This window comes from Macaca nemestrina, chromosome 20 (assembly GCF_043159975.1).
Source record: "Macaca nemestrina isolate mMacNem1 chromosome 20, mMacNem.hap1, whole genome shotgun sequence".
Lineage (NCBI taxonomy): Eukaryota > Metazoa > Chordata > Mammalia > Primates > Cercopithecidae > Macaca > Macaca nemestrina.
In genome coordinates this window covers 19,253,984-19,323,543 of record NC_092144.1, presented here as the reverse complement: position 1 = coordinate 19,323,543, position 69,560 = coordinate 19,253,984, and the positions used below count along the sequence as shown (strand labels likewise).

The 69,560-nt window shown below is 41.6% G+C and overlaps 1 protein-coding gene and 1 long non-coding RNA gene across 2 annotated transcripts; one reads left to right on the top strand and one right to left on the bottom strand.

Annotated features, from left to right (window-relative positions):
* Positions 1 to 18,056: 18,056 nt before the first annotated feature.
* On the bottom strand, positions 18,057 to 52,631 carry LOC139360240 (zinc finger protein 93-like). Its single transcript, XM_071086631.1, has 4 exons — positions 52,366 to 52,631; positions 37,434 to 37,560; positions 36,097 to 36,192; positions 18,057 to 27,154 (listed from the first exon to the last, which is right to left on the bottom strand). The coding sequence occupies exons 1-4, from the start codon at positions 52,366 to 52,368 to the stop codon at positions 25,263 to 25,265; spliced, it is 2,118 nt and encodes a 705-aa protein (XP_070942732.1). The 5' UTR covers positions 52,369 to 52,631; the 3' UTR covers positions 18,057 to 25,262.
* Positions 45,535 to 51,807, top strand: LOC139360255 (uncharacterized). The gene is made up of 3 exons (XR_011617530.1): positions 45,535 to 45,606; positions 50,156 to 50,234; positions 51,697 to 51,807. It is a non-coding gene; the product is annotated as an uncharacterized lncRNA (long non-coding RNA).
* Positions 52,632 to 69,560: the final 16,929 nt, after the last annotated feature.

The window sequence follows — 69,560 nt, the reverse complement described above, 5'->3', positions numbered from 1 at the left end:
AAAAACAAAAAAAAACAAAAAAAAAACCTTTTAAACTTAAAATTTGTAGTCATTTACAGGTTGTAAATGCAGTCTTTGGTTTTGAATTTTTTGATATTTTTTGAGACAGAGTTTTGCTTTTGTTGCCCGGGCTGGAGTGCAGTGGCACAACCTTGGCTCACTGCAACCTCCATCTCCCAGGTTCAAACGATTATACTGCCTCAGCTTCCCAAGTAGCTGGGATTACAGGTGCCCAACACCACACCTGACTAATTTTTTTTGTAGTTTTAGTAGAGACAGAGTTTCACCATGTTGGCAAGGCTGGTCTCCAACTCTTGACCTCAGGTCACACCAGGCCTAAATGCAGTCTTTGGATTACTTAACTGAAGTAAATTGGATTCACTCTCTACAGGTCACTGGATTTAATCAGTCAGTTAGCATTGTTCACCTTTGTAAAAGAAAAATGTTACTCTATTCTATCACAGAGTGTGTACAATATACAATTAGGTATAACAGGTAAATCATTAATAGCATTGTGCCATATATTGTAAGCACCCTATAAAGAAACACATCAGAGGCCGGGCGCGGTGGCTCATGCCTGTAATCCCAGCACTTTGGGAGGCCGAGGCGGGCGGATCACAAGGTCAGGAGATTGAGACCACGGTGAAACCCCGTCTCTACTAAAAATACAAAAAATTAGCCGGGCGCGGTTGTGGGCACCTGTAGTCCCAGCTACTCGGGAGGCTGAGGCAGGAGAATGGCGTGAACCCAGGAGGCGGAGCTTGCAGTGAGCCGAGATCGCGCCACTGCACTCCAGCCTGGGAGACACAGCGAGACTCCGTCTCAAAAAAAAAAAAAAAAAAAAAAAAGACATCAGAATTGGAAATCTCTTAAGAGAAAATATATCTTAGAAATAAATTCTTAAGAAGTGTCAATAGTAGTTGAATGTTTAATTTAACTTTTTATGAAATACTTATAGCACAACTTATATTTCCATGCAGAATCTTCTGTTTATGAGTGTGTGTGCTAAGTGTTGAACAATAATAGAATGACTACTCTGGATTTTTTTAAAAGCCTAAGATCCAGGAGAGCAGGCCATGAGGACATCACCATTTAATATTGAGTGGACATCCTGATGATATTTACTGTGTTTAACTCTGCAGATAGAATTGAGGCCCTGTGATTACCTGCTTTCTTCATTGAATTATGCCAAGCAGCCACAAAAGGGACTGCACAAGTTAAGTGCTTAATATGCGTGTAATTAGTGAATGGAGCCTAACCACAGCCTTCCAAAATGTCTAAGTGGGCCTGAGGCCCATCTCTCAGCACCCAGGGACCTCTGTTATGTCTGTGTGAAGGACAAAGACCAGCTAAAAGAATTGCCTTGGGAGACCGAGGCAGGCGGATCATGAGGTCAGGAGATCAAGACCATCCTGGTCAACATGGTAAAACACCGTCTCTACTAAAATACAAAAAAAAATTACTCAGGGTGTTGTCACATGCCTGTAGTCCCAGCTACTCGGGAGGCTGAGGCAGGGGAATCGCTTGAACCTGGGAGTCAGAAGTTGCAGTGAGCCAGGATCACACCACTGCACTGCAGCTGGGCAACAGAGACTCCACCTCAAAAAATAAAAAAGAAATACTAACTATAATAATAACAACTCTTCGGCCGGGCGCGGTGGCTCAAGCCTGTAATCCCAGCACTTTGGGAGGCCGAGACAGGCAGATCATGAGGTCAGGGGATCAAGACCATCCTGGCTAACACGGTGAAACCCCGTCTCTACTAAAAAAAATACAAAAAACCAGCTGGGCGAGGTGGCGGGCGCCTGTAGTCCCAGCTACTCGGGAGGCTGAGGCAGGAGAATGGCATAAACCTGGGAGGCGGAGCTTGCAGTGAGCTGAGTTCCGGCCACTGCACTCCAGCCTGGGCGACAGAGCAAGACTCCGTCTCAATAAAAAAACAAAAACAAAAAACAAACCAAAAAAAAACTCTTCTGTTCATGAGTGGCCCTTCAGATGGTGACATTAGAGTTCCCAACATAAGGAAAGTGGCCCTAAATCCCCTGCACAACTCCCTTTTTTGTACTGACCCCATGATGTAAAATTCTGCCATTTATTCATTTGCCACAAACAAACTTCCTTTACAATGGCAAAAAGCATTGCTTCAGATTGTGACTGTTTTTGGACATAGGGTCATTAAAGAGGTAATTAAGATTGTGAGTTCACTGACGTGGGACCTAATTAAATATAGCGGGTTCTTAGAAGAAGAGGTAGTAAAGACAGAAGTACAAGAGAAGATTCTGTTAACACAGAGTTAGAAGACAGCCATCTACAAGCCAAGGAGAGAGCCTTGGAGAAGTTATTCCACCAACATCTGTTAGATTTCTAATTTCCAGAACTGCAAGAAACTAAATTGCTGTTTTTAAGGCCCTTCCATTCTGTGATGCTGTGTTATGGCAGTCCTAGCAAACTATTACAGCCTATTAGTACACACACACAATATTCCCTGCAGCATGACTGACATGGAAACAGGATGGTATACCATGCTGCATCAGCATTGAAAGACTAAACCACTGTGGGGAAGAGCCTCCCTTATGGCATATTATGAAGACGTGTGTGCACACCTCCTTCCCTGATGGGATATGGGGATGAGTTCTTGAGATGACACATTACAGGAACATGCATAAGGTAGTCTCGCCTCCTTTTTTTGTACAACACATTCCCCCACTTTTGCGTAAAAACTTCCCTAGTAATGGTGTTGGCTTTTAAGTTTTGGAGGTGGTCTGTAGGACTGAAGCTGCATGCCACAGGAGATGCCTGGAGGGGGGAGTTAAAACAATACAAACGATAGCAACATGCAAAAATGCTCATGGCCTAATGTAAAGTGAAAACAAGATGAAAGCCTTTTCTCTAATATTTCTTTTTTTTTTTTTTTTTTTTTGAGGCGGAGTCTTCACTCTGTCGCCCAGGCTGGAGTGCAGTGGCACCATCTCGGCTCACTGCAAGCTCCGCCTCCCGGGTTCGCGCCATTCTCCTGCCTCAGCCTCCCGAGTAGCTGGGACTACAGGCGCCCGCCACCGCGCCCGGCTAATTTTTTGTATTTTAGTAGAGACGGGGTTTCACCGTGTTAGCCAGGATGGTCTCGATCTCCTGACCTCGTGATCCGCCCGCCTCGGCCTCCCAAAGTGCAGGGATTACAGGCGTGAGCCACCGCGCCCGGCCCTTTTCTCTAATATTTCTACAAGTGTGTGAACAGAGACTTCCCACCTAATCAAGTTGCCACTGGGACGAATGAAGGCCAGACTATATTGAAACAGGACTATGGGTCACTCCTGGGAAGGCCCTAGGACAGAGATCAGAGAGTTTCCATATTTCAATCTGGGACCTGGGCCTGTCCTGGTCTTCTCAGGTTCCGATCTCTAGAGACCCCTAGATGCCTGCTGTCGCCACAGCCCAGTGCTGACTAAGGTTGGTGGTGTAGGGCACCCGGTCTTTTTCCAAAGAGATGGAGGAGTTAGACTCATCAAACAGCTCCTCATTAATCTGAATGTGACTCTGTAAAGATTGCCCAGCAGCCAAGGTGAAAGAGATGAATTGCCTGCCTTTTTTTTTACCATAGATGACACCTCTATTGAAATTTTGCTGTTCAGATCAGGCACATAGGAACATCTGCATAGATCTTCAGCCAGGAAGGAAACGAGAGGACAGCTTAAAGTCTTGGGATTCACATGTGAGTAGACAAACTTGGTCCCCATTTTGCCAGCCATGACCTGGATGTGAATATGACAGACCTACAAGAGTTTCAACTTTTGACAACCTGGTTCTGTCCAGGAAGAATGCCCTCACCTCTTCATCCCCCTGCAAGACATGGCAATGGGGGACAATGTGGGGCTGTCTAGATGAAATGACAAGAGAGGACTGGCCTGGATGTGTTCTGGGTTGCCCTGTTATCTGCGGGTGCGCCTCATTAGAAATGAGGGCTGAGTGAACATCTGCATTTTCAGAGAAGGCTTTTAGTTTGAGCCTTTGTAAGGCTAAAACTCAGAAATGTAAGGATACCATGGAAGAGCATGTTACTCTCTTGAGCATCTCTCACCAAAGGAGCTGGATACAGAGTTGTCTCTAGGAGGTGGGGTCCTGGTTTTCTAAGTTCTGTTGGGTTCCATCACCAAGGAAGTATGTTAGTCTCTTCAAGGTTCCATCCACTGGCCCCTTCTTTCTATAAGACCTACCCAAAGGCCCCACTGATTACTCAGCCTCCTCTCCCATGTCAGGCCTCTATTTGTATGTAATTGTGAAATCACACCTCCCCCTTAATTTCCTGGGAAGACCTAAATGCAGCCTGGGCTTTAGAATAGAAGAGACAGCTGGGTCAGAACCTTGTTTATCTTACCATTTCTGTGACCCAGTAAAAGCCGTTGTCTATTTTGGGGCTTCCCCAGCCTCCTGCCATGCACAGTGGGGATTATGCTAGCATCTACCTCCTAGGGAATTTTTCAAGTGTATATGAGACAAAACTTATAAAAATCATGGTGTAGGCTGGGTGCAGTGGCTCAAGCCTGTAATCCCAGCAATTGGGAGGCCTAGGTGGGTAGGTCACTTGAAGCCAGGAGTTCGAGACCAGTTGTCCAACATGGTGAAACCCCCTCTCTACTAAAAATACAATAACCGGGCATGTTGGTGTGTACTTGTAATTTCAGCTACTCAGGAAGCTGAGGAAGGAGAATCACTGGAGCCCAGGAGACAGAGGTTGCAGTGAGCCAAGATCATGCCATTGCACCCCAGCCTGGGCAACAGAGTGAGACTCCGTCTCAAAAATAAAAAAAAGAAAAGAAAAAGAAACATGCAATGACAATTTGGGCCCTGACATCACCAAGCTTATTCTTCACAGGCTTCAGTTGACCATATTGGTTCCAATCAACTTCAGCCCATTTTAAAAAAATCTCTTAAGCAAAGGAAATTTCAGTGTTTCAACAAGTTGTTTCTTATTTGTCATTCGGATAACCCAACATTTTAGTTGTAGGTTTTGTTTTGTTTTGTTTTAACACTTTGGGGACAAAAATTCCGCTTCTGTCCAATGGAGTGCGAAATGATAGGGTATGATTTTTTGTTGCAGTTCAGGCTGCCATACCAAAGAACCATGGACTAGGAAGCTTATAAGGAACAGAACTTAATTTCTCACACTTGTAGGGGTTGGAAATGTGGGATCAAAGTGTCAGCATGGTTGAACTCTGGTGATGACTCTCCTGAACTGCAGACTGTGTACTTAGGATTTTATCATTTGGCAGAAGGAGGGAGATAGCCCTCTGGGGTATCTTTTTTAAAGCCAGTAATCCCAATCACGAGGACCCCACCTTCAGGACTTAATTATGCCCTGCCTCATAGTACCATTATTCTGAGGGTTAGAACTTTCACACAAATATAGGGGGAGAAATCGTAACTCTCAAGATTATATATAGATTTCTAAAAACTGTCATTTTCTTCCTACTTGCTCTGTCCTGTTTGCTCCCTCAGTCTCTCTTTTTTTGTGTTTCTGTTTAATTCTCTGTTTCTGTATTGTATTCCTCAAACTGACAGCAAATTCCAATGTAGAAGATGCTCTATGACAGACCCACATAAAAAGAACTGAGGGAGTGCTCATGCCAATAGATGGAAGAAACTTGGGCTTTCCGGCCACATGAAATCTTGCCAGTTTCCACATGAGTGAGTTTAAAGCTGATCCTTCCCTACTCCAGCTTCTGTTGAGAAGTCCAGTTTCTTATGAGGCCTAAGCCTCCTAACGACCTTGAGGAAGAGGCTCCTAACTAAACTGTGTCCAGTTTCTGGTCCCACAAATTGTGAGATAGTATTTGTTGTTGAAAGGTGCTAAGTTTCAGGGCAATGTTGTAAGAAAGAAGCAGATAACTAGTCTCATCTCCCAGGCCCCAAGATTCTCCATCCTTCTTCTCTCTCAGGCTCTCTGCAGCCACAGTGGTCCCTTTCTAACTTCTGCCCAACTCACACCTGTGAGTCTCTTTACTAACAGTGGCTTCTCTTGACACATTCTTGTTGGGAGCCGATCGCCTAAAATCTGGCCATAAACTTGCCCCAAAACTGGCCATAAATAAAATATCTGCAGCACTGTAACATGTTCATAATAGCCCTAACGCCCAAGCTGGAAGGTTGTAGGTTTACAGGAATGAAGGCAAGGAATACCTGGCCCACCCAGGGTGGAAAACCACTTAAAGACATTTCTTAAGCCACAAACAATAGCATGAGTGATCTGTGTCTTAAGGGCATGTTACTAGCCCAACCTATCCCTTCAATTCGGCCCATCCCTTCATTTCCCATAAGGGAAACTTTTGGTTAATTTAATATCTATAGAAACAATGCTAATGACTAGTTTGCTGTTAATAAATATGTAGGTAAATCTCTGTTCGGGACTGTCAGCTCTGAAGGCTGTCAGACCCCTGATTTCCCACTTCACAGCTCTATATTTCTATGTGTATGCCTTTAATTCCTCTAGCACCACTAAGTTAAGGTCTCCCCGACTGAGCTGGTCTCGGCAAGTGGCGCCAAATGTGGGGCTCGAATCCCGGTCCAAGGGTCGCTGGAGTGACGGTTGGAATGGAAAACTAGCTGGAGGACACCCAAGTACTCTTAAAAGTAATCCCCTTGGTGAGTAAGGAGAGGAGCTCGGAAGTGTCAAGGTAGCAATGGGACAAGTATAGGATCTGGTTCATTTCACCTTGGAACTTTTTCACACTGATAATAAGGAGGAACAAGAGTATAGTGAAGTAACAGAAAAGTTACAGATAATGTTTATTTGCCAGCTAAAGCCAAAGCGGCAAAGGAAGGAGAGGTTCATCCCTACCCTTCTGCACCCCCTCATTATTATTTTGAAGAAAATGACCCCCCAGATCTTTCCTTTCTGGAGGACACTAGGCAAAAAGTAGTTGCCCCAGTGACTGTTCAAGCAGCACCTCAAGCAATGGTTCTTAGTTCTATTCAGGTAGGACTTCAGCAAGCTAGATGAGAAGGTGATTTAGAGGCTTGGCAGTTCACTGTTAGAATACAACCCCCAGATCAACAGGGAAATATTACAGCTACATTTGAGCCTTTTCCTTTCAAATTACTCAAAGAATTTAAACAAGCTATTCATATAAAAAAGAATGTAAAAAAAACAGCAAGTCAGGCTGCCAGATAGAGGAAAAAAGAAATCTGTTGAGCCTGAAATATGTCCAAAATGTAAAAAAGGAAAACACTGGACAAGTCAGTGTCACTCTTAAATTTGATAAAGAAAGGAACCCAATTTCAGGAAACGCCATGAGGGGCCCATCCCAGGCCCCGTTCTAAACTGGGGCATTTCCAGCTCAGGCCATTCCCTCACCCCTGTACAATGTCTGTCCCCCGCCACAGCCAGTAGTGCCACAGTAGATTTATGCTGCACAAAAGCTGTGAGCCTTCTGCCTGGGGCATCCCCACAAAAGGTCCCAACAGGAGTCTGTGGACCCTTGCCAGCAGGTGCAATAGGATTACTTTTAGGAAGGTCTAGTGTAAGTTTAAAAGGTGTACAAATACATACAGGAGTCATTGATTCAGATTATAATGAGGAAATTCAAATTGTCATATCTACTTCTGTTCACTGGAAAGCAGAGCCAGGAGAGCACATAGCACAGCTCCTGACTGTGCTATATGTAGGAATAGGAAAAAGTAAAATTAAATGAACAGGAGGATTTGGAAGCACAAATAAACAAGGCAAAGCAACTTATTAGGTAAATCAAATTACTGATATACATCCTGCCTGTGAAATAACTATTCAAGGAAAGAAAGTTAAAGGTTTGGTAGATAGAAGAGCAGACATTTCAATCATTTGTCTACAGCACTGGCGGTCCATGTGGCCAATTCAACCCACTCAATTTAACATAGTTAGAGTTGGTAAAGCCGCTGAAGTATATCAAAGTAGCTATATTTTGTATTGTGAGAGACCCGATGGACAACCTGGGACTATTCAGCCAATTATAACTTCTGTACCTATAAATTTATGGGGAAGAGATTTAGTACAACGATGGGGAGCACAAGTTCTAATTCCAGAAGAATTATGTAGCCCTCAAAGTCAACATACAATGCATGAAATAGGGTGTGTACCTGGTATGGGACTAGAAAAAAATTTGCAAGGTTTGAAAGAACCACTTCAAGCAGAAAAACAAAGTTCCTGCCAAAGATTAGGAAATAATTTTTGATGGCAGCTGTTGTTAAGCCTCCAGAACCTATACCTTTAAAATGGTTAACAGATAAGCCAATTTGGATAGAACAATGACTGCTAAATAAAGAGAAACTGGAGGCTTTAGAGAAATTAGTTGCTGAACAATTAGAAAATGGGCACATAGATCCAACATTTTCTCCTTGGAATTCTCCAGCTTTTGTAATTAAGAAAAAATCAGGTAAATGGAAAATATTAACTGACTCAAGAGCCATCAATTAAGTTATACAACCTATGGGAGCATCACAGCCAGGATTGCCTTCTCCTGCTACAATTCCAAAAAATTGGCCTCTAATAGTCATAGATTTAAAAGACTGTTTACTATCCCTTTAGCTTAGCAAGACTATGAACGGTTTGCATTTACAATTACTGCAGTAAACAACCTGCAGCCTGCTAAGCGTTTTCATTGGAAAGTGTTGCCACAAGGCATGTCAAAGAGCCCAACAATTTGCCAGATATATGTGGGGCAAGCAATTGAACCTACTAGTACAAAATTTTCACAGTGTTACATTATTCACTATATGGCTGATATACTTTGTGCTGCCCCCACTTGAGAAATATTACCCCAATGTTATGATCACTTGCAAAATTCTGTTTCTCGCACTGGTTTAATTATAGCTCCTGACAAAATTCAGACTACTACTCCTTACTCCTACTTGAGTACCTGAGTAAATGACACTACCTTTGTGGCACAGAAAGTTGCCTTATGTAAGGATCAACTAAAAACATTAAATGACTTTCAAAAATTACTAGGGGATATTAATTGGATACGACCTGCTCTAGGCATTCCTACCTATGCCATGAGTAATCTGTTTTCTATCCTTAGAGGAAATCCTAGTCTCGCTAGCCCTCAGCAATTAACGAAAGAGGCTGAGGCAGAGTTACAACTGATTGAGAAGCAGGTCCATAAAGCTCAGATAAATAGAATAGATCCAGAGAAGACAAGATTTGTTAATTTTGTCAACTCAGCATTCACCTACTGGTGTTATTGTCCAAGAACAGGACTTAGTAGAGTGGCTTTTCTTCCACATACTAATTCACGGACTCTAACTCCTTATTTATATCAAATCGCTACTTTGATAAGGATTAGGAGAACTAGGACTGTTAAATTACATAGATATGATCCTGGAAAAATTATTGTCCCTCTCACGAAGGCACAAATACAGGAAGCTTTTATAAATAGTCTTACTTGGCAAGCCCATTTAGCTGACTGTGTAAGTATTCTCGATAATCATTTTCCTAAAATGAAGCTGTTCCAGTTTTTGAAATTAACTAATTGGATTCTCCCTAAAATAACTAAATTGAAACCAATTGAAGGTGCCAAGAATGTTTTTACAGATAGGTCTAATAATAGTAAAGCTTCTTATTCTGGCTCAAAAAGTAAAGTTTTTCAGATGCCCTATACTTCAGCTCAAAAAGCAGAGCTTGTAGCTGTAATTGAGGTATTGACTGCTTTTGATATGCCTATTAATGTGATTTCTGATTCTTCATACGTGGTTCACTCCACACAGTTAATTGAAAATGCTCAGTTATGATTTCATACAGATAAACAATTGATGACTTTATTTACCCAATTGCAAACAGCAGTTAGGAGTAGAATGCACCCTTTTTACATCACTCACATTAGAGCTCATACACCTCTTCTAGGACCTTTAACTAAAAGGAATCAAATGGCTGATCACCTAGTTGCTACTGCAATATCTAATGCTAGACACTTTCACAATTTAACCTATGTCAATGCCTCTGGTCTCAAGCACAGATACAACATTACCTGGAAAGAAGCTAAAGCTATTATCCAGCAATGCCCAACTTGCCAAATGGTGTATTCCTCATCTTTTACAGGAGGAGTTAATCCTCAAGGACTGGAACCTAACTCTATTTGGCAAATGGATGTCACACATGTTCCCTCGTTTAGGAGACTAGCTTATGTACATGTATGTGTGGACACCTTTTCTCACTTTGTCTAGGCTACATACCAAACAGGAGAGTCTGCTGCCTGTGTTAAACATCGTCTTTTGCAGTGTTTTTGGTGATGGGCATTCCAGCTCCTATTAAAACAGATAATGCCCCAGGCTCTACTAGCCAAACTCTAGCTACATTTTTCTCTATGTGGAATATTAAACACGTTACTGGTATCCCATACAATTCTCAAGGACAAGCCATAATAGAAAGAAAGAATCTCTCCCTAAAACAGCAGTTGCAAAAGCAGAAAAGAAGAGACAGAGAATATGGAACCCCACAAATGCAACTGAACCTAGCATTATTAACTTTAAACTTTTTGAGCCTGCCCAAAGGTCAGATGTTATCAGCAGCTGAACAGCATCTGCAGAAACCAGTTGCAAAGACAGAAGCAAAACACCTGATTTAGTGGAAAGATCCAATAACCAAAAGGAAATAAGTAAAATAATAACTTAGGGTAGAGGTTATGCTTGTATTTCTCCAGTCCAAAATTAACAGCCAATTTCGATACCATCAAGACATCTGAAACCTTATCATGAGCCAGATGCCAAGGAAGAGACTCCAGGAGGATCCACAGCCACCCACCTGGGGACAGATCAAGAAGCTGTCACAGATGGCGGAAGAAAACCTGAGGAAAGTGGGACAACCAGTCACACTGAATGATTTAATGGTAGCTATGATAGCAGTTATCACCACCGCTGTGAGTATTCCTTCAATAAAGGCTGGTAATAATGCCTAGATGCAATAACTCTGACAGTTACACATGCTTTCTGATCTCAGTATTTATCATAATAAATCTGCTCCTATAATTGAGGCATACCACCCTCAAAAACCTATTTGTAAACAGGACTGGACCCAGTTAGAAAAAATGAACGTACTTGTTCAAGAAGCTTGTTTTGCAGAACAGGCAAAGGTGCTGCACAACGATTCCTATGGAATCATTATTAATTGGTCACCTAAAGGGATGTTTAGCTCGAATTGCACCTCTCAGTCTGTGTGCCATGGCCACACTATGTTCAGATGATCTGGACAAAATGGTCAGATAGTAGAAATGATAAGAAGTACAGCAAAAGTTCCTATTACCTGGAACCATGGTGGTATAGTTGCACCTCAACCTCAAATGATATGGCCCGCTCTAGGAGCTAAACATAAAGATTTGTGGAAACTATTAAATGCTCTTAATAATGTCAAAATTTAGGAAAGAATAGAAATGCATCTAGAAGGACATTCTACAAACTTGTTTTTAGATATAGCAAAATTAAAAGGACAAAAATTTAAGCATCCTAGGCACAACTGACCTTAATGCCAGGAACTGGAGCACTTAAAGGAGCTGCAGACAAATTAGCCAGTAATCCATTAAAATAGATAAAAACACTTAGAAGCTCTGTGATTTCAATGATGACTGTGCTTTTAATCTATGTTATTTGTCTTTGTATAGTCTGCAGATGTGGATCCCAACTCCTGCGAGAAGTAGCTCACTGTGACAAAGCTGCCCTTGCTTTTATCTCTTTGCAAATCGAAGAAAGGAGACATGTTGGGAGCAAGACCCCCAAAATCTGGCCACAAACTGGTTCCAAAACTGGCCATAAATAAAATCTCTGCAGCACTGTAACATGTTCATAATGTCCCTAAAGCCCAAGCTGGAAGGTTGTAGGTTTATAGGAATGAGGGCAAGGAACACCTGGCCCACCCAGGGCAGAAAACCGCTTAAAGGCATTCTTAAGCCACAAATAATAGCATGAGCGATCTGTGTCTTAAGGGCATGTTCCTGCTGCAGTTAACTAACCCAACCTATCCCTTTAATTTGGTCCGTCCTTTCATTTTCCATAAGGGATACTTTTAGTTAATTTAATATCTATAGAAACAATCATAATGACTAGTTTGCTGTTAATAAATATGTAGATAAATCTCCGTTTGAGGCTCTCAGCTCTGAAGGCTGTGAGACCCCTGATTTCCCACATCACACCTCTATATTTCTGTGTGTGTCTTTAATTCCTCTAGCACCACTAGGTTAAGGTCTCCCTGATCAAGCTGGTCTTGGCACATTCTTGTGCAGGTATGGCTCCCTATTGTTATTGTCATCATGGCATAAGTGTCATCTCAGGGAGGCATTTGGGTCACTCCATGTAATGATTTCCCAGCTCTTCTGTCAACATTCTACTTGATATTATAGCAGTTGCTCTTTTTTTTCATATATTTGCTTTAGTGTTTTTGGTCATCTGTCCTCAGACTGGTCCTCAGGGTAGGGTGCAGGCAGGATTCAGTCATTTTCTGTACCACATGTTGGGTCCACCAGGGTAACTGGCAAAGGGTTAGTGCAAGGAAAAGACTGGCTAAGTGAATGCGTCGGGGAATCTCAAATTCTCCTTCCTGCTTTTGACCACTTGATAATGTGGGGATCGTTAATAATAACACAAGGTGCATGACCTCAGTGTGACTCTTCCTTGCTCCAGCTTCTCCAGCAAAGCTCAGTAGGCACCAGAAACCCAGAAGGCTGTCACCACCTAGAGGCCATCACTGGCACTGCAGCCCCATGCAGGAGCATCACAGAACAAAGCTACTTTTATGTTTGGGTCCTCAAGACACTGACTCTCCAGGGTCCCAGGGGACAAAGGAGCAGCATCTGAAGACTCCAAGTGCAATAAGAATAACCTTGGAAGCCTCCATTGTCCTTTCTTTGCCTCCACCTTTTGGGTTGTGCTCTTTACTCACGAGGGACAACCCCTCATCCAGGGAAATTATTTTCTACTACTTCTAAATGATCATCTAAAGAACACAACAGGAACTAGTATTTTCCCTGAACTTCAGACTCAGAGTCCAGTTACATGGCACATTTTGCTCTATCCCACCTTTATCTCCCCAAGATGCCTCTGGAGTGACCATGCCTCACTCTGAAGGACTTCTAGGGAGTGGAAGCATTTTTGCAGTCTCAGAGCAAAGAGTCTTGGTTCACCAATGAAGAACCAAGGCCAGCAGACACTTACGGGTTTGTGCAACCATTGAGGTCACCCACTTCAAGTACTCTTGTTTGTGAGGTACGAAAAGGTTTTGCTGTAACCATTGTCTATACTAGGCTGAGATGGGGACATAGCTCATTTCCATTTCTGGTACCTACAGATGTGGATAGCAGGACCCCAGTCCTGTCCTCTTGAAACTGACCTGGAGAGGACCCCAGCTGATGGAGAACCCTGGAACCCGGAGGATCCTCCTGCTCATTCTCTGTGCCCCTGGACATGTAGCTAGAGGAGGGCATGCCCCTGGCTTATAGCAGCGCTGCCCCTATTCTGTTTTTTTTTTTTTTTTTTTTGTGTGTGTGTGTGTGTGTGTGTGTGTGTGTGTGTGTGTGTGTGTTTGTCTTATGCCTGGTTTCTGTCTACCTCTTCTCTGTCCTCACCTCTGTGATCTTTCCCTGAGAAGTGTTTGTGTGTGTGTGTCTGTGGGTACTTACCTGAGAATATGGAGACAAAAATAGCCCATGTGGAGAAGGAGAGCACAGGGCTTTCTAGTATTTAGGGGCTCTAATTTCCAGAGCAAACCTGATGGGTGCAGTAGAGCCAAGGCCGAGGAAGCTGGAGCTCTCCCTAATACTCCAGACCCTGCCTTCCTCCTGGGGTCTGCCTCTTTTGGGGCCTCAGTTTCCCAACTTTAAAATGAGAAATTGGGATGGTTTTTCTTTTTTAAAATTTCAATAGGTTTTAGGGGTACAGGTGTTGTTTTGTTACATGGCTAAATTCTTTAGTGGTGGTTTCTGAGATTTTGGCACACCCATCATCTGAGCAGTAAACACTGTACCCAAAGTGTAGCCTTTTATCCCTTACTCACTCCCATTTTTCCTCCCTGAGTCCCCAAAATTCATGTATCATTCTTATGCCTTTGCATCCTCATAGCTTAATTCCCACTTATAAATGAGAACATATGATGTTTGTTTTATCATTTCTGAATTACTTCACTTAGAATAAGGTCTCCAGCTCCGTCCAGGCTGCTGAGAACGCCATTATTTTGTTCCATTTTATGACTGAGTAGTATTCCATAATATACATGTACCACATTTTCTTTATCCACTCAATATTGATGAGCATTTTGTCTAGTTCCATATTTTTGCAATTGCAAATAGTGCTGCTATAAACTTGCATGTGCAAGTGTCTTTTTCATATAGTGACTTCTTTTCCTCTGGGTAGATAGCCAGTACTGAGATTGCTGGATCAAATGGTAGATAACCTTTAGTTCTTTAAGGAATCTCCATACTGTTTTCCATAGTGGTTGTAACTGCAGAAGCATATGCTCATCGAGAACATGGCTTCAGATTCCTCAATAGTTGATGAAATATTGGGGTGGGATGGGTTTGTGTGCCCATGGGTGCTCAAGCCTCCTTACATGGCTAATGCAGATGGACATAGAGCTTGAGGCAGCCAGGTCTCTTTTCCTGAGCTGGCTGATTTCAATACAATGAACCAAGGTCTCTGATCTTGAAGCTGGTCCCGCCAGACACCCCACCTTCAGCCACCATCTGCTGTGTGCCTCCTATATCCTGTGGGGCCCATGGCAACCCGCATGACAGTGAGGGGGCACAAGGCACTGGACCTGTGGGCCTGGGGAAGACAAAAACACTTCTCTGTTTCTCCCAAACTTTCAAGTGTGTTGTCAGGTATTTAATTTTGATTATGACTGAGATGATATGTTCATGTATTTACAGCAATTTAAATATAATATTTTTTGCAAACTGTGGGATAATGTCTTTCACTTTTTTTTTCTTTTTTCCTCCTCATCTGTGCACAGATGGGTGGCCGACTCTGGAGCCCAGCCTGTCGCTTCCCAGTCTGGTGGTGAATCCTCCATAGTCTAGTGTGGAGGAAAAGTTAAATATTAAATTTGAACTTAATTGAACCTGGACACAAACAATGGTCACCAAGTCCTGGAACAGCTTGTATGAGCCCCTTGAGGCATTCATCCAGAGCTGTTTCAGAGAAATCTCTATTTCAATCTATTCCTATACATTCGTTATTGTAAAACAATAGAGAAGCACAAAAACAAGTTGACCTTTTTGTGTTCCTTGAGCCCAGTAGTGAAAGGCCCTTGTGACTAAGCCCCATGCCTAAAAACTCATTACAAAAGAGCTAGGGTCCCAGATTGCACCAAAGCTTCGTGAGACCTCTCCTCATCTGCATGGACGAGTGGCCGACTCTGGAGCCCAGGTTGTTTCTTCCCAGTCTGGCGGTGTAAATATATACAGTCTGGTGAGTGTAAACATTTTCCATTCTCCTCTTCCCATTGCAATTTGCTTATTATATCTGCAATCTGCTTATATTGATTTGCTTATTATAGCACTAGCTTATTATGTTATTTATTATATCTGCATTGCCATTTATGTGGTATAAAGCTTGTTACCGTTAAAAGTATTGTGTGTGTGTCTTTTCTTCTCCCCTCGCGCATTTCCCGCACAGAACATTTTTGGCGTCACAAACAGGATTTGAAAACAAAAGCGTGCTGCTTTTTGGCCAGAAGGTCTGGGCTGGAGGCTCAGAGACTTCCGATATCTTGGGATGGGGACTCCCCCAGTTCTCCCCCTTGGCAATTGAATGGTCAAGGGAAACTGGACTTTATGAGAATTGAGAATCTAAATTAGTGCGATTTAAACTTTTGACTGTGCGTGAAGTGCTGCAGGGGATTCCAGTCCCCAAAGGAGATGCTGAGGGATCTCCCGGAAGGATGGTGTTCGTTTACCGCTTATAAGTTAATGTGTCAAGATACGGGCTGGTTGCTACAAGAGAAATGTAAGTTGGAAAAGGAAAATGCTAGTGTGATTTCCAGACTGACCCTGGCCCAATGCCAGGCCTATATCTGGACTGATCAGGCTCAAAGCTATCAGCCCGTTGTTGAAGAAGGCAGCTGTCCGAATGGCTCAGTCAGGTTAAAACTGAAGAACTAGTTTGCTGGGGCTTGGAGCAGGTAAAAACCCAGCTCCTATCTCAAGGATGGGAAATTAACCTTAGCAAAATTCAAAGACCTGCACAAACTGTAAAATTCCTTGGCATCCTATGGAATGCAGAGATATAATCCATTTTACCAAAGGTAAGGCTAAAATACTGGAATTTGCAACCCTTATGACTAAAAAGGAGGCCCAGACATTTACTGGCATCTTTGGATTCTGGAGACATCATATTCCCCACTTGAGTAACATTTTACAACCTCTGCATACAGCCACTAGAAAACGCTATGACTCTCACTGGGGAGAGAAAGAGAGCATGGCTTTTGAACAAGCTAAACAAGCAGCGCAACTGGCCCTGGATCTATGGTCCATACAGGATGGGCCAGGAGAACTGCAAGTAACTGTCCTAGATCAACATGCTAATTGGAGCCTTCGGCAGAAACAAGATGGAAAGAGGGTACTTTTCATGTTTTTGGACCCAGAAACTGCCAGAGGTCGGAAAAACTTACACCCCTTTCGAGAAGCAATTGTTAGCTTGCTATTGGGCTTTGCTGGAAATGGAACACCTCTGCTTCAACCATGATGTTTTTATGAGGCCTGAAATTCCTGTTATGACTTGGGACATGAGTTCCCCCAAAACCCACCAGATAGGACATACCCAAGATGGTAGCATCATAAAATGGACATGGTATATACAAGACCAGGCTAAGCCAAAACCAAAGTGGGTATCACTTTTACATGAGGATGTACAAAACCTGCCAGCTCAGAAAACCACCGAGCAAGTCCTGCAGATAGGGAAGGAAACCTCCCTCACCCAGTGGGGCAAATCCTTTAAAGAACTAAGCCCAGAGGATCAGAAACATGTTGGTTTACTGATGCATCCACCAAATATATCGGTGGAAACCGATGCTGGAAGGCCCTGGCTTATAATCCTATTAAAAACATCAGCATTTCTGATGAAGGAAGGGGTGGGAGCAGCCAGTTAGCTGAACTAGTAGCCGTTCCTCTCAGCTATTCAGGAGGAGACCGGAGGGATTTGTCACTTCTATACCAACTCTTGGTCAGTACCAAATGGTCTTACTACCTGGATGCCCCAATGGCAAGAAAACAAATGTTTAATTGGGAATAAAGAGGTTTAGGGAAACCAATACTGGGAAGATATCTCAATCCTGGCCCACACTATCATTATCACTGTTTTCTTTTCTTTTTCTTTTCTTTTCTCTATTTTATTTTTGTGTGTGTGTGTGAGATGGAGTCTAGCTCTGTCAGCATACTGGAGTGCAGTGGCACAGTCTCACTCACTGCAACCTCCACCTCTGAGGTTCAAGCGGTTCTCCTGCCTCAGTCACCTGAGTAGCTGGGATTACAGGCATGCACCACCACGCCCACCTAATTTTTATATTTTTAGTAGAGACAGAGTTTCACCATGTTGGCCAGGATGGTCTCAATCTCCTGACCTCGTGATCTGCCCACATGGGCCTCCCAAAGTGCTGGGATTACAGGCATGAGCTACTGCACCCTGCCCTGTTTTCCATATTGATGCAAATGAGTCTCTGCTTTCTCTTGACAGACTATTTAATGAGAAGGAAGAAAAATAGGCCAAAATTTCCACCATAAAGGTAAACTTGAATGCAGATGAATGGATTACAACGTGTTCAAGCTTTGCAATGAGAGGCATTATAGTGTATGGTGGTATAATTGATAGTGATTACTAGGGAGAGTTAAAGGTCATTTTATACGATACCACTCCAGATTCTTTTGCTATAAAACCACAGATGCGGGCTGCTCAATTGCTAGTAGTACCCTGTCAAAATTAACCCCTGAGGAAATCTCTGCGCCAACAGAGTCTACATATAGAACTGGGGGATTCAGATCCCCTGGTACAGGTAGGTTAAATCCTGGAGCCAAACTATGGGTACAGAGCCCATCAGATCCCAACCCTAAGGCTGGTGACCTTGTAGCTATGAAAGCAGAAAATGAAGGCATAGTACCATTTCCTAAAGATGAAAAATAATGTCATGTTCCCCTCTGTTTTTGTTTTTACAAGGAATAACCTATCTATTAATGGTCAGCACCTGTGTCTTTGTGTCTGAGGCCAAGAATAAATTCATCACCTTGGTAGCCACTGCTGCAACTGAAGTCAACCACAATCAATGATGGCTGTATGTTGAGTTGCCGGAGGCCGCCTGGAATGTGTTACCTTGCAGAATTGTCCCTGACAACATTTCTGAATGGCTATGTAGTTACCAATAGGGCCACAACAACAACACTCGCAATCCAATCTGGACTTCCTTTGACCACATTAAGCAATCTATCTCTGCCAAGTCAGACAAAAGATGAACTCCACCCTCACCTTGCGTCGAAAGCCTTGGTATCCTGCCCAATATTCCTGGAATGGTATCTACTGAAAACCTGCTATGCTGGTGGCTGGATTCCATACAGCCCTTGCTTTGTCTGGAGGCGTTAAATGGCTCCTCTAATGTTTCTCTGGGGTTTCTCCAGACATTTGTCAACACATACTCCCAATCAACAACATTGCCCCCAGTGAATCACAATCTCTTTCCTATTTTAGTAAGACATTAGTACATTATTATTACAGTAGCTCCATTACTGTCCCCTGGCGGGCCCTCTGAGTATGCAGATCCTGTGGATGGTGATACCAGTCCCTGCATTGGATGGGGAGATACACTTGGGGTTGGCCATTTATTACATTTACCACCCAGGTTAATATTCCCCTCCCCAGTAATCTTGATGCTTACAAACACTGCTGGTTACAAATGCGCTGGCCTCCCTGGTGGTGGTACCCTATCACAGTATTCTCCCCTGCTGCTGGTACAATCCTGCTTCAGCAACAGATTAAAATATTTACCTTACATGTAGAAAAAGCTCTTAATGATAGTAGCACTGGACTTATGTTGTTATCAGATGAATTTTCTCAGCTGAGTACTATTGTGTTGCAAAATCAAATGGCATTAAATATACTTACGGCAGCCCAAGGAGGCATTTGCACCTTACCGCATACTGAATGTTGTGTGTATATCCCTGGCAGTTCTCACAATATGACTCTCCTTGCAAAGCCATGCTGGGTGTGGTTTTTATTAATTGTGCTTTTAATTCTCACGTGCTTACCCTTGATCTGTAATCTATATCAATTATGCATTCCCCATGAATCTGTGAGGGTATTTTCCTACATTTGAGTATCCAAGCGAGGTCAAATGTGGAGGAAATGTTAAATATCAAATTTGAACTAAATTAAACGTGGACACAAACAATGGTCACCAAGTCCCGGCACAGGTTGTGTGAGCCCCTTGAGGCATTCATCCAGTGCTGTTTCAGAAAAAAATCTCTATTCCAATCTATTCCTATACGTTAGTTATTGAAAAACAATAGTCACAAAAACAAGTTAACATTTTTGTGTTCCTTGAGCCCAGTCGCAAATGGCCCTCAGGACAGGGCCTCATGCCAAACAACTTGTTACAAAAAGAGATTCCAAGACCACACCAAGGCTTCAAGAAACCTCTGCTTATTTGTGTACGGACTTGGCTGGGAGCCCAGGTTGTTGCTTCCTGGTGTGGTGACGAATCCTCCCTAGTCTGATGAGTGTAAATATATCTGACCCTTTTGAACAAGGTTCTTTGCTATTGCTTTATGACCCCACCTCCTACCTCCAGCGAAAATGTCCTTGGCACTGTCTCTTCCCATCAGAGAGACACCACTGATTGTGGTGTGATGGGACACATGTTCCTGGTAGTGGCACCAGCATATATTAGATGTGCTTGGGCTGAACACCAAAGAGCTACGACAGGCTGTTAAATAGAATATTATGAGGACTACATATTTTTAAATAGAGTGAACTATGGACCACATAGTTTGGTTTTGTACATTTACTTATATATTTTCCCTTGTCCCTTTCCCATTGCAATTTGCTTATGATATCAATTTGCTTATTATATCTGCATTGCCATTTACGTGGGATAAAGCTTGTTTACACTTAACGGTATTGTGTGTATCTTTTCTTCTCCCCTCATGCATTTCCTGCACAGAACACCATATTTCTCAGAGGCCTTGTTTATTCTTTTTTATTCTTTCTTCTTTAATCATGTCTGCATGCCTCATTTTGGCAAGGTGGTCTTCAAACTCTGATATCCTTTCTTCTGCGTGGTCAATTAGGCTATTTATACTTTTGTGTGCTCCATGAAGTTCTTGTGCTGTGTTTTTCAGCTCCATCAGGTCATTTATGTTCCTCTCTAAACTGGTTATTCTAGTTAGCAACTCCTCTAACCTTGTATCAAGTTCCTTAGCTTCTTTGCCTTGGGTTAGAACATGTTCCTTTAGATCAGTGGAGTGTGTTATTACACATCTTCTGAAGCCCACTTCTGTCACTCCATCCATCTCATCCTCTGTCCAGTTCTGTGAATTTGGTGAAGAGACATTTTGATCATCTCTAGGAGATGAGGCCTTTCAGGGGATTTTGCTGATTCTTTCTCATCTTCATGAGTTTGTCTAATTTCAATCTTTGAGGCTGCTAACCCTTGGATGAGGTTTTTTTGTTTTGTTTTGAGATAGAGACTCACTCTGTCACCCAGTATGGAGTGCAGTGGCAAAATCTCGGGTCAATGCAACCTCTGCCTTCCAGATTCAAGTGATTCTCATGTCTCAGACTCCTGAGTAGCTAGGACTACAGGCAGGCACCACAATGCCTGTCTGTTTTGTAGTTTTTAGGAGAGACTGGGTTTCATTACGTTGGCCAGGCTGGTCTCGAGCTCCTGGCCTCAAGCAATCTGCCCACCTTGGCCTCCCAAAGTGTTGGGATTACAGATGTGAGCCACCATGCCTGGCCTTGGATGGGGTTTTTGTGGGTACTTTTTGTTGTTGATGCTGTTGTTGTTGCTTTCTGTTTGCTTGTTGTTCTTTAAATTGTCAGGTTCCTATTCTGTAGGGCTGCTGCAGTTTGCTGGGGAGTCACTTCAGGCCCTATTCATCTGGTTCACTCCTGTGTCAGGAGATGTCACTCAAGGAGGTTGGAGAACAGCAAAAAAAGGTGCCTGCTCCTTCCTCTGAAAATATGATTACTGCTGAGCTTGTTAGAAATTCAAAAAAATCAGCAGGGAGCCCTGGCTCATGCCTGTAATTGCAGCACTTTGGGAGGCCGAGGCGGGTAGATCACCTGAGGTTGGGAGTTTGAGACCAGCCTGACCAACATGGAGAATAACCCATCGCTACTAAAAATACAAAAATAGCTGGGCGTGGTGGCACATGCCTGTCACCTCAGCTACTCAGGAGGCTGAGGCAGAATTGCTTGAACCCAGGAGGGGGACACTGCCGTGAGCCAAGATCATGCCACTGCACTCAAGCCTGGGCAATAAGCATGAAACTCCATCTCAAATTTAAAAAAGGAAATAAATACGTAAATCAGACTTTACTCCAGATCTTCTTGGAAATAAAATTAAAAAAAACCTACATAAGAAAATCTTCACCTTATGGTACATAGTAAATTTGAGAGGTTCCTTCTGAATGTTTTTTCCATCTGAAAAATATTCACAACTCATTCCGTATGATGTAAATACAGCACTCAAAAATGTACGTTTGTGTTCATGCCCTTAATTTTATACTTTAACATCTAGAAAAATACAACACATGAACAGAGTTCTCGATCTTATGGTGCTCTTTTTTATCATAGAGAACACGTTAGAAAATATTTGTGTTGAAAATCATTTTATTGGATAATTTTAGTGCTATAACTCAGAACCACTTCTGTTTACTCTCTAATTTCACTTTAAGTCAAATTAAAAATTCCACCCATGGCCACTTGGTAAAAATGTGTGTGTGTGTTTTTCAAGGATCATTACTATTTAGAGATGTGGCCATAGAATTCTCTCTGGAGGAGTGGCATTGCCTGGACACTGTACAGTGGAAATTGTATATGAATGTGATGTTAGAGAACTACGGAAATATGGTCTTCCTTGTTGAGGATAACTTTAAGACATTATTCATAACATACCCTAAAGGTTTTCTCTTTTATGTAGAATTTTTTTAGTAATTTATTCTTTGCAGAAAAGTTTCAGATCCCTTTTTTTTTTTTTTTTGAGACGGAGTCTCGCTCTGTCACCCAGGCTGGAGTACAGTGGCCGGATCTCAGCTCACTGCAAGCTCTGTCTCCCAGGTTTATGCCATTCTCCTGCCTCAGCCTCCCGAGTAGCTGGGACTACAGGCACCCGCCACCTCGCCCAGCTAGTTTTTTTGTATTTTTAGTAGAGACGGGGTTTCACCGTGTTAGCCAGGATGGTCTCGATCTCCTGACCTCGTGATCCGCCCGTCTCGGCCTCCCAAAGTGCTGGGATTACAGGCGTGAGCCACCGCGCCCGGCCTCAGATCCCCTTTTTACAGAAAATCTCCAAAATTGCTCATGTAGAAAAGTATCTCTTGAAGACGTTTCATCTTAATCCAAACTTTCCACATTCCTGATTTGAGCTGTATAATTCACTCTAAATTAGTGGTAATTCCAAAAATTTAGTGACAAAGTATTCTTGCCCCCACCTGAAAATCTAATTGCCACCACCAATTTTTGATTCAGTAGTACCAGATAGTAAAATTCAGAAATCTACAAATTGAAAGCATTTTCTAAATATTTAGAAATTTGTTACAAATTAGTATTTTGGTACTAATTTACTAGAATATTTTATTACATCTGCTCTGCCGAGCACATTACTAGCTTATAATTGGAGAACATGAGCAAGATTCATGTTATTTATTCTTAATACAACAGTATTGTTGTCCCTAAGCCTGACCTAATCACCCATCTGGAGCAAGGAAAAAAAGCTTTGACTCTGAAGAGACATTAGATGATTGCCAACCCCCCAGGTATGAGTGAAAATGAACACAACAGACAACACAGGTAAGAGGTCTCAAGCTCAAAGAGAAAGCCAATCCTTAAAATCTGATTCGGGAAGCTGTGTTCCAAAGAAGTATTTCCTGGGCAGCTGTTTTTTTTGTTTGTTTGTTTCTGTTTTTTAATTCTGCTCTCACAAAGGGGCATCTTCAGTCTTATACTTTTAAATTCTCTGAGGATTCTACTTTTCTTTCAGTGAACTTCCTTAAAGTTCACAGTGACAGCCAAAGTCCTCTTCATGGCATATAAGAGACTGCACAATCTGGCTGCTTTTCTATTGTTTTGCGGACACACAAATATCGACATGATTTTGAGAAACTATTTTTTAAGTTCTCTTTTTTCATCATGTCTGAAAAATGTGATAGTAGTTTCTGGTGCATTTTTGTTCACTTTATTGCACAATCCATTCTGTTTTTATTACTATACAGTCTTAAAATACAGCTTGACATTGTAAGTATGATATCCTTCTACTTTTTTTTTTCCTCAAGATTGCTTTGGCTATTCAAAGTTTATTTTAGTTTCATATAAATTTTAAAATAGTATTTTCCAGTATTCTGAAAGAAATACCACTGCAAATTTTGATAGGAAGTTTATTGAATCTGTAGATAACTTTGGATAATATGGCACTTTAATGATATTTATTCTTTCAACCCATAAAGTTTTATATTTATTTGGATTTTCTCTAATTTTTTATTGACATTTTATTGTAAAGACTTTTTAGCTTTTCTCAGAAATTTATTTATTGAGACAGTGACTTGCTTCTTCTCCAGGCTGGAGTGCAGTGGCATGATCTCAGCTCACTGGAACCTCCACCTCTCAGGTTCTAGCGATTCCCCCGCCTCAGTCCTAATTAGCTGAAACTACAGACGTGCACCACCATGCCCAGCTAATTTTTTGTATTCTAGCAGAGATGGGGTTTCACCATGGCCAAGATTGTCTTGATCTCCCGACCTCATGACCCACCTCAGCCTCCAAAAGTGCTGACATTACAGGCATGAGCCACCAGATCTGGCCAGAAATTTATTATTTAATGGTATAGTAAATAAGATTTTTTTCTTTCTCTTTTTCTTTTTCAGATGGAGTCTGGCACTGTTGCCCAGCCTGGAGTGCAATGCCATGATCTCTGCTCACCACAACCTCCACCTCCCAAATTCAAGGATTCTCCTCCCTCAGCCTCCCAACGAGCTTGGATTGCAGGTGCTAGCCACCACACCCAGCTAATTTTTGTATTTTTAGTAAAAATGAGGTTTCAACATGCTGGCCAGGCTGGTCTCAAACTCCTGACCTCAGATCATTCACCCGCCTCGGTCTCCCAAAGTGCCCAGTGTGTTCCTCTGTTTAATCAGAGAGTTTAAGTGTATAAAACCATATATATAATGTATGTTGATTTTATATTTTGCTAATTTACTGAGTGTATTTATTGGTTTAGACAGGTTTTAATGTACTGCGTAAGGTTTTTCAAATATAAGATTGTATGATCTACAAACAGCAACTTTTTATTTTTCTTCAATTTCAATGGCTATTTTTATTTCTTTGACTAATTCTTCTGCCACGTACTTCCAGTGCTACATTAAAATAGAACCACTGACAATGGGCACAATATAGTTTTGTATTGGCGTCTGAATTTGATGGAGCAAACACCTTTTCAATTTTTCATACACTGATTTTACAAGGTAAAGATCTTTTGTTTGGCCCTCAGGGTGATGAGATACCCTCTGAACTAGTAGTGAAGAGGGGTTGTAGCTTGGTCACAAGGTTGCTGGGTCTGCACTAGGGTTCACCTTTAGCTGGCTTGTTAGAGGGGGTTGGGGAGTTTTAATTTTCATTTTAGTTTTGGACAGACTAAATATCCTTCAGGACTTTGCTCTGTAGGGCAGACACTAGGGCATGTTTTTGCAGTCAGGTCTGCATATGGTGGGCCTTGTATCAAGATGCGGATGAGTATGGCTTTCAGTGAGTACCAGAGAGCATTTCCTCTGTGTGGTAACTGTGTGGGTTTCTATATAGGCAGAACTGACCTTAAGCTGTGGCTCACGTAACTAAAACTGAGTCACTGAACCACTTCAGGGACCATAGTAAAGGCCAAGGTCTGCAGGCCTGCCTACATGGCTGTAAATGGGCCCCTTCCTCCAGGTCTCTGGAATGGCAGGACCTCTGCCAGACTGTGGCTGGGAGGAGTTTGGCATGATTACAGAGTAAGTTCAGAACTCTCAGCGTATAGTAAGGTGTGAGGACCACTTGAAGGCTTTGCCACATTCTTCATATTTCTAGGATTTTTCCCCAGTATGAATTATCTCATGTCTACTAAAGCTTGAGGGTGAAATAAAGATTTTGCCACATTTATCACACTTGTATGGTTTGTTCTCTCCAGAATGAATTTTCTTATGTGAAAAAAGGGTTGCAGAACGGTTAAAAGCTTCACCACATTCTCTACATCTATACGGTTTCTCTCCAGTATGAAGTATCTTATGTGTAGTAAGGTGTGCAGATAGGTGAAAAGCTTTGCCACATTCTTCACATGTGTAAGGTTTCTTTCCAGTATGAATTTTCTTATGTGTAGTAAGGGTTGAAGACTGGTTAAAAGCTTTGCCACATTCTTCACATTTGTAGGTTTTCTCTGCAGTATGAATTTTCTTATGTTTACTAAGGACTGAGGAGCGCCTGAAGACTCTGCCACATTCTTCACATTTGTAGGGTTTCTCTCCAGTATGAATTATCTTATGTGTACTAAGTGCTGAGGAGTACTTGAAGGCTTTGCCACATTCTTCACATTTGTAGGGTTTCTCTCCAGTATGACTTCTCTTATGTGAACTAAGGACAGAGGAGTACTTAAAGGCTTTGCCACATTCTTCACATTTGTAGGGCTTCTCTCCAGTATGAATTATCTTATGTCTAGTTAGGACTGAGGACCAAACGAAGGCTTTGCCACATTCTTCACATTTGTAGTGTTTCTTTCCCATATGAATTATCTCATGTTTACTAAGGGTTGAGGATGCAATAAAGGCTTTGCCACATTTATTACACTTGTATGGTTTCTCTCCAGTATGAATTCTCTTATGTGTAGTAAGGGTACAGGAGTACTTAAAGGCTTTGCCACATTCTTCACAAACATAGGGCTTCTCTCCAGTATGAATTTTCTTATGTTTAGTAAGTGTTGAGGACTGGTTAAAAGCTTTGCCACATTCTTCACATTTGTAGGGTTTCTCTCCAGTATGAATAATCTTATGTGTACTAAGGTATGAGGACTGCTTGAAGGTTTTGCCACATTCTTCACATTTGTAGCGTTTCTCTTCAGTATGACTTTTCTTATGTGTAGCAAGGACAGAGGAGTACTTAAAGGCTTTGCCACATTCTTCACATTTGTAGGGTTTCTCTCCACTATGAATTATCTTATGTCTAGTAAGGATTGAGGACTGGAAGAAGGCTTTGCCACATTCTTCACATTTGTAGGGTTTCTTTCCCGTATGAATGATCTCATGTTTACTAAGGGTTGAGGATGTAATAAAGGCTTTGCCACATTTATCACACTTGTATGGTTTCTCTCCAGTATGAATTCTCTTATGTGTAGTAAGGATTGAGGATCGGTTAAAGGCTTTGCCACATTCTTCACATTTGTAGGGTTTCTTTCCTGTATGAATGATCTCATGTTTACTAAGGGTTGAGGATGCAATAAAGGCTTTGTCACATTTATCACACTTGTATGGTTTCTCTCCAGTATGAATTCTCTTATGTGTAGTAAGGGTAGAGGAGTACTTAAAGGCTTTGCCACATTCTTCACAAATGTAGGGTTTCTCTCCAGTATGAATTCTCTTATGTCTAGTAAGGGTTGAGAACAGGTTAAAAGCTTTGCCACATTCTATGCATTTGAAAGGTTTTTTTTCAGTATGTCTTATCTTATGTCTGTTTGAATTTGAAAATTTATGAAAGACTTTCCCATATTTATCACATTGAAACATTTTGCTCTGGGTAGTTGTACAACATTGGTTAGGTCCATTATAACCTCCTGTGTGCACCTTACACTCATCCATACTTTCACGCCATTTTATTAACTGTACATTTCCATGTCCACGTTTTTCATATCTTCTCGGTATCATTTTTTGGAAAGAATCTTTCATGTTCTGCTCTGGCCAAAGGTCTTGGGCAAAATGAGAACACATAACTGAAAGAAACAATAAAAACACATTGCTTCAATTGCTAGACTCAGATAAATATACTTTACAAACCTAACCTATAAAATGATACAAACTACATAAGTAAGATGACATTGCAAAATACCTCAAGCTGTAATTTCTTCCTGCACATATAAATGTAACAAAAACATACTAACCAAAATGGCACAAGGTAACTGGTAAAGGAGGTAAATTAAACTCCATCTCAAAAACAATTGAAAAAGAAATAACTAATATTTTGAAGATGTCTTTACTGCTCAATTTACAGATTTAATGCAATGTTTTTCAAATGGCTAATTGCATTTTCAAAGAAATAAAAACAGCAAATTTAAAAGTATATGGAATCCAAACCTACAATAAAGTACCCAGCAATCTTCAAAAACAGGAACAATGTTAGAGGCATTACCATTTCTGATTTCAAAACACATCAAAAGCTACAGAATTAAAATAATTTGGTGAGTTTAAAGCTGAAAAAGTAGACTAATAAAACAGAATGCAGCACATATATTAACTTTCACATAATTATTACAGCTTTGTTACTGAAAGCCAATAGGTAAAAGTAATCCAAATTTGTGTCACCAAATTATTCAGTAGACACAAAAATACAGGAATATCACTCAGTTTTCAAAAAGTAGAAAATATTGTAACAACTATTAAGATAAATATTGATGACACTATGCAAAATAAAATGACCGTCACAAAAAGAGATTGGATGAGATATATAAAGCAATTATACTCTCAGAAACAGAAAACAGAGTGGTGTTTGAAAAGAACCACAAAATACAAAGAATTGGTAGTTGTTTCATGTGTACTGAGATTTAGTTTTGCAAGATAAAAACACTCTAGTGATATGTTGCATAACAATGTCAATATAATTAATAAGACCAAACTGAGTATTTGGAAATACATATATATATATTTTGAGATGGAGTCTCACTCTGTCTCCCAGGCTGGAGTGCCTCCTGGGTTCTAGTGATTCCCCCGCCTCAGCCTACTGAGTAGCTGGTACTACAGGCATGGGCCACCATGCCTGGCTAATTTTTTGTATTTTAGTAGAGACGGGATTTCACCATGTTGGCCAGATGGTCTTGATCTCCTGACCTCGGGATCCACCCACCTCAGCCTCCCAAAGTGCTGGGATAACAGGCGTGAGCCTGTAGATACACTATGTAAAATAATTTTAATATCAATAACAAACTGGAAAATATAGAGGCATAGTTTTTTTATTCAATTGAAGTTGTTATGAGATTAAAATGTATTGTTTTAACTTTAAGATGTATGTAATCTCCAGTTTTTGAGATAATTACAAAGATACTATTTGTAGAAAGTATGCAAAAGAAAGTAAAATATAATCAAAGCATGCCGGTACAGAATTAAATGGAAATTAGGTAAGTAAAATAGGAAATGAGAAAAATATAACTACTAGAAACACACAAAACAATAACAATATTAGTGGTAATAACAACTTCATTTCTTTAACCAATCATTTTAAATATAGATTACTTAATAAAATGAAATGTAATCACAGGACTTTGGAAGGTCAAGGTGGGCTGATCACTTGATCCCAAAAGTTCAAGATCATCCTGGGCAAAGTGGCAAACCTCTGTCTCTACAAAAAAATACAAACAAGCTGGCTGACAGAGTGAGACACTATCTAAAAAATAAATGAGGCTGGGCGTGGTGGCTCATGCTTAATCCTAACACTTTCGGAGGCTGAGGCAGGCAGATCACCTGAATTCAGGAGTTCAAGACGAGCCTGGTCATCATGGTGAAACCCCATCTCTACTGAAAATACAAAAAATCAGCTGGGCATGGTGGCATGCACCTGTAATCCCAGCTACTCAGGATTACATGCCTGCTTTTTGAAAGCTGAGGCAGGAGAATCACGAAACTGGGAGGTGAAGGTTGCAGTGAGCTGACATCATGCCATTGCACTCCAGCCTGGGCAACAAGAGTGAAACTCCATCTCAAAAACAAACCAAATAAAATAAATAAATACAAATATAAATATATATGTAAATTATATAAAGAAAAAGATATAGAATGCCTGAAATTTTTTTTAAAAAAGCATACAGTATGCTGCCTACAAGAGACTTACTTTAGCATTGAGTCAAATAGGCTGAAAGTAACAGAATGAAAAAAATGTATATTCCATGAAAATAGTAACCACAATTGAGTAAGGTGGTCATAATTATATCAGACACAATATGCTTTCAGTCAAGTACTTCTACAAGACAAAAATTGATATTATATGATGTTAAAGTGAGTTGATTTAGCAGAAATCTATAATTATAGTATTTATCTATCTATATGTATATGTGTATATAACATCAGGGCTCCAAAATATATAAAGCAAATATTGATAAAAGTGAAGCAAGGTATACATAGCAACATAATAATTGTAGACATCAAGACCCAGTTTGCAATAATAGAAAATTCAGATAAAAAATAACAACCAGAAAACTTAGACAACATTATAGACTATATTGATTATTTTGCATATAGAGAAATACTTAACAGTGCATAATTTATTTAAAAAAAAATGGTTTATTTGGCTCACAGCTTGGCAGAGTATATAAGTGTGTGCCAGCATCTGCTTCTGGTGAGGATTTCAGAAAGCTTAAAATGAAGGTAGAAGGTAAAGAGTAACTGGACATATTATGTAGTAAGAGACAGCGCAAGTGTGAGGTGAAGGAGCCACGTTATTTTAATGAACCAGCTCTTATTTGAATTCATAGAGTGTAAACTTTTTGGTTACAGAGAGGATGTACCAAGCCATTCATGAGAAATTTGCCCCCGTGACCTAAACATGTCCCACCAGGTCCCACAGCCAACACTGAGGATTTATATTGCAGCATGAGGTTTGGACAACATGGACATCCAAACCATATTATAGACCAACTAGGCTTCACAGAAACACACAAAACTCTCCAGTGAAAACCAAGATAATACACAATATTCTTATTTGCATCTGGCATATTCTGTTAGGACATATAACAAGTTTTATTTAATTTAAAAATACTGGCTGGGTGCCAAGGCTCTTGCCCATATTCCTAACACTTTGGGAGATCCATTGGTGTCAAAAGTTTGAGATCAGCCTGGGCAACACAGTGAGATCCTAACACTACAAACAAGCAAACAATTAGCCAGACATGGTAGTGCGTGTCTACAGTCCTACCTACTCAAAAAACTGAGGTGAAAGAATAATCACTTGAGCCCAGGAGGCTGAGGCTACAGTAAGCTAAAATTCTGCCACTGCACTGCAGCCTGGGTGACGGTAAGATCTTGTCTCAAACCAACAACAAATCAATTTAAAAACACCAAAATTATGCACTGGGTATTTACTAATAAAACCTGAATAAAACTAGGAATTAAAAGCAAAAGTCAAACTGGCAAATTCAACAATATGTGAATATGAAACACACCCTCTTCAACATATTCTTGCTCAGGGGGCAAAAAAATTCATTTTTCAAAGATATCAATACAACCTTCAGTTATAAGCTACAGTAACATAAACAATATGATACTGAGACAAAGATAAACAGATGAAAGAACAGAGCTCAGAAATGAACCATTTTGTATATGATCAAATGATTTTCCACAAAGTTGCCATGTTTACAAAATAGAGAAAAATAATCTCTTTAAAAAACGAGGTCAAAAACTGATTATCAACACTGATAAAGTTGGCTTATTTTCTTGAATGGTACAAAAACATATTTTAAATAAACTACTTAGGCCGGGCGCGGTGGCTCAAGCCTGTAATCCCAGCACTTTGGGAGGCCGAGACGGGCGGATCACGAGGTCAGGAGATCGAGACCATCCTGGTGAACACGGTGAAACCCCGTCTCTACTAAAAAATACAAAAAAAAACTAGCCGGGCGAGGTGGCGGCCGCCTGTAGTCCCAGCTACTCGGGAGGCTGAGGCAGGAGAATGGCGGGAACCCGGGAGGCGGAGCTTGCAGTGAGCTGAGATCCGGCCACAGCACTCCAGCCTGGGTGACAGAGCAAGACTCCGTCTCAAAAAAAAAAAAAAAAAAAAAAAAATTAAATAAATAAATAAATAAATAAATAAATAAATAAACTACTTAGACATAAAAATACATAAATGGAAAAAAGTATTTATAAATCTATATCCAAAATAGGTAACACAGGCCAGGTGCAGTTTCTTACACCTGTCATCCTAGCACTTTGGGAGGGTAAGGTGGGCAGATACATGAGGTCAGAAGTTCGAGACCAGCCTGGCCAACATGTAAAACACCATCTCTACTAAAAACACAAAAATTAACTTGGCGATGTGGTATGCACTTGTAATCCCAGCTACTTGGGAGGCTGAGGTAGGAGAATTGCTTAAACCAGAAGGCAGAGGTTGCAGAGAGCTGAGATTGCACCACTGCACTTTAGCCTGGGTAGCAAAGCAAACCCATGTTTATTGTAACCAGTATTCACAAAAGCCAACAGGCTGAAGCACCCTAGATATCTCTTGATTTATAAACATATTAAAAAATGTAACATATACATACAATGGAATATTATTCCACCTTAAAGAGAATAATCGCTGGGCGCGGTGGCTCATGCCTGTAATCCCAGCACTTTGGGAGGCCGAGACGGGCGGATCACGAGGTCAGGAGATCGAGACCATCCTGGCTAACACGGTGAAACCCCGTCTCTACTAAAAATACAAAAAACTAGCCGGGCGAGGTGGCGGGCGCCTGTAGTCCCAGCTACTACGGAGGCTGAGGCAGGAGAATGGCGTGAACCCGGGAGGCGGAGCTTGCAGTGAGCTGAGATCCGGCCACTGCACTCCAGCCTGGGCGACAGAGTGAGACTCCGTCTCAAAAAAAAAAAAAAAAAAAAACTACCATGGAAAATCAGCTAAGAAAGAATATGAGCCATAACTAAAATTGGAGTCATATTTACAGATATACACATATACATATGTAATCTGATTATGATAGACATAATTTATCTCTTAATTAAAACTCAAATTGACTTAAAGTGTACAAACAGAATTGCAAATTGTCTAAAATTATAATACATAAATAAAACCAAAAAACACAATAAACTAATGTTAAGAAACTTAAAATGAGGCTGGGTACAGTGGCTCACACGTGTAATCTTAGCACTTTGAGAGGCTGAGGCATGAACCACAATCACCTGAACCCTGGAGGCAGAGGTTGCAGTAAGGCAAGATCACGCCACTGCACTCCAGCCTGTGCGACAGAGTGAGACTCCGTCTCAAAAAAAAAAAAAAACCTACACTGAGAAAACACACTCATATGGAACTTTGAAACAATAATAGAAATGTTTACTCATAAAATCTAGTATGCAACATTGATGTATCACAAAAAAATAACTGTCAGGCTGGGCGCAGTGGCTCACACCTGTTATCGCAGCACTTTGGGAGGCCAAAGCAAGTGGATCACCTGAGGTCAGGAATTCAAGACCTGCCTGGCCAACATAGTGAAGCCCCGTCTCTACAAATAATACAAAATTTAGCCAGGTGGGGACACATGCCTGTAATCCCAGCTACTTGGGAGACTGAGGCATGAGAATGGCTTGAACCCGGGAGGTGGAGGTTGCAGTGAGCCAAGATCGCACCACTGCACTGTAGACTGGGTGACAACGAGTGTGACTCCATCTTACAAAAACAAACAAACAAAAAAATTCTAGGTAGCTGCAATATTTAACTGTTAGTTTGTACTCATTAAATGTAGGTATTTTGAATCATTGGCATGTACTGTGCGGGAGTAAAATTTCAGAGAATATGCAGTATAAATAGAAGATTCTAATAAAGAAACAGTAAATTAGCACTTAAAAGAATCTAGAGTTACTTTTAATGTTTTAAATATATGCTATTATTACACAAAATGAAACTGCTGTCATCCAATTTTAGAAGCAAAGACTAGTCTTACATTGTTAAATAAAGAAAACATGTATTTTGCAGAATAGGTTAGACCCTCTGATATATAAAACAAATATTAGAAAATATAGCTTATTATTATTTAGATATAAGCTGAAGTAAGTAGATGAAAATCCTTTAATTCCTTTTTGCCTACAGCAAACTGAAATTTATAAGTAACTATTTTAGTAAATATGGAGTGCCTACTAATTACCTAATTTACTTTAGGCATACCATGCAAATTCTAGCATATTGTCCTAAATATCTGAATCTAAAATTACAGACAAATTTGAAATAGAAAATAGAAAGTAAAAACATATAGGGAGAGTGATATCAGTAAGATTAAAAGTGCCCTATTTTCATATCCCCTTACAGCAAAAAAAATCTCAACCATCCCTGACAAAAATGCCTTTATGAGAAAACCAGGCATTATGGTTCACAACTGTAATGACAGCTACATGGTACATTAAGGTTGGAGAACTTCTTCAGGCCAGGATTTTGAGACCAGCCTGGGTTATGTAGCAAGATGACTTTTCCAAAATAAGTGCCTCTAAAAGATATTTGAGATCTGGGGAGGGAGTTGTGAAACGCTGTTAAAGCAGAAGATTGAGAAGTGTTCTATTCAGAAGACAGGCCCTCATTCAGGTGGGAAACTACAGGGTTAGCCCCTGTTCTTGGCTACAGACCAGGATAGGATTCAGCCAACTTGGTCTCACTGAGAATTCTGAACTTAATCTGTAACCATCCCAAACTCATTCCAGCCACAGTCTGGGAGACGTCCTGCAATTCCAGAGACCTAAATGAAGGCATCCATTTACAGCCATGTAGGCAGGGCTACAGACCTTCGCTTTTACTGTGGTCCCTGAAGCTGATCAATGACTCAATTTCAGTTACCTGAACCACAGTTTAAGGTCAGTTCTGCCTACATAGAAATCCACACAGTTGGGCCAGGCTGGGTGCCTCAGGCCTCTAATTCCAGCATTTTGGGAGGCAGAGGCTGGCGGATCGCCTGAGGTCGAGAGTTGGAGACCAGCCTGACCAATATAGAGAAACCCCTTCTCTACTAAAAATACAAAATCACTGGGGCGTGGTGGCACATGCCTGTAATTCCAGCTACTTGGGAGGCTGAGGCAGGAGAATCTCTTGAACCCAGGAGGTGGAGGTTGCAGCAAGCCTAGATCGCACCGTCGCACTTCAGCCTGGGCAACAGGAGTGAAACTCCATCTCAAAAAAAGAAAAAAAAATAAAGAAAGAAAAAAATAAACCCACACGGTTACCTGAGGAAATGCTTCTAAAATCAGTTTATGAAAACTTGAAGAGGTGTTTGCTCCATCACATTCAGACACCAATACAAAACTATATTGTGCCCATTGGCAATACATCTATTTGAATGTAGCACTAGAAGTATGTGACAGAAGAATTATTCACAGAAATAAAAAAAATCCAGCCGGGTGCGGTGGCTCACGGCTGTAATCCCAGCACTTTGGGAGGCAGAGGCGGGTGGATCATCTGAGGTCAAGAGTTTCAGACCAGCCTTACCAACAGAGTGAAACTTCGTCTATACCAAAAAATTACAAAAAATTAGCCAGGCATTGTAGCGAGCACCTGTAATCCAAGCTACTCTGGAGGCTGAGGCAGGACAATCGCTTGAACCCAGGAAGCAAAGGTTGCAGTGAGCCAAAATCACACCATTGCACTCCAGCCTGGGAAACAAGAGTGAAACCCCATGAAAGGAAAGGAAAGGAAAAAGGAAAAGGAAAAGGAAAGGGAGAGAGCGCAGGAGGGCGGGAGGGAGGAAAGTGAAAATGAAGAAAAATAAGTAAAATAGTTGCTGTTTGTAGATCATACAATCTCATATTTTAAAAACCATAAACAGTACATTAAAAACTGTCTAGCCAGGTGTGGTGGCTTACTCCTGTAATCCCAACACATTGAAAGGCCAAGGTGGGTGGAGCACCTGAGGTCGGGAGTTTGAGACCAGTCTAACCAACATGGTGAAACCCCGTCTCTACTAAAAACCCAAAATTAGCCAGGCGTGGTGGTGGTGAGCCAAGATTGTGCCACTGCACCCCAGCCTGGGCGACAAGAGCGAAACTGTCAAAAAAAAAAAAAAAAAAAAACAGCTAATAAATACACTCATTAAAGAGTAAATTACCAAAATAGAAAATTAACATCAAGTACATGAATGGTTTCATGCACTTAAAAGAAACTATTTGATAAAATAGAGGAAGAAAAATCTTATTTAATGTATCATTAAAAAAATTTCTGAGAAAAAAATTAAGGAGATCAAAAATCTTTATAATAAAAAAATTGATATACAAATAATTTTAAAATATTTTCTGTCTGTAGCTTGAAAGAATAAGTATTATTAAAGTGTCATCCAAAGTAATCTACAGATTCAGTAAACTTCCTATCAAAATTGCAGTGGTATTTTTTTCACAGTAATGGAAAATACAATTCTAAACCTTACATGAAACTACAATAAAGTGTGAATAGCCAAAGCAATCTTGAGGAAAAAGAACAAAGCAGAAACATATCATATGTATAATTGCAAATTATATTTTAAAACTATATAGTAATAAAAATGTAATGGACTATAAAGAAAAATGAACAAAAAAATGCAACAGAAACTACTACTCTCACACATTTCAGACCCGATGCAAAAATAGAACTAAAAAGTAGTTTTAGTTTCTCAAAATCATGCAGATATTTTTGTGTCCCCAAAACAATGGAAAAGCAGCCAGCTTGTGCAATCTCTTATATGCCATGAAGAGGACTTTGGCTCTCACTGTGAACTTGAAGAAAGCTCACCAAATGAAAAGTAGAATCCTTAGAGAATTTAAAAGCATAAGACAGAAGATGTTCCTTTGTGACACCAAAATTAAAAAACAAAACAAAAACAAAAAACAACTGCCCAGGAACTATTTCCTTTGGAACACAGCTTCCCGAATCACATTTTAAGGACTGGCTTTCTCTTTGACCTTGGGACCTCTTACTGTGTTGTCTGTTGTATTCATTTTCACTCGCACCTACCTGGGGGCTTGGCTACCATCTCATGTCTCTTCATAGTCAAAGGTTTTTTTCCTTGCTCCAGACGGGTGATCAAGTCTGGCTTAGAGACAACAATACCTGTTTTATTAAGAATAAATAACATGAATCTTGCTGATATTCTTCAATTACAAGCTAGTAATGTGCTCAGCAAAGATGACGTGATAAAATATTCTAGTAAATTAATACCAAAATACAAATGTATAACAGAAATTTATAGATATTTAAACAATACTTCCTATTTACAGGGTGCAGTGGCTCATGCCTGTAATCCTAGCACTTTGGGAGGCCAAAGCGGGTGGAACACAAGGTCAGGGGGAGGCCAAGGCGGGCGGATCACGAAGTCAGGAGTTGGAGACCAGCCTGGGAAACATGGTGAAACCCCATCTCTACTAAAAATACAAAACTCAGCCAAGCATGGTAACGCATGCCTGTAGTCCCAGCTACTCGGGAGACTGAGGCAGGAGAATTGCTTGAACCCAGGAGTTGGAGGTTGCAGTAAGCCAAGATCACGCCACTGCACTCCAGCCTGGGCAACAGAGCAAGACTCCATCTCAAAAATATAAATAAAAAAAGGAAAAAGAAAATACTTCCAATTTGTAGGTTTCTTAATTTTAGTACCTGGTACTACGGAATCAAAAATTGGTGGTGGCATTTAGATTTTCAGATGGGGGCTGCAATATTTTATGTCAGTAAATTTTTGTAATTACCACTAATTTAGAGTGAAAAATACAGCTCAACTCAGGAATGTGGAAAGATTGGATTAAGATGAAACATCAGTTTATGGAAACTTGAAGAGGTTTCAGGAATGTGGAAACCTCTCAACTCAACTCAGGAATGTGGAAAGATTGGATTAAGATGAAACACCTTGAAGAAAAAATTTTTTTTCTCGAGACATAATCTTGCTCTGTCGTCCAGGCGGAGTGCAATGGCGCAATCTCGGCTCACAGCAACCTCCGCATCCTGGGTTCCAGCAATTCTCCTGCCTCACCCTCCGAAGTAGCTGGGATTACAGCCGCGTGCCACCATGCATGGCTAATTTTTTGTATTTTTAGTAGAGATGGGGTTTGACCATGTTGGCCAGGCTGGTCTCAAACTCCTGGCCTCAGGCAATCCCCCCACCCAAGCCTCCCAAAGTGCTGGGATTACAGGCCAGAAGCACTGAAGATACTCTTTTCTAAATGAACAAATTCTGAAGATTTTCTGGAAAAAATGGATCTGAAACTCCTTTACGTAAAGAATAAATTGCTAAAAAAACATTCTACAAAAAAAGAGAAAACCTTTCGGGTATTTTATGAATTATGTATTAAAGTTATCCTCACCAAGGAAGACCAGGTTACTGTAGTTCTCTAACATCACATTCTTATATAGATTTCGCTGTGCAGTGTCCAGGCAATGCCACTCCTCCAGAGAAAATTCTATGGCCACGTCTCTAAATTGCAATGGTCCCTGAAACACAAACACAGACACACATTTTTACCAAGTGGCCATGGGCAGAATTTTTATTTTGACCTAAGGTGAAATTAGAGAGCAAAGAGAAGTGGTTCTGACTTACAGGACTAAAATTATCCAATAAAATAATTTTCAACACAGAAATATTCTCTAATGTACTCTCTGAGAAAAAAAGGGCAGCATAAGATCCATAACATCAGTTCATATATGATATTTTTCTAGATAATAAAGTATAAAATTAAGGGCATGAACATGTACATTTTTGAGTGCTATATTTACATCACACAGAATGAGATGTGAATATTTTTCATATGGAGAAGACATGTTGAGTTAGAAGGCACCGCTCAAATTTTAATATGTACAATAAGCTGAAGACCTTGTTATGCAGGGTTTTTTCCCCAGAAGACCTGGAATGAAGTCTGATTTTTTGAATTTGTAACAAGCTCACCAATAATGTCAATGTTTTTGGCTCAAGAAGGATATTTTGTCAAACATCCAGTAAGTGGAAGAGCCTGTGTTTTTCCAAGTTTTTCTGGCCTGTAAACAAAGATAACAGCCTTCATTTTCCATAGAAAATTATGTAGGAAAAAAAGAAAAAAGGACAACTGCCAGATTAAATGTGATGGTTAATGCAAATCTGCTGCATAAGGATGCTTAACAATGAAGAGAAAAAATAATTAACTATAGTGGAAAAAATCTGTGAGAGAGCTACTTCACCAAGTGACTCATTAACCATTAACTGCACTAGGACAAATTTTTATGATGTGTTAATGCTCACAGAAGAACACAGCATCACTATTGAAATATTCCTCCCAAATAACAAATTATAATCTGAATTTAACCATAAAGAAACATCAGTTTTATGCAAACTTCAAAATACTGTTAACTCCTACGTTCTGTAATTTTTAGTAGTAATTTTAAGTAGGCTTCATTTAGCACCCTAGAGAGCAGTTATCTCCTTTTTTTTCAGAACTTTCTGGGTAATAAATTCCACCCTATTTAAATAAGCATTTTCTGAATCCTGTTCTGCATAGAGCTAATGGAACACATAAATGGAGGCTTTTACTTTACCATCTTTACCAAGGACCACAATTTTCCCCAATATAAATCTTGAGTATCCACATCTTTCCATGTTCAACAACCACAAAGGGAATATTTTTAATATTGTGGATCATAAATTCTTGCTGATAATTCTGCATGGCATATAAGAAGCTATTACATACAGAATGTACAGAAGTCTGTGGGATATATAAAAGAAATATTTTTCAAAGACCCTTGACTATCATAGGAATTTTAAGAAGTAATTAAATCAAACTCAGGGAGGAAAAACACAAGTAGAGAAGTAAAGGTTTGTGAGTACGAAACACATGGCAGTCCAGGAGGAAGAGTGGACACAGCTCTTCATCTGACACGTTTACCTGAAGAAAAGCCATTTTTTTTCTTTCTTCTCCTTCTCTGGAGTTTCTTCTCAGATGAGATTCTCTGTACAAATTACACCCGCATCTCGAGAATATGTCTTTAAAAGTGTACCACATGTTTACCTGCTAGCATGACATCATCTAGCAGAAAAAGACAGAAAAGGCCACCCATTTGTGTCCTTTAAAACAGAAGAAATTCAGGAACAATGAGCTGCTCCATGAAGATGCAAATATAAGTTTCTCCTTTCCTGTCCTCAGGTGCCCTCCCATGCCATAGACACCAGCAATTTTTGCTACAGTAATGGAAACATGCACCACAATGACCTGTCCCTACCAAACCCAAATAGAATAGGCCCTGTGACCACCCTCTAGTGCAAAGGTGGAACTTAACTCTCATGAATGTATTTTGAAGCCTGGGCACAAGAGATTTCTGCATATCAGCCATGTGATCCTAATGAGAAACCTGGGCTGATAAACACTAAGCTAAGCATTGCCTCTAAAGCTTTAACGAGCTTATAAATCACTTGATAATTGTGGCCGCACATTCTGTAATGTGATTCTGCAGGTTTGAAAAGGGTTTATGAATGAGTGTTTTAAACAAGTCCCCTGTCAATGCTGATGTTGCTTCCCCTTGGCTCATTATTAGCATTGGTTAGAGAAAGCATGAACAGCACAGGGTCCCTTACACTTAGCACTCTTGCCGTAACCAAACACTTCTAGTACAAATAAGGACAGCCCATTTCCATTTAAAAGTTTTATATTTTTTCCTGGCTCTTTAAAATTCACAGAGGAGGCCGGGCGCGGTGGCTCAAGCCTATAATCCCAGCACTTTGGGAGGCCGAGACGGGTGGATCACAAGGTCAGGAGATCGAGACCATCCTGGCTAACACGTCTCTACTAAAAAATACAAAAAAAAACTAGCCGGGCAAGGTGGCGAGCGCCTATAGTCCCAGCTACTCGGGAGGCTGAGGCAGGAGAATGGCGTGAACCCGAAAGGCGGAGCTTGCAGTGAGCTGAGATCCGGCCACTGCACTCCAGAGCGAGACTCCGTCTCAAAAAAAAAAAAAAAAAAAAAAAAAAATTTACAGAGGAAACAGAAGGCAGCAATATCTAAATAAGTCTGTATTTAAAAAACAACATATACACATGTACTAATGCAATGTTTATTAAGTAGGCACTATGTGCTCAACAGTATGAATCAGAGCACTGTGCTGGGCATAACACATTATGTTATTTAATTCTCTTAACATTCTGGGAACTGGTACTAAGGGTTTCAAAATTTTCAGGATTTAGATAAAGGGCCCAGCATTTTTATTTTTTCTTCTGTTTCTCTGTCATCAAATTTTTTAAAAAATTGTATAGAATAAAAGCTAAATATAGACAGATGAGAGAGATATAGAAAGGAAGAGTTTAATGTAATATAGAGAAAATTTCATTCTGTTTATATTTACTTTTTTTGACTTGTGGAGCAACTACTGGATCTGCAGGAATAGAAAACAAGTTGCTAAATAGAATGTCTCTGCACTAGTTTTAATAAAAATTTAAAAACAAAGACCATACAATACATACTTTATTTTTCCCATTTATCTGCTTTTGAATTTCAGGAAATTGTGAGCACCAGCTCTAGAAAGGGAGCAGGATTCAGCAGCCAAAACTCTGATCTCCTCTAATTAGTTCTGTGAGGCAATACTCCAGGGTAGGTTCAGACCTAACTAAGGCCTCCAAAAAGGATGAATCTGAACATGTCTGGGGCAGGGTGGGAACCCTTTGTATGTATAATTCTGTTCTCTATGCAACTAGGGTACTTCCAGTTTTGTCTTGTTTCTAAGCTTACCTAAAAGAAACTTAAATCCCAGAGTTTCTGTAGTGTTTATCTTTTCTAGTCACTGCCCTGACAACTGTATACTATATACTAATATGCAATTTAAACAAATCCCTTAAGGTTTTCTAGGGTAATTCTATTAGAAAATAAAACTATCTACAGTTAGCAAGGTAAAAGAAATAGAAAATATATGGCCGAGAGCAATGGCTCACGCTTGTAATCTCAAGACTTTGGGAGGCTGAGGCGGGTGCGGAACGAGGTCAGCAATTAAAGACCAGCCTGATCAAGATGATGAAACCCAGCCTCTAGTAAAAATACAAAAATTAGCTGGGCGCAGTGGCAGGCACCTGTAATCCCAGCTACTCGGGAGGCTGAGGAGGGAAAGTCACTTGAACCTGGGCGGCAGAGTTTGCAGTGAGCCGAGATCGTGCCACTGCACTCCAGACTGGGTGACAGAGTGAAACACCATCTCAAAAAAAAATAATAATAATTTATAACAATTCTTTTATTCATAAATCTCCCTTCAGGTGTAGACATCAGAAGTCACAACAATATAAAGAAAGTGGTCTAAATAAAGCCCAAGATTTTTTGACACATCTATTTATTATACCAACCATATGATGCATAATTCAATTATTTATCCAGTTGCTAGTCTAGACTAAAAGTTTCTGGACTGTAGGAAATATGACTGCTTCATGTATTTTTTTAATGCCCATATGAAGTGGAAGTAACTAGTTTATCTATCTGGGTCTCCAGATCTTCTCCTTATTATCCAAGTACCAGGAAACTGGAGAAACTCATCTGGATACCAACAAAAGATATCTCTTGTATAAGGGAATGAACAAACACAGAATGACTCATTTCTCTTACACTGAGACAGAAGCAGAATTAACCACTCTTGTCAGCCGGACACAATTCTGCTCTGGACATCCTCAAATGTCTCAAAGACAACTAGATGATTGTGAGAGAATTCCCAGTGGCCTGGGCCTCATGGCCCAATGATAATCCAGGCTGGAGAGACTCAGGCTGACTCTAAATAGAAAATAGAACTGCCCTGGTAGAGCTCCAGAACATGGACCACCCATTCTGATTTGCTAGCTCTTGGGTAAGAGAAAGAGCAAAAATACTCTACTCTAGTATTACATTTTACAGCTAAATATAATTGTGGTCATGACTTTGGATACTTTGTGGCCTCGCTCTCTCCCTCCTAAGATGCTTATTTACACTTACAGATTCTGCCATCAGATTCTATTTTCTCCTGGAGCCCCTCATAAAACTGTAGTAGACCAACGAACAAGATGTGAAAAATCTCAAAGAGCCACACTCCCACATGCGGGCTGTAAGATGCCTATGTTTTGGCCGGGCGCGGTGGCTCAAGCCTGTAATCCCAGCACTTTGGGAGGCCGAGACGGGCGGATCACGAGGTCAGGAGATCGAGACCATCCTGGCTAACACGGTGAAACCCCGTCTCTACTAAAAAAATACAAAAAATTAGCCGGGCGAGGTGGCGGGCGCCTGTAGTCCCAGCTACTCAGCAGGCTGAGGCAGGAGAATGGCGTGAACCCGGGAGGCGGAGCTTGCAGTGAGCTGAGATCAGGCCACCGCACTCCAGCCTGGGCGACAGAGCGAGACTCCGTCTCAAAAAAAAAAAAAAAAAAAAAAGATGCCTATGTTTACATTTCACAATGCAGAAAATGACTTTTGTTCATTTTCTGTACATTCTCAATCCAAATTCCGGTCCTTTCCCATAAATCCCAGGCAGAAGCCAGACCTTATCTGCAGATTCCAGGTAGGATCCACCTGGCTCTGCATCTTTTGGTGTTACAGCAAGTGGAGTACAATCAAAGAAGAGATCCCCCTCATAGAGGCTACTCTCGCACATTCTAAATGATAAGTCTACATTTTTTTAAAAAGCTGATAGAACATGAATATAAGTATACAGTTTACTTGGGTCAAGCTTAAGGATTATAACCTGGGAGCAAAGATTCAAGTTGCCTGGAATCTACATTTTGATTACCATCAGTTACAAGATGATTTGTAAGGACAACAAGACAGGGACAGAGAGTGGGCTGATACAGAGTCGATTGTCAGGAATTTTTATTTATTTACAGAACATCGATTATTGATTACATATATATCATTATGGTTTAGGGTATGGGATATAGTGTCTAATGTGGCATTATTAGTTTAATTTATAGTTACCTGTGGCAATCGTGAACAGTTTCAAGAGATGAATACATAGTTCAAAGGGGGGGGAGAAAGACATAACGGTACCTTTTTTTTTTTTTTTTTTTTTGAGACTGAGTCTCGCTCTGTTGCCCAGACTGGAGTGCAATGGTGCAATCTCAGCTCACTGCAAGCTCCGCCTGCCGGGTTCATGCCATTCTCCTGCCTCAGCCTCCCGAGTAGCTGGGATGACAGATGCCCACCATCACGCCCGGTTAATTTTTTGTATTTTTAGTAGAGATGGGGTTTCACTGTGTTAGCCAGGATAGTCTCAATCTCCTGACCTCATGATCCACATGCCTCGGCCTCCCAAAGTGTTGGAATTACAGGTGTGAGCCACCGCGCCCGGCCAGTACTTTCATTTTAATGTCTCTCTGAGTTTGATAACCAAAAGGACTTGCATTTTTTAGATAAACTTTTTTTTCCTCAAATCTCAAGACCTGGATTCAAACTCTGGAGCTTCAAGTTTAGGGCCTGAATGGCTGGAGTAGCCACAGCTGTTTTCCTGTAGATTTGTGAGCATTTAGCAAGAGGAGGAAGGGGAAAGTGGAGATTCTCATGTCTACATGTCTATTCAGTGCACACATGTTACTCTGATTGGGTTTCTGGGCTCTGCAGTTTCTGAATCAGTTTCAAATCTGAAGATACAAGAGTCACTGAAAAATGTAAAATGATTAATTGCTGCTCTGTGAAGTTTGTAGAAATTGGGTCTAGCCTCTCTAGAAGTGACAGTAGAGGACTATCAATACCAAATAGGCAGAGACAAAATTCCACGTGCATATTTAAGGGACAGCATTCACTTTGCTGCACAAGTGTGAATTGACTCAAAGTCTGAGAGGGAAATGTGTTTATATCATGTCTGGTAATTCTAGACACTGTGTGGAAACAATAGTTAAAAGAAAAATTTTCTCTATTTTCAGAGAAACTCCACAATAATAGAGCAGAAAGAAAATGGTTTTATTACACAATTAATCTTGAATGTGACACACATCATCGTCAATCTGCTTATAAAAGACTGCAAAGTCAGAAAGATGGTCATCATAATTAGTCCACAAGTAGAAGAATTTCCAGCACCATGTCATACATAGTTCATCATAAATTCACCTGGAGATTGAAGAGGTCATCTGTGTATGCTAGTTGCTTATATTCAATGACAAATAAACTTTTCACATATTCATGAAAGCGGGTAGTTTAGTAGCTTGAAGCCAGGTGCCTGCTGAAGCTAGCCTTTCACTCTGCTACAAAAATGGCTGAATAGTGTTCTATCTTTTTGGCTATTTCCATTTTAGACCAGTGGCTCTGTACTCCCTGGCACTGGGCTACAGCACTCCTGCTTGCTTTCTCCTGAGTGCTACTGTCCTCTCTTTACCACTACCATCTGCCACTGAGGGACAGCCCAGAGCACAGCTCTCATTTTATGTGAACCCCATTTGCCACAACAGCATTCTAGTGTCACATCAGAGAGTGATGTCTGAGCTGCAGGAGAGCCTGCAGGTGTCGTGGATAGAATTTCACCTTAACAATAATCAGAATGTGAGCAGTGTTTCAGCCCCAGTTTCTACTTATAATGGCGACATGAAAAAATACTTCTGAATGGCGCAGGCAAAAATACTTCTGAATTTTCAGCATGAGTCCAGATAGAGACAGCTCCAAAAGTTCTCACTGTGACAGCCCATGTCATTCAGACACCGTGGGATACTAATAGGTTTCTGAAACAGACACCCAAAGCATTAGAGAGAAAACCAGATCTCCATCTGAGCAAGATTTTGAGAGAAAAAAGTTAAAAAGATCTTAAGAAAAAGCTCAGGTTAGATATAAGATTGATCATCAGCCAGAAAATATTCCCCTAAAAGCAATTTCTTTCTAAACACCCAAAGTGCACAGCTACTCTCAGTATGAGAAACATGAGCATTATGAAGAAAGAGGGCATATTTTCAAAAAAATTTTATAAAGTTTCTTTTCCATCTCTGCTGCTGTCTCATTTTCTAGCCATTGAATGGGGGTTCCATATGGAAATCATCTGTCAACTTCCAACACTTTCTGATGAAGAAATAGAATCTGACCGTGTTCATATAGTGGAATATATTAGATCTTGCAACATAGTTAACTGAAGAACTATTATGGTTTTTAGTGGCCACATCACACGTCTTTATTTGTCCTATAAGAGCAGCATTCCAATTTAGTGAAATAAAAGATACTAAAATTGTGTTTACTCATAATTATCCCTATTGAATAAAGTAATAAACATGTCAAACTAATATCTGCTCTAAAAGTTTGGTAGTAAATTTTCTTTGGATATTAGATATAAATAAGTATGAATATTTTAATGTACTAGTAGTAATGTATGTAGCATTTTAAAAAATTGCAACTAAACCAGTTAAAACACTTTCTATTTCAAAAGTATAAATAACAATATTAAAATAACCATTTAAGTGATTTATTCAAAGTAAGTATTGCGGCTTTATATTCATACTATTGTTTACTGTTTATGGCTCACGCCTGTAATTCCAGCACGTTGGAAGGCTGTGGCAGGTGATCACCTGAGGTCAGGAGTTCAAGATCAAGCTGGTGAACATGGTAAGACCCCATCTCTGCTAAAAATACGAAAGCTTAGCCAGATGTGGTGATGCATGTAATCCCAGTTATTTGGGAGGCTGAAGCAGGAGAATCACTTGAACCCGGGAGGGAGCAGTTGCAGTGAGCTGAGATCATGCCACTACACTCCAGCCTGGGCAACAGAGTGAGAGTCCGTCTCAAAAAAAAAAGAAAATACTGTTTAATTTACATGAATGCAGGTTGTCTGCAAACACTACACATACTATGCTAATTGTTCTGAAGTAATAAATAGAAAGCAAGCTACAACTACAGACTCCACTGTTCAGTTTACGCACTGAATTGTTCTTGCTTTTGCAGTATACAAAGCACTTCAGTCTGCAAATATTGGATAATTAACTTGAATAATCAGGTTTCTGTCAATGGAACTTAGTATCTTTTAGTCTTTATCATTCGGTATTGCTATATTTAATCCTATTCTTGTGCTAAGCTTCTGTGTGCTCTTAAAATGAGCTTTTATCTAAACAAATCTGTGTCTACTTTAAAGGACTAAAACTGGAAAAAATAAACTTTTCAGAAGCCAAAACAAAGCAATAAATCTGAAGTACTAGATAAAGACAATCTGGGGTCAGAAAAAATTACAAAAAGTTCATTTAGCTGTTAATATGATTTACATATATTTTCTTAAAAGCAGAGGAAAACATCTACATATAATCTGAAACCCTGAAGAAAAGAGAGAATAGTAAAATATTCTTTTGGAACTTTTTAAAGAATTTTTGAACTCTTAGACACCTGAATTTTGCACAACAGATGCACTTGAAAGAATGTTTATGGGGGAAAAAGCAGAAGAGAGAAGGTGTTATAAAAAATCCATGAGTGCACAAGACCAGTGCAACAGAATAGAGAGCCCAGAAATAATGCCGCCGTCCTACAACCATCAGATTTTTGCCAAAGCTAACAAGAGAAATGTGGGAAGAGTTATTTATTTCATAAATGGTGCTGAAGTAACTACTTAGCACTATGTAGAAGACTGAAACTGGACCCCTTCATTACACTATATACAAAAATCAATTCAAAACAAATTAAACACTTAAATGAAAAACTTAAAATTATAAGAAACCCCGCAAGATAACTAGGAAATACCATTCTAGACACAGAAATTGGCAAAGACTTCATGAGGAAGCTACGAAAAGCAACTGCAACAAAAGCAAAAATTGACAAATGGGACCTATTTAAACTAAAGAAGTTTTCACAGCAAAGGAAACTGAGTAAACAGAAAATCTACCGAATAAAAGAAAATCTTTACAAACTTTGCCTCTGACAAAGGTCTAATATCCAGAATTTATTAAGAACTTAAACAATTTTACAAGAAAAAACCAAACAACCCCATTAAAAAGTAAACAAAAAACCACAAACAAATGCTTTTCAAAAGCAGGCATACATGTGACTAACAAGCATATGAAAAAAAGTTCATCACTAATCATTAGAGAAATTAAAGAAAAACCACAATGAGATACCACCTCACACCAGTCAGAATGGCTATTTTTAAAAAGTCAAAAAATAACAGATGCTGGCAAGGTTGCAGAGAAAGGAGATGCTTATACTCTCCTGGTGGGAGTGTAAATTAGTTCAACAACTATAAAAAGCAGTGTGGCGATTCCTCACAGAACTAAAAACAGAATTATCATTTGACTTAGGAACCTTATAATTGGGTATATACCCAAACAAATATAAATTATTATAAAGACACATCCACATGCATGTTCACTGCAGCACTATTCAAAACAGCAAAGACATGGACAGGCCATATATGCCTATCAATGGTAGAATGGATAAAGAAAATATGGTATGGTCAGATGCGGTGGCTCATACCTGTAAACCCAGCACTTTGGGAGGCAGAGACTGAGGTTGGTGGATCGCCTGAGCTTAGAAGTTTGAGACCAGCCTGGCAACACGGCAAAATTCTGTCTCCACAAAAAATAAAAATAAAAAAAAAAAGAAAGAAAGAAAAGAAAAATTGGCCAGGTGTGGTTATGCATACATGTAGTTTCAGCTACTTGGGAGGATGAGGTAGGAGAGAATTCCTTGAGCCTGGGAGGTTGAGGCTAAAGTAAGCCAATATTATGCCATGGCACTCGAGCCTGGGCCATAAGTGAGACCTTGTCTCCAAAAATAAAGTAAAAGATTCAGTAAAAACAAAATATGGTACATAAATATCATGGAATACTCTGTGGCCATTAAAAAAAGATCATGTTCTTTGCAATAACATTGATGAAGCTGGAGGCCATTATTCTTAGAAAACTAATGCAGAAACAGAAAACCAAATGCATGTTGTTATTTACAAGTAAGAACTAAATAATAAGAACACATAAACACAAAGAGAAAACAACAGACACTGAGGCCTAGTTGAGGGTGGAGGGTGGGAGGAGTAAGAGGATCAGAAAAGATACCTGTTTGGTGCTATGTTTAGTACCTCAGTGAAAAAATAATCTGCACGCCAAATCCCAGTAATGTAATTTTAGCTGTATAACAAACCCACATGTGCACCCCAAACCAAAAATAAAAGCTAAAAGAAAAAAAATAAATCCCTGAGTGGGAGAGAGCACAATGTAGGTGAAAGGACTGATTTTTGCTACAGAGAGTGACCCAGGTAGGGCTGTACTGATTTATTTCTGTGTGAATACAGGAAGATGAGATTATGAACAGGTGGTCCAGATCCTAGGTTGGTGGAGAAAACAGGTTGCTGCTGCAGATTCAGTGTCTGGGGGTTGGGATATGCCAGGGGACTTGTAGACACTTGTGGGTTCTTCACAAAACACAGATCAAAAATGCCACAGTGAAGCTCCTTTTCTCTAAGTTTTCAGTCATCTGTCACCCTGGGAGAAGACATGGAATTGCAGGACAATGGGCAGTGTGATGGCCTGTGTACAGGAGAGCAGAGCCTCCCATTCCCAAACACCCAGAGTTTTTTTCCACGCCAGACCTCCGTTATATCTTTTTTCTGGCACCAAATCTGTAGTTTGATGAACATCAAACAATTCTCCAACACCAACTCATTGTCTAACATTGGAATTCTGACACTACCCAGAGTCAGCACAGACCCTGATTCAGGGCTTGGTTCCACAACACTGTCCTCACTGCAGACGCCAGCAACAAACCCCCTGGGCCCATCTACGCTTCTGAGCTACTGTTTAAAAATTGGGGTCTATCACCTCAGTGAAATTCAGTAATTTGGTAGAGCTACTCACAGAACTCAGCAAAACACTGTAGTTATGTTTACTGGTTTCATATATAAGATGCAGCCCAGGAAAAGCCAAAAGGAAGAAATGCATAGAACAAAGAAAAGAGATGGGGAAAGATGAAACACATAGATAATCCTGGAAAATATTTGTGATTAATAAAATTCTCTGGCCGGGCACGGTGGCTCATGCCTGTAATCCCAGCACTTAGGGAGGCCGAGGTGGGTGGATCATAAGGTCAGGAGTTCTAGACCAGCCTGGCCAACACTGTGAAACCCCATCTCTACTAAAAATACAAAAATTAGCCGGGCGTGGTGGCGGGCTCCTGTAATCCCAGCTACTTAGGAGACTGAGGCAGGAGAATCGCTTGAACCCGGGAGGCGGAGGTTGCAGTGAGCCAAGATCGTGCCACTGCACTCCAGCCTGGGAGACAGAGCAAAAATCCGCCTCAAAAAAAAAAATAATAAAAATAAAAATAAAATTCTCCATCGTTTGTGTGCTCCAGAAATAGTTTATAGAAAGAAATACTCTTCCCCTTATGACTTAGATATTGCTCTTTTCTTACCTATCACACAGCCAGACACACACTCTGCACATTTCCTCCTATTTCTCATTTTAAAATATCAGCTGAATTTGTCTTCAGTGGTCAAAATAAAATATTTCTTTTTTTTTTTTTTTGAGCCAGAATCTCGCTCTGTTGCCCAGGCTGGAGTGCAGGGGCGCAATCTCTGCTCACTGCAACCTCTGTCTGCAGGGTTCAAGCAATTCTCCTGCCTCTGCCTCCCAAGTTTCTAGGATTACAGGCACCCGCCACCATACTCGGCTAGTTTTTGTATTTGTAGTAGACACAGGGTTCTACCATGTTGGCCAGGCTGGTCTCGAACTCCTGACCTCAGATGATCCACCTGCCTCTGCCTCCCAAAGTGCCTAGATTACAGGTGTGAACCACGGCCTGTGCCTGGTCTGAAGTAAAATTTTTTTTGTTTTCTTGTTTGTTTGTTTTGAGACAGAGTCTCGCTCTGTCTCCAGGATGGAGTGCCCTGGCTTGATCTCGCTCACCGCAACCTCTGCTTCTCGGGTTCTAGCAATTCTCCTGCCTCAGCCTCCTGAGTACCTGGGAATACAGGTGCGGGCCACCACACCGAGTTAACTTTTGTATTTTTAGTAGCGACAGAGTTTCACCACGTTGGCCAGGATGGTATCAATCTCCTGACCTAGTGACCTGCCCGTCTTGGCCTCCCAAAGTGCTGGGATTACGGCATAAACCACTGGGCCAGGCATAAAATAAAATATTTCTTAATCAAACTTTACTTAAGTTTATCTCTCTCCCTCAGGCTCCTGAACTTTGAGCTACCCTCACTCTGAGTCAACATACATCCCATTTTACATCTCTCCTAAGAACGTGATTTCAGGGTAAGACATTCTCTGATGTAAAATCTGACTTTTTCACCCTCCATGTGCTATTCTCCTCCCACCTCCTTTCTAATCTTATTTGCTCCTCCCTAGGGAGAAAAGCCCTTTTCTGCCTACATTTTTGCAAGCCATAAAGATCTTATAGTTAGTTGGTACTTCCTCCTGCTGTAATACTTTTTTGAAATTCATTTTTAACATAAATTTAACGTTTTTATTTTACAAAGTCTAAAATGTTCCTCAAAACAATAACAACTTCATCATCAGTAAGATCCTCCCAAAGGCCAGGCATGGTGGCTCATGGCTGTAATCCGAGCACTTTGGGAGCCCGAGGCGAGTGGATCACGAGGTCAGGATTGATCATCCTGGCTAACACAGTGAAACCCCGTCTCTACTAAAAAAATATTTTTAAAAATTAGCTGGGCGTGGTGGTGGGTGCCTGTAGTTCCAGCTACTCGGGAGGCTGAGGTAGGAGAATGGCGTGAACCCGGGAGGCGGAGCTTGCAGTGAGCTTACTCCAGCCTGGGCGACAGGGGACGTCTCAAAAAAAAAAAAAAAAAAAAAAAAAAAAAAAAAAAGAGCCTTCCAGTTTCCTTTCATCTTAACCTTAACTGCATCTGCTTGTGGGGCCCCAGCTTTTTAGGCTCTGTAGCTTCTCTCAGAATAACACGTCTGTAATCCCAGCACTTCAGGAGGCCAAGGCGGGCAGATCACCTGAGGTCGGGAGCTCGAGACCAACCTGACCAACATGGAGAAAACCCGTCTCTACTAAAAATACAAAATTAGCCAGGCATGATGGTACGTGCCTGTAATCCCAGCTACTTGAGAGGCTGAGGCAGGAGAATCGCTTGAACCCAGGAGGCGGAGGTTTCAGTGAGCCATGGTCACGCCATTGCACTCCACCTGGGCGACAAGAGCAAAACGCAAAACTCTGTCCAAAAAAAAAAAAAACCCTCCTGTTTCAGGCTTAATATTAGCCTTAGCTTGGAGTCACCAGGTTCAAGCTTTAATTGTCATGTCAGAGTTATTCAGTTGGTTTTTGAAACTCAGTGTTTGAAAAATCCGTGAAATTACTTAAATACAGTTTTACATAAGGGAAGGCCATTTTAAGATGTCTTTTTTTTTTTTTTAGACGGAGTCTCACTCTGTCACCAAGGCTGGAGTACAATGGCAAGATATAAGCTCACTGCACCCCGCCTCCCAGGTTCAAGCCAGTCTAGTGCCTCAGCCTCCCAAGTAGCTGGGATTACTAAAGGCGCCTGCCACCAACTCCGGCTAATTTTTGTATTTTTAGTAGAGACGGCGTTTCACCATGTTGGCCAGGCTGGCCTACAACGCCTGACTTTGTGATCCACCCGCCACGGCCTCACAAAGTGCTAGGATTACAGGCATGAGCCACCGCGCTGGGCCAGGAAGGGGTATTTAACCCTAACGCTGTTCCTATTTTTGTGTCCTTCCCATATAGGCTGGGGTCGGACTGCACAATCTAAGCTGATCCCGGTTGGGCTAGATACAAACTTTTTCCAAATAGGATAAACGCGCGATGTTTTGAGAAAAGGAGAAGGCGGAAGAAGAGGTAGGGTTGATTTACAATTTTTACAACTTATGACCAGGAAGTTAAGTCTTTGAGGAGGAGCTTAGTTTGTCCTAACAACTCCTTACCTCAAGTGATCCGCCTGCCTCGGCCTCCCAAAGTGCTGGGATTACCGGAATGAGCCACCGCGCCCAGCCCCATAAATTTTTAATAGAAAAGAGAAACTGTGAACCCAAGGCACTAAAGCTCTTCCCATTCGTGAACCCGCACTCCGAGTCAGGATTCTCCCCTGACGACTCTTCCCGTGTTCCCTGCACAATCTGGGACAGAAGCGGCGCTGCGGGGGCAGAGCTGCCCAGAGAGGGCTCGAGGCCAGGGCACAGTCACCGCGCAGTGAAGAGACAGGACGCCTGGGGGCTGGGCTGTCAGCGCAGCCGCCATCTTTTGGCTGAAGGGAACAGAGGCCCAGCTGGGCAAGAAGAACTCGGGGCGCAAATTGTGGAGCTGACTAAGGGGATACCTGAGTCCCGCCACCGTCACTTTCCACCAGTTCCAACCAGCCCCTGCCCTTCGCTTGGGATGTCCGACCGGCACTCTCACCATTTCTAGGCTTCCAGGGGTCCTGGTGTCTCAGCTGTGGATCTCACAATACCTGCAGATCACAGGGCCACAGAGGCTGGGCCTCTAGGAGTACAGGACACAGAGCAGTAAACAGGAGACGAGGAGCTCCGGCTGCGCCCAGAGACAAAGGACCCGCCAAACCAGAAGCCGCCCTGTTCGCTCCGGCTGCGTGCCTGATTGGACGTTTCTAGCCCAGCGTCCCTGATTGGATCCAATGCTTAAGGCCCCGACCCCTCAGGCCCTGAGTGACAGAAGACGTGATCAGATGCGGGGCTGTTCGCTCAGGCTGCGTGCCTGATTGGACGTTTCCAGCCCAGCGTCCCTGATTGGATAATGCTTAAGGCTCCGCCCCCCTCAGGCCCTGAGTGACAGAAGATGTGATCAGATGCTGGGCTGAGTGAAGAAAAGTAACAGCATAAGTTGCAGCCTTTTCAACAGGGCTTCCTCCCTGAGCTGAGCCACGTCCACCTCAGAGCATGGGAAAATTCTCTCTTTTTTACTCTCTCTTTTTGAATGTTATTGAGACGGTGAACAGAAGTATTTTGTTGTCATATTAATAATACTGTTGGAAGTAAAATATACGGTGGCGCAAAGTGAAACCAGTACTCAGGCAAAAGTTTTTTTAGTAAGGCAATTTACTTCTGCAGAAGATTTTTATTTGCGTTAATCACGATTCGCAAGAGCACCCTGAACAAAGGAGGGAAAGGGTTTATTTTTTTAACGTAAAGTCTCTACCTCTGTGTTACTGCCCCATGGGCTGGGGTTGGACCGCACAATCTAAACTGACCCAATTGGCTATTTGTAAATGTTTTTCCAAATAAGGAAGGGAAGGGGCATGTATAAGTCACAGTGCTAGGACTTTTGGTTCTGAAGGGTGGAAAGGGGTGCAGAGTGAGTAATCAAGGGAACAGATGTGAGTTATTGATTAGAGCTGATGGGAAGCAAGGTTGTTACAGTAACTAGGGGTAAGGAGGCATGGAGAACAAGAAAGTTGAGTCTGAGAACAAAGAACAAGGAAGTTAACAGACTAAACCTTTGAAGAGGAATTTTATTGTATTTTACAATTTCCCCCTTTTAATTTTTATAATTAAAAAAAAAAAAAAACAGGCCGGGCGCGGTGGCTCAAGCCTGTAATCCCAGCACTTTGGGAGGCCGAGACGGGCGGATCACGAAGTCAGGGGATCGAGACCATCCTGGCTAACCCGGTGAAACCCCGTCTCTACTAAAAATACAAAAAACTAGCCGGGCGAGGTGGTGGGCGCCTGTAGTCCCAACTACTCGGGAGGCTGAGGCAGGAGAATGGCGTGAACCCGGGAGGCGGAGCTTGCAGTGAGCTGAGATCCGGCCACTGCACTCCAGCCTGGGCGGCAGAGCGAGACTCCGTCTCAAAAAAAAAAAAAAAAAAAAACCTTTTTTTTCGAGATGGAGTTTTGCTCTTGTTGCCCAGGCTGGAGTGCAGTGGCACGATCGCGGCTCACTACAACATATGCCTCCCAGGTTCAAGCAATTCTCCTGCCTCAGCCTCCGGAGTAGCTGGGAGTACAGGCATGTGTCACCACGCCCAGCTAATTTTGTATTTTTAGTATAGACGGGGTTTCTTCATATTTGTCAGGCTGGTCTCTAACTTCTGACTTCAGGTGATCCGCCCGCATCAGCCTCCCAAAGTGCTGGGATTACAGGCGTGAGCCACCGCAACCGCACGCTTTTTAAAACTTTTTTTTTTTTTTTTTTTTTTTTTTTTTTTTTTTGAGACCGAGTCTCGCTCTGTTGCTCAGGCTGGAGTGCAGTGGCGCTATCTCGGTTCACTGCAAGCTCCGTCTCCCAGGTTCACGCCATTCTCCTGCCTCAGCCTCCCCAGTAGCTGAAACTACAGGCGCCCGCCACCTCGCCCCGCTAGTTTTTTGTATTTTTTTAGTAGAGACGGGGTTTCACCATGTTAGCCAGGATGGTCTCGATCTTCTGACGTCATGATCCGCCCACCTCGGCCTCCCAAAGTGCTGGGATTACAGGCTTGAGCCACCGCGCCCGGCCTTTTTAAAACTTTTTAAACATACCTTTGCTTTGTTGTTTGACTTGATCTTTTAAAAGGAAAAGTTTTTCTGAATAAGGTGGAGGAGAACTAAGGGAGATTTTAGTAAGCGTTGTTTTTATAAGTCTTTGTACTAGCCCACAGATGCAGGGTACAACACAACACCCAACAAGAATTAGTAAAACTATTACAACTATAAGAGAAGTAAGAATCGGCCGGGCGCGGTGGCTCAAGCCTGTAATCCCAGCACTTTGGGAGGCCGAGACGGGCGGATCACGAGGTCGGGAGATCGAGACCATCCTGGCTAACACGGTGAAACCCCGTCTCTACTAAAAAAATACAAAAAACTAGCCGGGCGAGGTGGCGGGCGCCTGTAGTCCCAGCTACTCGGGAGGCTGAGGCAGGAGAATGGCGTGAACCCGGGAGGCGGAGCTTGCAGTGAGCTGAGATCCGGCCACTGCACTCCAGCCTGGGCGACAGAGCTAGACTCCGTCTCAAAAAAAAAGAAAAAAAAAAAAAAAAAGGACATAGGGAAAAGAAACAAATGATAAAATGTTGCTGTTTTATTTGGACCCAAGAACCCATCCTCAAACCTTAGTCTTCTGGCCAAAGTTTGGGTCAAATGAGGATGTGATGTGTTGGCTTTTAATTCAATATGTGAATGATAAAAGTCCGGTCACTCAAGAAGAGCTGGACTATACTCTTTATTGGAGACAAGGACCTGTCCTCCTTTGTCCTTTAAAGACAACCGGGGGAAACCCTGATCTAGCACCTCTGAAAGCTAGTTCCAATGCCTAAAGACTCCAATGCATGGGATCCCCTAGACCATCTTCTTCTGCTCAGTACCCCCCAATCCCTCTCCTCAGGGACCTCCTGGGGCTCCCTTTACCCCTGAAACAGAAAGTTCTTCCAAGGAGCAGGTGATATCAGATGGAGGGAAACAAACAGAGGAGTGGGCTGCTTCTGAATCCTCTAAATTTACCAAGAGCTCTTGATGGGATTTGAAAGAAAAAAGACAAAGCCCCTGACCCCCCTATTCTTCCTCAAAGCTGCCCCAGACCCGGCTCCAAATCCTCTCCTCCTTACAAGCCTGATTCTTGAGAATTGTCATCCCATGAGCCTGCTCCTTACCAGTCTAAGTACCATTCCCTAAAAGGACTCCAATGTGAGGTAGAACAATGTAAAAAGGATATTCAGAATTTCCCTTTTCCTCTTGCCTCTAAGGAGTCAGCCCCAACTCTCTTCCCCTTAAGGGAGGTATCCCAAGGAGGGGGGCCATTGGCTTCATGAATGCTCCCTTAACTAGCTCAGAAGTTCAAAATTTAAAACAAGAACTCAAGCCACTGTTAGATGACACTTAAGGGGTGGCAGATCAAATTGGCAAATTGTTAGGACCTCAGTTGTACACTTGGGCTGAGTTAATGTCCATCCTGGACATCCTCTTTTCAGGGGAAGAAAGGAGCATGATCCATAGGGCTGCTATGATAGTCTGGGAACATGAACATCCTCTTGGTCAAAACGTTCCAGCTGTGGACCAAAAATTCCCCACCCAAGACCCCCAGTGGGATAATAACAATGCAGCTCACTGGGAAAATATGCAAGACCTCAGGGAAATGATAATAAATTCGGGAGTCAGTACTCCCCCAAAAAATGCAATCTTTCCCGAGCATTCAACATTCAACAAGGGAACGATGAAGGGCCTATGGAATTCGTAGATAGACTGAACGAGTAATGAGAACATATGCAGACTTAGATTTAGAAGACCCACTAGGGCGCAAAATGCTAAAGCTTCATTTTGTCACCAATGGTTGGCCAGATATCTCAAAAATATTACAAAAGATAGAGAATTGGAAAGACCATCCTATGAGTGATCTTCTCAGAGAAGCTCAGAGAGTATATGTGAGGAGGGATGAAGGAGAAGCAAAACCAGAAGGCAAAAATGATGTTATCCACCTTCCAGCAGGGGGCTCCAAACCCACACACTTCTAAACAAAGCTTCCAGGGGGCCAAAACCTGTGAAGGATCCAAGCCTTCATCTGTCACACCCTATAAAGGGCGTAGGGAAGCAAAACCAAAGAATCCTAGAGTAGGAAAAGAGGAAGGACAGGATGAGTGTTTTAAATGTGGTAGAGAAGGTCACTTCAAGAGGGAATGTTCCGACTGGGAGAAGGAAAGAAGTTATTCCACTCATGACTTTTGAGGAAGAATGGGGGGTCAGGGGCTATGACTTTTTTTCTCTCGAATCCCACCAAAAGCTCTTGGTAAATTTAGAGGTAGGGCAAAAATATGAGCTCATAACCTTTTTAGTAGATTCAGAAGCAGCCCGCTCCTCTGTTTGTTTCCCTCCATCTGATATCACCTGCTCCTTGGAAGAACTTTTTGTTTCAGGGGTAAAGGGAGAAGGATTTAAAGCCAAAATCCCAGAGGAAGCAGAAGTCAGATACGAAAACCGAACAACTCATATTTTTATTAATCCCTTACCTGAGTCAGGAATTAATCAATTAGGAAGGGACTTAATGCTAAACTAGTTATAGGCTTACATGTTGGCACAGAGGGATTCCTCACCTCATTAAACCTACTTATCACCGTGGATGAAAAATACATTCATCCTGATGTCTGGTCAAGAGAAAGAAATTGGGGAAGACTTCAAGTCCCTTCGATACACATAAAGTTTAAAACCCCTAGGAAAATAGTAAGAAGAAAGCACTATCCCATTCCCCTAGCAGGCAGAATAGGCTTGAAGCCCATAATTGAAGGTCTCATTCAGGACGGGCTCTTTGAACCCTGTTTGTCCCCTTATAACACCCCAATACTGCCTGTAAAGAAATCAGATGGGTCATATCAACTAGTACCTGACCTCAGAGCTATCAGCCAAATAGTCCAAACTACTCATCCCATTGTCCTAATCGTTGCACCATCCTCAGCAAAATCCCATGTGACCATCAATGGTTTACAGTAATAGACTTAAAAGATACCTTCTGGGCATGCCCCTTGGCTGAAAACAGCCAGGACATAATTGCTTTCGAATGGGAAGATCCTCATTCTGGATGGAAGCAATAGTACCCATGGACAGTTTTGTCCCAAGAGTTCACAGATTCCCCTAACCTCTTTGGCCAAATTTTAGAACAGGTTCTAGAATGGATTTCTACCCCCAAACACATATGTTTGCTCTATTATGTAAACGATCTTCTTATGACTGGTGAGGTATTATGTAAATGATCTTCTTATGACTGGTGAGGCTGTAGAACGAGTGACTGATTTTTCCATCCATGTCCTTAACTGTTTGCAAGGAGGAGGGTTATGAGTTTCAAAGGGAAAGCTTCAATTTGTAGATCCAGAAGTGAAGTACTTGGGATACTTAATAAGTAAAGGCAAATGAAGGATAGGGCCTGAACAAGTTGAAGGAATCGTGTCATTGCCTTTGCCTAAGAAAATTTCTAGGATTAGTTGGGTATTGTTGCTTATGAATTGACTTATACACCCTAAGGATAAAGCCTTTCTACCTAAAGCTTACCCAAGAAAAGCCTAACCTTCTGCAGAATTCTGAAGAGATACACCAGGTTGAGGAACTTAAACATCAACTTGTAACTTGCCCTGTTCTAGCCTTACTTTCCCTAGAGAAAGCATTTCACTTTGTCGTTAATGTGAACGAGGGGTAGCTCTAGGAGCACTTACCCAGGAACACTGGGGGCATCGGCAACCTGTAGCCTTCCTATCAAAAGTTTTAGATCCACTAACCTTTGGATGGCCCGAATGTGTTCAATACATTGCAGCTACCACCATGTTAACTGAAGAAAGTAGGAAGTAACCTTTGGAGGAAACTTAATTGTGAGCACACCCCATCAAGTTACAACTATCTAGAACCAAAAAGCAGGGAGATGGCTCACCGACTCAAGAATTTTTAAGTATCTAGCTATCTTATTAAAAAGAGATGACTTAACATTAACCAGTGACAATTCACTTAACCCAGCAGGTTTCCCAACAGGGAACCCAAATCAAAAAGGGCCAGAACATAAGTGTTTAGATCTAATTAATTCTCACACACAAGTCAGGCCTGATTTAAGGCCCCTTTCAAAACGGGACAAGACCTAATCCTAGATGGCTCTTCTCGAGTGATTGAAGGAAAAAGGCATAACGGACATTCAGTAATTGATGGCGAAGCTCTCGCAGAGATAGAGTCAGGAAGATTGCCTAACAATTGGTCCGCTCAAACATGTGAATTGTTTGCACTAAATCAAGCTGTAAAGCACTTGCAAAATCCAGAAGGGACAATTTATGCTGATTCCAAATATGCCTTTGGAGTAGCTCATACCTTTAGGAAAATTTCCGACTGAACAAGGTCTTATTAATAGTAAAGGCCAAGACCTGGTCCACAAAGGTATAATCATCAAAGTATTAGATAATCTCCAGCTGCCAGAAGAAATCGCTATTGTCCATGTTCCAGGACACCAAAAAAAGACCTCCTTTGAAAGCTCAGGGAATAACCTTGCAGATCAAATAGCCAAACAGGCTGCTGTTTCTTCTCAAATGCCTGTTTTTCTCTTAACCCCTTGCCTTCCTCCCCCAACTGCAGTTCCTATCTTTTCTTCTGCTGAAAAGGAGAAATTAATAAAAATAGGGGCCAAAGAAAATTTATGCATGGTGATGCATGCCTGTAATCCCAGCTACTGGGGAGGCTGAGGTGGGAGAATTGCTTGAGCCTTGGAGGTGGAGGTTGCAGTGAGCCAAGATCATGCCATTGCACTCCAGCCTGGGCAACAGAGCAAGACTCCATCTCAAAAAAAAAAAAAAAAAAAAAAAAAAGGCCCCTTCTTTAGCCACAAAGACAAAAACAAGGACCCTTGTCCTGATGGAAGTTCTAATGAAGAAGAATAAGCATTGTCAAATGTAGGTGTGTGCCTTTGGACTTGGGCTGCTTTATCTCTGGCCATATATACAACATAGAGTAGGGGTCAACCTTGACATGACAGTTCATGACTCCCATGGCCTTAGTGCATTGACATCTTACAGAAATCAACAACAAAGTCCAGTGCTTTCTTCTTTTATGTTAAATGCAGCAGAGTGGATGTCAGAGCATACCTCTATTTGTGTACTATTCTGGATATAGTTTATAAGGCAATTAAGTTTATACATGTATGAAAGTTTCTTTCTATATTACTATTAGTACCAATATTTATCAATACTTCCATATTCATTCTACATCTTTATTCTCTATAAATATAAATAAAAATATTGATATATTGGTGTATATATACACACATAGGTAAATATAATTTTTTTTTTTTTTTTTTTTTTTGAGATGGAGTTTCACTCTTGTTGCCCAGGCTGGAGTGCAATGGTGCAGTTTGGGTCAGTGTAACCTCCGCCTACTGGGTTCAAGCACTTCTCCTGCCTCAGCCTCCCAAGTAACTGGGATCACAGGTCTGTGCAACCATACCTGACTAATTTTCATATTTTCAGTAGAGACAGGGTTTCTCCATATTGGTCAGGCTGGTCTTGAACTCCCCGCCTCAGGTGATCCACCCACCTTGGCCTCCCAAATTGCTGGGATTACAGGCATGAGCCACTGCACCTGGCCAGGTAAATAGATTTTTTTTAAACTTACATACAGGATGAGTATGTCTATGTAAATATGTATACAAGAAATATTCCCCAAAAGACCATTTTCAATCACTTGGCATATACACATTATGCAGGTATGTAATTACTTCCAATCTCTTTTACTCAATAGCATTTCAGAATGAAACATATTTGTACAATATTGTTTGTATAAACAAAATAACCTTCACCTTCAGTAGCATAGGCCTCAGAAATGAGCTGACAGCAAAGCCACATTATACATGCTGTTCAGGTGTGCATTTCAGCATCCTGCATTCCTTCTTGATGTATGTATGTGCTCTTCACATCCACTAGTTTGGGCCTGCTTTGTTAAATCTGTAGTCACTACTTAGATAATTGGCTGATTGAATGTACCTAGGCTAAGAAAATTGGCTGATTGGAATCACCTTGGGCTAATCTAATTGGCTAATTCAATTCACCTATGGTGATATAATTGCCTAATTGGTATCACTTGGGCTAATTTAATTGGCTGATTGGAATCACTTGGGCTGAGCTAACTGGCTGACTAGAATCACATGGGCTGAGTTCATTGAATTTCTGTGTCTTGAGGCGAATGAGTAAGGTAATGACCTCTTACATACTTTTCTTTGGGGCCTTTTTTTCAATACATACTCACAAATGGACATTAATTAGACATGTGTATAAGCCTTTGTGTTTGTATATGTTTCTGTATATACATGTCTTATATGTTTCTAAATCTACAGAATAAAGTGCCTGGCCAGGTGTGGTGGCTCACGCCTGTAATTCCCAACACTTTGGAAGGCAGAGGTGGGTGGATCACGTGAGGTCAGCAGTTCGAGACCAACATATTTGTGCTACACATGCTCACAGGCACATAGTACACCCTATATCCTTGTACTTTAATCAGGATATCTGTGCTGCACGTGCTTACAGTCATGTCCCAGCTCACAGGCTATGCCCCTTCCTTATTTGGGAATATTATTACTTTTCTAAGTCTTTTCATAAGGAACTTCCTCTTTTCCTTTGTTCTCCATTGCTTTTACCTATTTAGAAAAGTTTTAAGTTGTAAGCCAATCAGGTTCAGTTTAAATTGTGAGGTCTGGCTCCAGGCAATGGAGACAAGTAGCAGGGACAAGCTGCTTAAGGGATAAAAATTACTTTCCTCCTTTATTCAGCTGTGCTCTTGCCACTATCCCATCTGCAAGGAGCAGCCTTGTGCAGAATGTAAATTTGCCTTGCTTAGAAAACTTTTGTCTGAATCCTGATTTTTCCTTGTGGTACTGAGGAACAAGCATTCTATTTCTGAATAAACATTTTACTTTTTTTTTTTTTTTTTTTTTTTTTGAGACGGAGTCTCGCTGTGTTGCCCAGGCTGGAGTGCAGTGGCCGGATCTCAGCTCACTGCAAGCTCTGCCTCCCGGGTTTTTACGCCATTCTCCTGCCTCAGCCTCCCGAGTAGCCGGGACTACAGGCGCCCGCCACCTCGCCCGGCTAGTTTTTTGTATTTTTTAGTAGAGACGGGGTTTCACCGTGTTAGCCAGGATGGTCTCGAACTCCTGACCTCGTGATCCGCCCGTCTCGGCCTCCCAAAGTGCTGGGATTACAGGCTTGAGCCACCGCGCCCGGCCTTAAACATTTTACTTATAACAAAATGGTGGCCCATATGGAGAGCCATTCTCCTCTGGGGGGTCTCCAGTCCTCTCTCATGAGGAGGCACCCCACTGCCTCCTTGCAGGAGCCTCGGGGGTAAGGAATCAAGATCTACTCAGTGTGACAAATAAACCCGACTCTCAGCAATGCAGGAAGAAACCAGCCAGTGACCTGGAGTAAAGACCCTCATATACCACATGGACCAGGCAACCTCATGCATGAACCAAGGAAGGAAATGCCAGAGGAGCCGGTAAAGTATTTCCTTGGTGGTCAGGACTAAGAAAAGAAAAGCAGCGGGGCGGTGAAGCATTCCTTGGTTAGGACATACCAAGGAAAGAGGAGCCACAGGGGCAGTAAGGCATTCCTTAGTTAGGAGTAAGGGAAGAAAAGCCACTGGGAGTGATGAAGTATTCCTTAGTCGGGATGTCTTAGAGGTTACAAAAAGGTGAAAAATTCCCATTAGGGGGAGACTGAACCTCACACACTCCTCTGGCAGTAGGAAAAATAGTCAGAACTTCCCTTTCCCCTCTTCTCAGCGGAAGAAAGAAGCTAAGCTCCACTCCTACTGGCCGCTCCCTAGGGGCAGGAGGAGAGGGGAGAACAGCAGTGTAGGTGGCTGGCAGAGGCAGGGAAAGACCAGCAGAGAGGAAAGAGAAACTGAGAAAAGTCAGAGAGAAAGAGAGAGCAGCAAGCACAGCTCCACATTGTTGCAGATCGCTGGCACCCAGCAGAGTGGCGGCTGGAACGCTCTCCTCGAATGTGGCCATGCAGCCAGAGCCACTCAGGCCACCGGCCGCCAAGCTCCAAACCTTCCATGCCACTCGGGCGTGTCTTGCCACCCTCGGAGGACGGCAGGCCATGGACACCTGTAAGTTGGAGCTGAGCAGAAGAGTGTGAGGGCGTCAGGGCCAGGAGCCTGTGCCACCCAGCCAGGCAGCCAGTTGCCCGGGACGGGGGGGGGGTGGGGGGACGTGTGGATTGCTCTCCCCAGCCTGGCTCTGCATAGAAGAAGAGCGCAGGGACTGGCGCTGGGAAGAGAGCAGAGGAGGAGAAGTTCCATGACTCGTGCAACTTGCTGCGGGCATCTGCTGAGTCTCTTGGCCGGCGGCGCCCCAGGGCCTGGACTGCAGCCACCTGGATCCCACCCAGCCCAAGAGACTACGTGGGGAGAGAAGCAAGAGGGGATGACAGAGAGAGAAAGACAAAGTGCAAATGAGAGAGAGAAACGGAGAGGGAGAAAGAGTGAGAGAGAGACTGGAAGAGACAGAGATCAGAGAAAGACACAGAGGGTGAGACCAGGGAGAGAAATACTGTAAAAGGAAGTCAGAAAGTTGAGGCATGTCAAAGATTGTCTGTGAAAGTCATAAAAAAATTATTTAACAAGAATGTATACAGGAAATATTGTATAATTTAAAAGTAATTAGCCCTCCTGAATATAAAACTATTAAAGGAACAGTTTATATGCAAGGTATGTAAGGAAATTAAAATATACTTTTAGGAAAAGGATAAGAAAGGTGGTAAAGAAAATTCAGAAGGAAAAATGAATAATACTAAAGCAATGAGAAATGTTATCCAAATCCCTTATAAAAGAAATCTTGTTCCAACTGCATCAAGGAACCCAGGCCAGCCCAAAGTTAATGCCAACAAATTTCCACCTCCAGCGGCTCCTAGAGAGGCCGCGGCATGAGGCGGCAGGGGGACCTAGCTGTGGACAGACACTTCCTGTGCTGGGGAGGGCGCTGGGCAACCACTGGACAGCGCAAACTAGCCAGAGGCCAGGGGCCAGATGGTGGGGGCTCAGGCAGGAGCAACCTCCAGGGACAACTGGGCCAGTTCCAGAGGCCCTCATTCCCAAGGCGGGGATGCACAGGAATGGTGAGGGCCACAGTGAGTCTGAAACCCTGAGAGGGTGCAAGGACGCCATGTCTCCCGGGTGGCGCTAAGCGAGTGTGGACGGCAAGCCACCAAGGTGCGGAGGCAAGAGACCGAAGGCACAAGCTGTTCCAGTATAATAAAATACTTAAAATAAGAATAGTTATGTTAGACATAGAATATAGATATGATTATACATGAATATTACTAATCATTAGTTTATAGCATTACTCTTTATTCCAATATTATAATAATCTTTGTTCTACTATTGTAACCTAGGAAGAAGAGTGTGAGCGCTCTGTCATGCCCGAACAGGGCCACTAGAGGGCTCCTTGGTCTAGCGGTAACGCCAGTGCCTGGGAAGGCACCCATTACTTAGCCTACGGGGAGAGGGAGTCTCCCTTCCCCCCGCCCCAGGGAGTTAGAGAAGAGTCTGCGCCACTGCCTCTTGTGGAAGGCCTGACATCAGTCAGGCCCGCCCGCAACCATCCGGAGACCTAACCATCTCCCCGTGATGCTGTGCTTCAGCGGTCATGCTCCTGGTCTGCTTTCATGTTCCGCCCTGCACACCTGGCTCCGCCTTCTAGATAGCAGTAGCAGAATTAGTGAAAGCACTAAAGTCTTTGAAATGCAGGGAAGAAATAATGACGTAAGCTGTTCTCTCTCTCCACCTCGGCTACCATACAGGGAAGGGCCCCCTGTCCGGTGTACACATGACTCGCGTGACCTTACCTATCACTGGAGATGGCTCACACTCCTTACCCTGTCCCCTTGTCTTGTATCCAATAAATAACAGGGCAGTCAGGCATTCGGGGCCACTACTCGTCTCCGCGACTTGGTGGTCGTGGTCCCCCGGGGTCCAGCTGTCTTTTCTTCTTTGTCTTGTGTCTTTATTTACAAGATCTCTTGTCTCCGCACATGAAAAGAAAAACCCACAGGCCCTGTAGGACCCTATAGCAGGATCTTCCATGTTCCCTTTTCTCAGAACTAAAAGTCTTTTAGCACAGGCACCACCCCTAGAGTGTCCAGCACACCAACATCAGCCTGGAGACCACGTCCTCATCAAATGATAGAAAAAAGGAAAACTTGAGACAGCCTAGGAAGGCCCCTACCTCATGCTGCTACCCACCGAGACTGCCGTTTGCACAGCAGAAAAAGGATGGACACGTCACACCCCAGTCAAAAAAGCATCATCATGTTCAAAATCATGGGCCATTGTTCCAGGTGAAGCCCTACCATATTAAAGCTAAGAAAAACTTAATCTATCTACCTTATCTTCCTTTAATTACCCCCCATCTTTTTTTTTCAACTTTTTTTTTATTATTATGCTTTAAGTTCTGGGGTACATGTGCAGAATATGCAGTTCTGTTACAGTTATACACATGCCATAGTGGTTTGCTGCACCTATCAACCTGTCATCTACATTAGGTATTTCTCCTAATGCTATCCCTTCCCTAGTCCCCCACCCCTCGACAGGCCCCAGGGTGTGATGTTCCCCACCCTGTGTCCGTGTGTTCTCATTGTACAACTCCCATTTATGAGTGAGAACATGTGGTGTTTGGTTTTCTGTTCTTGTGTTGGTTTGCTGAGAATGATGGTTTCCAGCTTCATCCATGTCTCTGCAAAGGACATGAACTCATCCTTTTTTATGGCTGCATGGTATTCCACAGTGTATGTATGCATCATTTTCTTTATCCAGTCTATCATTGATGGACATTTGGGTTGGTCCTAAGTCTTTGATATTGTGAATAGTGCTGCAATAAAAATATGTGTGCATGGGCCGGGTGCGGTGGCTCATGCCTGTAATCCCAGCACTTTGGGAGGCCAAGGCATGTGGATCACGAAGTCAGGAGATCAAGACCATCTTGACTAACATGGTTAAACTCCATCTCTACTAAAAATACAAAAATTAGCTGGGCATGGTGGTGGGCACCTGTAGTGCCAGCTACTGGGAGGCTGAGGAAGGAGAATGGCGTGAACCTGGGATGTGGAGTTTGCAGTGAGCTGAGACCATGCCACTGCACTCCAGCCTGGGCATCAGAGCGAGACTCCATATCAAAAAAAAAAAAAAAAGTGTGCATGTGTCTTTATAGTCAAATGATTTATAATCCTTTGGGTATATATCCAGTAATGGGATTACTGGGTCAAATGGTATTTCTAGTTCTAGATCCTTGAGGAATTGTCACACTGTCTTTCACAATGGTTGAACTAATTTACGCAACCACCAACAGTGTAAAAGCATTCCTATTTCTCCACATCCTCTCCAGCATCTGTTTCCTGATTTTTTAATGACTGCCATTCTCACTGGTGTGAGATGGTAACTCATTGTGGTTTTGATTTGCATTTTCTCTAATGACCAGTGATGATGAACATTTTTTCATGTGTTTGTTGGCCACATAAATGTCTTCTTTTGAGAAGTGTCTGTTCATATTCTTTGCCCACTTTTTGATGGGGTTGTTCGTTTTTTCCTTGTAAATTTGTTTAAGTTCTTTGTAGATTCTGGATATTAACCCTTTGTCAGAAGAATAAATGCAAAAATTTTCTCCTATTCTGTAGGTTTCCTGTTCACTCTGATGATACTTTCTTTTGCTCTGCAGAAGCTCTTTAGTTTAATTAGATCCCATTTGTCAATTTTGGCTTTTGTTTTGTTGCTTTTGGTGTTTTAGACATGAAGTCTTTGCACATGCCTATGTCCTGAATGGTATTACCTAGGCTTTCTTCTAGGGTTTTTATGGTCTTAGGTCTTACATTTAAGTCTTTAATCCATCTTGAGTTAATTTTTTTTTTTTTTTTTTTGAGGCAGAGTCTCGCTCTGTCGCCCAGGCTGGAGTGCAGTGGCCGGATCTCGGCTCACTGCAAGCTCCACCTCCCGGATTTACGCCATTCTCCTGCCTCAGCCTCCCGAGTAGCTGGGACTACAGGCGCCCGCCACCTCGCCCGGCTAGTTTTTTGTATTTTTTAGTAGAGACGGGGTTTCACTGTGTTAGCCAGGATGGTCTCGATCTCCTGAGCTCGTGATCCGCCCGTCTTGGCCTCCCAAAGTGCTGGGATTACAGGCTTGAGCCACCGCACCCGGCCGAGTTAATTTTTGTATAAAGTGTAAGGAAGGGGTCCAGTTTCAGTATTCTGTATATGGCTAGCCAGTTTTCCCAACGCCATTTATTAAATAGGGAGTCCTTTCCACATTGGTTGTTTGTGTCAGGTTTGTCAAAGATCAGATGGTTGTAGTTGTGTGGTGTTATTTCTGAGGCCTCTGTTCTGTTCCATTGGTCTATATATCTGTTTTGGTACCAGTACCATGCTGTTTTGATTACTGTAGACTTTTAGTATAGTTTGAAGTCAGGTAGCATGATGCCTCCAGCTTTGTTCTTTTTGATTAGGATTGTCTTGGCTATGCGGGCTCTTTCCTGGTTCCATAGGAAGTTTAAAGTAGTTTTTCCAGTTCTGTGAAGAAAGTCATTGGTAACTTGATGGTGATAGCATTAAATCTATAAATTACTTTGGGTGGTATGGCCATTTTCATGATATTGATTCTTCCTGTCCATGAGCATGGAATGTTTTTCAATTGTTTGTGTCCTGTCTTATTTTCTTGAGCAGTGGTTTGTAGTTCTTCTTGAAGAGGTCCTTCACATCCCTTGTAAGGTGTATTCCTAGGTATTTTATTCCCTTTGTAGCAGTTGTGAATGGGAGTTCACTCATGATTTGGCTGTCTTTGTTTGTTATTGGTATATAGGAATGCTTGTGATTTTTGCACATTGATTTTGTATCTTGAGACTTCGCTGAAGTTGCTTATCAGCTTAAGGAGATTTTGGGCTGAGACGATGGGGTTTTCTAAATATACAGTCATGAAATAGAGACAATTTGACTTCCTCTTTTCCTAATTGAATACCCTTTATTTCTTTCTCTTGCCTGATTGTCCTGGTCAGAACTTCCAATACTATGTTGAATAGGAGTGGTGAGAGAGGGCATCCTTGTCTTGTGCCGGTTTTCAAAGGGAATGCTTCCAGTTTTTGCTTATTCAGTATGATATTGGCTGTGCATTTGTCATAAATAGCTATTATTATTTTGAGATACATTCCATCGATACATAGTTTATTGAGAGCTTTTAGCAGGAAAGGGTGTTGAATTTTGTCAAAGGCCTTTTCTGCATCTGTTGAGAATATCATGTGGTTTTTGTCATTGGTTCTGCTTATGTGATGAATTACATTTATTGATTTGTATATGTTGAACCAGCCTTGCATCTGAGGGATCAAGCCGACTTGATCTTGCTGGATAAACTTTTTGATGTGCTGCTGGATTCGCTTTGCCAGTATTTTATTGAGGATTTTTGCATCGATGTTCATCAGGGATATTGGCCTGAAATTTTGTGGGTTTTTTTGTTGTGTCTCTGCCAGGTTTTGGTATCAGGATGATGCTGGCCTCATATAATGAGTTAGGGAGGATTCCCTTTTTTTCTATTGTTTGGAATATTTTAATGAGAAATGGTACCAACTCCTCTTTTTACCTCTGGTAAAATTCGACTGTGAATCCGTCTGGTCCTGGACTTTTTTTGGTTGGTAGGCTATTAATTACTGCCTCAATTTCTGAACTTGTTATTGGTCTATTCAGGGATTTGACTTCTTCTTGGTTTAGTCTTGGGAGAGTGTATGTGTCCAGGAATTTATCCATTTCTTCTAGATTTTCTAGTTTATTTGCATAGAGGTGTTTATAGTATTCTCTGATGGTGGTTTGTATTTCTGTGGAATCAGTGGTGATATCCCCTTTATCATTTTTTATTGTGTCTATTTCATTCTTCTCTCTTTTCTTCTGTATTAATCTGGCTAGCAGTCTATCTATTTCGTTTATCTTTTCAAAAAAACCAGCTCCTGGATTCACTGATTTTTTGAAGAGTTTTCGTGTCTCTATCTCCTTCAGTTCTGCTCTGATCTTAGTTATTTCTTGTCTTCTGCTAGCTTTTGAATTTGTTTCCTCTTGCTTCTCTAGTTCTTTTAATTTTGATGTTGGGTTGTGATTTTAGATCTTTCCTGCTTTCTCTTGTGGATATTTAGTGCTGTAAATTTTCCTCTACACACTGCTTTAAATGTGCCCCAGAGATTCTGGTACGTTGCGTCTTTGTTCTCATTGGTTTCAAAGAACATCTTTATTTCTGCCTTCATTTCATTATGTACCCAGTAGTCGTCCAGGGGTAGGTTGTTCAGTTTCCATGTAGTTGTGCGGTTTTGAATGAGCTTCTTAATCTTGAGCTCTAATTTGATTGCACTGTGACCTGAGAGACTGTTATGCTTTCCATTCTTTCCCATTTGCTGAGCAGTGTTTTACTTCCAATTATGTGGTCAATTTTAGAATAAGTGTGATGTGGTGCTGAGAAGAATGTATATTCTGTTGATTTAGGGTGGAGAGTTCTGTAGATGTCTTTTAGATCCACTTGATCCAGAGCTGAGTTCAAATCCTGAATATCCTTGTTAATTTTCTGTTTCATTGTTCTGTGTAATATTGACAGTGGGGTGTTAAAGTCTCCCACTGTTATTGTGTAGGAGTCTAAGTCTCTTTGTAGGTCTCTAAGAACTTGCTTTATGAATCTGGGTGCTCCTGTATTGGGTCCATATATATTTAGGATTATTAGCTCTTCTTGATGCCTCAATCCCGTTACCATTATGTAATGTCCTTCTTTGTCTCTTTTAATCTTTGTTGGTTTAAAGTCTGTTTTATCAGAGATTAGGGTGCACTCCTGCTTTTTTTTTTTTTTTTTTTCACTTTCCATTTGCTTGGTAAGTATTCCTCCATCCCTTTATTTTGAGCCTATGTGTGTTTTTGCATGTGAAAAGAATCTCCTTAATACCGCACACTGATGGGTCTTGACTATCTAATTTGTCAGTCTGTGTCTTTTAATTGGGGTATTTAGCCCATTTACCTTTAAGGTTAATATTGTTATGTGTAAATTTGATCCTGTCATTATGATGCTAGCTGGTTATTTTGCCCATTAGTTGACGCAGTTTCTTCATAGTGTTGATATTCTTTACAATTTGGTATGTTTTTGCAGTGG

Coding starts and splice junctions, on each gene's coding strand:
- LOC139360240 (XM_071086631.1), bottom strand. Junction 36,193..37,433: donor CAGTAACCTGGTCTTCCTTG/GTGAGGATAACT, acceptor TTAATAAAACAG/GTATTGTTGTCTCTAAGCCA. Junction 27,155..36,096: donor GATGGTAGCCAAGCCCCCAG/GTAGGTGCGAGT, acceptor TGTTTCTTTCAG/TTATGTGTTCTCATTTTGCC.